At 40.3% G+C, this 71444-nt stretch overlaps 5 protein-coding genes across 6 annotated transcripts; 2 read left to right on the top strand and 3 right to left on the bottom strand.

Annotated features, from left to right (window-relative positions):
- Positions 1 to 21985: 21985 nt before the first annotated feature.
- Positions 21986 to 23168, bottom strand: tmem186 (transmembrane protein 186). The gene is made up of 2 exons (XM_020931511.2): positions 23021 to 23168; positions 21986 to 22633 (listed from the first exon to the last, which is right to left on the bottom strand). The coding sequence occupies exons 1-2, from the start codon at positions 23033 to 23035 to the stop codon at positions 22001 to 22003; spliced, it is 648 nt and encodes a 215-aa protein (XP_020787170.1). The 5' UTR covers positions 23036 to 23168; the 3' UTR covers positions 21986 to 22000.
- Positions 23169 to 23201: 33 nt separating this feature from the next.
- gde1 (glycerophosphodiester phosphodiesterase 1) lies at positions 23202 to 26684 on the top strand. The gene is made up of 6 exons (XM_020931430.2): positions 23202 to 23751; positions 24453 to 24628; positions 24842 to 24947; positions 25298 to 25390; positions 25485 to 25696; positions 26113 to 26684. Exons 1-6 carry the CDS (start codon positions 23482 to 23484, stop codon positions 26258 to 26260), a joined length of 1005 nt encoding a protein of 334 aa, XP_020787089.1. The 5' UTR covers positions 23202 to 23481; the 3' UTR covers positions 26261 to 26684.
- An 871-nt stretch (positions 26685 to 27555) lies between these two features.
- On the top strand, positions 27556 to 31534 carry mcrip2 (MAPK regulated corepressor interacting protein 2). The gene is made up of 5 exons (XM_020931435.2): positions 27556 to 28059; positions 28193 to 28262; positions 29071 to 29198; positions 29722 to 29823; positions 31168 to 31534. The coding sequence occupies exons 1-5, from the start codon at positions 28005 to 28007 to the stop codon at positions 31236 to 31238; spliced, it is 426 nt and encodes a 141-aa protein (XP_020787094.1). The 5' UTR covers positions 27556 to 28004; the 3' UTR covers positions 31239 to 31534.
- Positions 31535 to 31613: 79 nt separating this feature from the next.
- slx4 (SLX4 structure-specific endonuclease subunit homolog (S. cerevisiae)) lies at positions 31614 to 39637 on the bottom strand. Of its 2 annotated transcripts, none has more exons than XM_020931314.2 (13): positions 38999 to 39637; positions 38714 to 38909; positions 37883 to 38089; positions 37547 to 37788; positions 37040 to 37329; positions 36729 to 36975; positions 36227 to 36402; positions 35989 to 36135; positions 35719 to 35888; positions 33376 to 35297; positions 33186 to 33282; positions 32730 to 33026; positions 31614 to 32117 (listed from the first exon to the last, which is right to left on the bottom strand). In XM_020931314.2, the coding sequence occupies exons 1-13, from the start codon at positions 39363 to 39365 to the stop codon at positions 31745 to 31747; spliced, it is 4731 nt and encodes a 1576-aa protein (XP_020786973.1). In that variant the 5' UTR covers positions 39366 to 39637; the 3' UTR covers positions 31614 to 31744. The 2 variants fall into 2 exon arrangements, with proteins under 2 accessions (XP_020786973.1, XP_055013926.1); XM_055157951.1 differs by having other exon boundaries at positions 38714 to 38835; positions 38999 to 39116.
- Positions 39638 to 40563: 926 nt separating this feature from the next.
- crebbpa (CREB binding protein a) lies at positions 40564 to 63026 on the bottom strand. The gene is given in 31 exon segments (XM_055158458.1): positions 40564 to 42552; positions 42554 to 44025; positions 44114 to 44395; positions 44486 to 44647; positions 45418 to 45585; positions 45668 to 45833; positions 45914 to 46027; positions 46118 to 46264; positions 47610 to 47760; positions 47834 to 47901; positions 47971 to 48048; positions 48352 to 48408; positions 48514 to 48594; positions 49053 to 49141; positions 49353 to 49592; positions 49681 to 49799; positions 49883 to 50054; positions 50172 to 50351; positions 51105 to 51308; positions 51456 to 51574; positions 51677 to 51742; positions 51818 to 51989; positions 52065 to 52182; positions 52265 to 52399; positions 52532 to 52631; positions 53010 to 53273; positions 53406 to 53519; positions 53639 to 53894; positions 54902 to 55057; positions 61621 to 62279; positions 63014 to 63026. Coding segments are annotated over 31 exon segments (6945 nt in total). The 3' UTR covers positions 40564 to 41729.
- Between the last annotated feature and the right edge of the window lie 8418 nt (positions 63027 to 71444).

Genomic DNA, 71444 nt, shown 5'->3' with positions numbered 1-71444 from the left:
AAAATACTCATTCATATTAAAAATAATATCAAAAGTCCTCAAAACTGGGTCTGCAACAAGAAGAAAACCCATGAATATATTGCAAGAACATGCAATTTATTGATCATTTTTCAAATATAGAGACTTGAAATCACAATATTTTGATACATTTTTCAAATGAACAAAATCAGGAAAATATGTTTCCGGACCATTAGCCACACAAGACATTTTGATTGTATATTACTACAAGTCATAGCATTCTTTTGAGTCATTGCATTATTATTATCTGTGGTTATGATATACTTTATTATAAGCAACACGAGGAATAAAATGTTTTCAGTCACCCCTTCGTCCTTACATTTGACGTGCATTTTTATAGTCTCCACTCACTCACGCTGATGTATGTGCGGTCAAAGGTCCACAATTCAACCTTTGAGATGAATCCAACATATGCTTTCAATTGGGACACTGCCGCACCCAGCAGGCTTTTCTTTTCACATCCACTGAAACTGTGCCTCAACTAAATACTTCTGCATCTCTGTTACCGTGAACTTGGCATGGAAGTCCCACCGGCTGTGGTCTTTCTTATCTGCGCTGTTACAGTTATTTATGTAATCGGTCACGGCTAACTATTTTGTTTTTATATAAAGATTGTCAAACTGTCTAACCTCACCTGGTCATGTAAAAAGCTCTACCAAACCCTGTTGCCAACATGAATGTAGTTTGTTTAAAGGGCCCATATTACACTGTTTTCTAATCTACATTTCCTCATCAAAAAACATACCTAAAGTTATGTTTTGTTTCATTCACAATCACATAAGTTTAACACACAAACCCTGCATATTTAACATGAGTTCTTCTCTCAAACAGAAAATACTCTGTTCCACCTTGTGATGTCAGGTGGTAACATAGGAAGTGTTCCACTGTGTTTACATCTTCATTAGAATAATTTTGATTTCAGCCCTAGAATGGCCAGTCTCTACTGAACTAAAGGTAAAATACAGCTATTAACTTGAAAACTATCACTACATGACATCACAAGGTGTAACAAAGCATTTTGAGCTTTGGAGATAGGTAGACAGGCTACTAATGAAGGATCACTCAAACATGTGTTAATGAAACAAAACACATCCAGGTATGTTTTTGAGGAGGTATCAGTATTCTAACATGGCTAAAAGCTCACAAGAGTCAATTCTGTGTAATATAGAACCTTTAATGTATCGAAATTGCTATAACTAAATGGGCCAATGAATCACTACTAACACTATAAGTTTCTTGTGAGGCAGCTTCTGAAACAAGTATATATGTAAAATGTATTAGCCCTTTTGTAAACCAAAGTCAGTATTTTGGAAACAATACTCTTTTTAATAAAGTTGAATGCTATCCAATTGTGACGTGGCTCCTCTTTTGTTTTGTAAGATAAAGAATAATAGTTATGTTTTAGTTATCCAGATGATACAAAGGTTAAAACATAATATAAATATCTTTTGAATGGGGAAAAGTTCTCAAAATGTTGAACATAATATGAATTAACCCATATCTTTAAAAGGGCAGTACATTTCAATAAAATAACTCAAAATATCTTATTCATGAATACAAAAAAATCAAAGTTACACATTGTTCAGTGGTGGTTAGGTCACACACTGCGTATCTGATATCAGAAAGCCCTTAATAAAATAAAGCTCTGAACTACAACAAATGGAGCCACAGCTGAGATAGATCAGTGCGGTTCAGTTGGGTTAAATAGAGACTGAGTTAGGTTATCTGAGTTGAGGTTAATAAAAGGCGGCTGTATATGTGGGATAAAGAGCTTTACAAACCCAAATCAGGACTCCCCAGAGACTTATTTTAACAGGTCCACAGGAGTTAAATGTACAATGTATTCCACTATTAGGAAAACCAGCTCTTGTATCATGAATAATTTAGTGTCACTTGTCATTTTCCACTAAATAATTTCCAGACAAGACCACCAGTGAAAACATGCTGTGGTCCAGGGCTTTGTAATCGTGTGCTGAAAACACATAATGAACTATTAAGGAGCTATACTTAAAGGAGCATTAGTTACTCTTCTGAGGGATACGTCACCTACTTGTTTGTTGTTCCACACTATGGTATTTCAATGATCTTATCTTGCATTTATTCAATTACTGTTATTTTTTGTGCTACAGAATACACTTACAATTGTAAACATGCACAGTCTTATAGTAGGCAGAGTCACTTCTCCATAGATCTAACCTGTAATTTAGCCAGATAGTGTCACTTGCTTAACGTTAATGCCATAATGTGGAAAATTCAATCAACATCTCTACAAAATAAAGAGCTTTGATTTATTATACTTCGAGTCTCTAGGTGCGTGAGTCAGATGTACGACCGGACATCTTAGGGATAGGCTGTCTATATATGTAAAATATTCTGACGTGACACATATGCGATACATTGCACAGAGCTAATTGGCAGCATCTTGATTTGCTCTAGTGTTTGCTCAGCTCCATAGAGAACATGCACAACTGTAAAACTGTCTGCTCTAATAATTCTGAACCTTGGAGATGGGATTCATTTCATGGTACAAACCTGCACTCTGACCCATCTGTGGATAGGTCCAAGAACATGAGACCGGCTCTGGACCGGGACCAGGGGTTTACATGGGTCATGGAAACTTGTTTGGGCCTTTTGAGCGCATTCAGAAATGATTAAGGGATTTCTGCTGGTGCTTACTCAGCTGAGGCGGTGATTGAGCTAAAGTTGACAACTGGACTGAACCCATTTAAATGTGAGTTTTGTGACATGAAGCTCTGATCCCGTTCAGGGCTTTGGCAAACAAGAACAATTCTCTACAGATTGATAAATATTATGAAGCGAATAAAATAAATGTGCAGTGGGTTGATCCAAACTTGAATCTGACAAGACTGAGAAGGAAATGTTCATACAAGTTGTGTCAGTTGATGTCAATAAAGGTCATTGCTGCACATTAAAGCAACATTAAAGCAAAGTTTTAATGCTTTTTAATGCACCTTTTCACTAGAGGCCAATTGTAAATCATATTAGATATTACTGGAGAGTCTGTAGTTATGGGTTTTGAAAAGAAAGCACACTTAATTTTGGGACAGTATTCAAAATTAGATACACACCTGTCTGAATAACAAAAAAAACATACCAACATTCTTGAGGTGGAAGCACTCAAAAAAAGCAGTGCCAACAAAGTCAAAATTACTGAAATTACTTATAATGCTCATAAGAAATAAGCAGTATTAAGGTGATTGCATAGAGGATTGACAAAGTAACACCTTTTTTGCTGGTGATGCCATCAGTAATTTGCCACAAGCCTCTAAACGTACTGACAACCCAGGACCATCAACTCTGACGACTTAAAGCAGACCACATGAGCCAGTTGGACTACAAATTGCCCGCTGGTGCAGAGAGTTATTGGTAATCCTCTGTGATTTCAGGTCCTTTACTGTACAATTGAGAACGGGTTGATATTAGGCCTCAGTACAGTATAGTAATAGGAAACATGTTACAGCAACATGAGCACACTGTGTGGTGTGTGTCAGTCACACGACTGAAGGATGTCCGACGCTGCCCATGCTTATTTAGACAGAGCTCCAAGAGTTACTAGAATAATCCAAACTACTTGCTTTTACAGAAATCCAGTAGTTTTAATGGACACAGGTCATTTAAAGGTAGAGCAAATTAATTATTTCTTAGCCCATTGCAAATTATTCTGAGAGCTCATTCATGTATTCTACTAATATCCATTAATAATCAGTGTTTTGCGTAACCAAGCAAAAAGTTTTGGCTGAATTTCTGGGAACATCCACTTGGTGTAGTGGTTGCTTTATTGAAGCAAATCAAAATTTGTTTTGAATTGATTTTATGGTGAAAGTTAGACTATAAACTTCTTCGCTTACTTTACAATCTGTGTTTTTACTGCTAATTTCCATGCTACGGCCGAATGCCCTCATCAGTCACGTGTGTTTGAGTGGGTCCCTCTGGCAGAGCACTGACCCCTGGGTGCCCCATGGCCCCCTGCAGAGGTCCTGTACAAATACCACCAGAGAATGGCCATTACAGATGTGTGTTCATCTAAATGCAAATGTGGCACTGATTATGGCCAGAGACTAATAAAGATGGATGAACCACATATCCCATAATGCATCTCTTTCAGTATGGTTTGAGGCTGTGAACATTCATCATAGGGAGTCTAAAGAGACCAAATGTAAACAAAGATGTACATTATTCATAATAATGCAAAATAATAAAACAAGTCAAATGTTGTGTAATGATTTCTAAATCAAATGACAAAACTTTGAATGCCTCTTGTGTTGCCTTGCCACTTTATCAGACATAAAAACAGATCTTGGAAAGTTGAAATAGCTTTTAATGAAATATGAAATAGTAGAACACACATTTTACTTATTTTAGTGTCACATTTCTCTCCAAATTTGGGTAGCAGATACATAATCAGTATTGTGATGGAGGAATGACAGAGGGGGAATGCAGAGGGCACATGTGGAGGCCATCATTCATGGCTCATTACAGCAAACGTCACACACAAAGACTGGCTCTGATCCACATGTACTCAGGCCAATCTGAAAACACCGCTGCTGCCCCACTACCAGGCATGCTCCACTAATATAGTTTACAATCATACATGCATAACTACAACACTACTGGAGAACACTATCAAGCTGTGTTTTCATTTAGACTGGGAAAATATTACTAAATGGAAATCCATCGTGGAGTGGCGTCAATTTTAAGCTACTTATTTACTGTTCATTTAGTTATCATAACAAGCAAACCACTCGAAATCAAAGAAATCAGTCTGGCAAATTCCACTAAATTAAGTGTAGTGAATGTAGAGTGTTGTGTTAGCAGAGCATCTAGTTCACATATTTGACATTCCAAGAAAAAAACATTTATTTTAACATCTTACCATTAAAACTATCGGAAGAATTTTATGCTTATGCTAGGAGCAGAGTTCATACAAATCCACATTTTCCAAAGCACATAATAATTCACTTTCTCTGTGGACAACCTTAGTTACAGACACTGCTTTTGCTCAAAGGTTTGATTGTTTAGTCTTATTGCAAGTGGCTTTGATGTGTTGTGTTGGGCCTATATGCGACATGTACAGTGTGTAGGGGACCCTCCCCAGACTTGGGATCTTGTCTTTCTCAAGGAAGCTCTCCATCACAGTACCGAATAAACAATGTCTACACTTTTTGTAGTATATTGTTTTACACTGCCTTTTACATGTGGTCTTTTTGTTTATATTTAGTGTAATAGATGCATTCAAAAATTACATGCATGCTTTTATATGAGTTCGTGGAGCTCAGCCAATATAGTCACACTTTTATGTAGCGCTTTCCCACCTTCAAGGCACTCAAGGCTCTTTACATTAAGGAACCACTCACTCATTCACACACATTTATACACCAATGTACACAGACACTAGTGTCTTGCCCAACAGCAAAACAACAGCATTCATCTGTTTGAGCTGGAATTGCACCACCAACCTGTGGCTCAGTGGATTTATATGGACCCTGAGTCTGAAATAAAGAGCTGATGATGATGATGATGATGATGCAGTTTGCATGCTTGTGACCCTTGTGGCTGAATTGAAATAAGTGTTTAAGTAATTTCCAAACGCACCTTATTGTGTGGTCTATGCAGATGTGACTCCAAGATAAATAGTGATAATGTTACCAAATGTGTCAGTTCAGCTTAAAAACAAAAAGGAACAACATCAGGCTGCTTCCCCATAGCTCTTTTTATAGAGTTTTAGCTTATTGTAAAAAACACTATTCCCAAAACATGGAGCACATTGTGTAATTGGACGGGACATTTCCTGGACTGACCCACAAAGGGTTAGGGTATAGTCATATACAAGGTGTGAATAAGTGATATGTTTCTGTTTAACTTTAGAAATGGGTTAAAAATGTGTTTCAGAAGGCCAACATTGTAGTGAGATTTTCAGAGTGTTGCATGATTGACTGGATGTAAACACATAGATCTACTTTGGATATAACATGCAGGTGACATGCAGGTCATTTATCATGTTAAATTACATGTTCACTGCTTGAGAATGAAATGAAAGACCCTTTACTAAAACATGAATCTTGCTCTGGAAACATTTATATTGGTTATACTTTGGCCAATCCCTAGAGTCAAAGGTTCTAGTATCCCAAGTGATTTACATTTTGAGTTTTTAGGCCTTCACAACCTAGTGCCTCCGCTCAATTTCATAGCTCTCCAGCGACTAGGTCAGGAATCGGAATACACTAGATGGTTCGCAAAAAACCCCGGAAGTGCGAGTTCGGGCACCAGCCAATCAGCAAAGAGCCGTACATTCTGTGTTGGCAACAATTCCCGAGATCGAGGATTTAAAGTCGAAACAAAGAGAATGTTCAGTGAATTTTATCAAGGGGAAAAACATTATTGCCCTTCTTCCTACGGGATTTGGGAAAAGCTTAAGCCCCATTAACGGTGCATTACATACGTCACAACCAAATAGTAACGATTGGTTAAATAAAACATTTACCTGCCTACCGTCGAGCGAATGAATTCTAATAGAGCCCGACCGATATGGATTTTGTTGTGGCCGATATGAAACCGATATAATGGGAGTAGGAGCTGCCGATAGCCGATATAGTCACCGATATATTTAGTGATGTAAAAATTCACTGTAAATCTTGAATTGATTAAAAAACTTAGGTTTGGCTCTAGTGGATTCTAAATTGGGTTTATTTAGGCAACATTTATTGTTATTTTGACTCTTTACATCATATTTACATACAGTAGATTGGCCTAATAGCATTTTTGCATCACATTCTAGCTACTAGTGATGGGTATTCCAGTTTTGTTTTTTTTGGAGAACCAGCTCTTTTGGCTTGGCTCACTAAAGCAGCTGGCTCTTTCGGCTCCCAAGCGACTCTTGAGATTGTTTTGTTGCAAGCAGGACTAAACCAAAACTGAACCAGGACTGAAAAAGGACTAAACCAGGACCAAAACAGATTTAAACCATGTGTAAAACAGGACTAAACCAGAACTGAACCAGGACTGAGTGTCGGGACTCGGTTTCTATCTCTCTCCTGCACTCGAACCCAAGATTAGTCCTGGTTTATTCGTTTTATGCTGAACTGCAGCCAAATATGCACTTTTTTTTATCCTATGCACACGCAGATTTCTGAAAGTTTAGTTTTTAGCCGCTGCTGCTGTCAAACTACAGGTCTACATGCGGCATGAAGAGAAAAAGTGAGAAAAAGAGAAAACACGGCTCCCAATAAGAAGCAGGCTCCTGCTGTTCGCTCTAAGAGCCGCTTCGATCGCGACCGACCCATAACTCCTAGTTAGTAACTATCGCTATTAGCCTTTAGCCGTAAATGCTGCGCACCGCGGTAGTTAATTATATGCATAAATGTGGATCATTCACACGTATATTCACAGCTCATTTACATATCAATGCAGGTCCAGTAACAAATGTACGGACAATATAGTCACTTTACAATAGACCAATTGAAAACTAACCGCTAACAACACCTAAACTAGCTTCAAAGTCGATGTATTTCCAACACTCACCGCTCACACAGGCTCCTCCTCACATCACAAGTCTGCACTAATAAATGTCCTTTTAATCCAGACTCAAACCGATTGTCCGAAAAAGAATATAATCTCAGTGTTGCGCACCGCTGCGGGTGTAAACAAACACACGCGAGTGAAGTGACGTCACTCTGGTGGTGTGTTCAGGGACAGTACGACACACACACACAGACAAATTACATCGCAGATAAATACTGATGCGGAGCCACATATTATGACATTTATCTGTCTGTAAATTGGATTAAATGAACATAATGTAGAGAGTCTAAGCTTTATAACGAGATATAACATGCCCACGTGAAATATCGGCCCATATCAGCAAGCATATCGGCCGATAGCCGATATGTCTCCAGGTGCCCATATTGGCCGATAATATCGGCCAGCCGATATATCGGTCGGGCTCTAAATTCTAACGCTACAAGGTCAGACGGTTTCTATGAAGTGAAACTGTCTGATGAATCAGGCTATTCACAACCCTCCCCTTATCCAAAACTGTGACATGCAGTTAAGGGAGATTCAATTGCTTGATCAGTATTTTTGGTCTTATTAACAAAAATGTCAACAGCCAATCCTCTGTTTGCAAAAATGATACTGAATAAAAAATGTGATGAATACATTTTAGGCATAAAAAAGTGATAAGATAATATGATTGGTTATATTACCCAACCCTCCTTGCATTGAAAATATATCAAGCTCCTGTTGTTTAGTTTGGCTTCCAAGAGGGAGGGCAGAGTCTCCTGGCACATATCTCTGCATAGTTCTATATACTCTCACAATATTGACATTAAAGTAGGGACACCTCCTTACAAGGCCTCCATGTAATTTGGCTATAAATACTGATGGATTTTATCTTGTTCTCAGGCCTTAACCTCATGTCAGAAGCAGAAAATGTCTCATGAGTGATGACTTGACAGCTTTATAATGTTGGCATTAAACTGAGAACAAGTGAATTGCATTATATACTGTGCATTATATTATATACTGCAGTACATATGACCATATAAGATGGAAACCCGGGTATTAAAAATAAAAGACATGGCCATTAAACAGCTGGACAAACACAACAGAAAATAGTAGTAGTCTCCATATATTTTATAGTATTATGGAAAAGACTAATAAAACTGTACAGAGAGGCAGGATTGAACTGTGACTGCCCCCTGTGGTGAAACATGGCATGTGATTTGACAGTGTTAAGCCAAGTTCAAAGGTCGTGGAGGTAGCTTGGGTGGTATGGTTTGCGTTTTCCGTGCGCACTCATCCTGGGGGAGCTATGAGACTTATTATAGATGTGAACGAGGACAAACTCATATAGATCTCTTAGAACCAGATTATTCCCCTGTGTACGCTGTGTGCACTGGGAACCAGCCGCAGACATGTGTGACGAATGGGCTGATATATAACAAAGAGCAACAAAAGTGGGTATGTATGGATGTGAGATACAGATCTGTCATAAAATTCACAATAGCTTAGACAGGATAAGAGCACTCTGACACATCGTTTGATTTATAGAATTAATGCACTTTTGTTTTTTGGGGGAAAACTGATGCCTGCTTTTCAAAAATTCAACCATTCGTTAAGTTAGCAATATGATTCTTGATACTGATAGTTGATGTCCTGGAGATTATTTCACCTTTAACTTGATGTGTAACAATTTTAAAGGTGCACTATGTAACTTTTTCTGCTGGGGAATCCATCACCTGTCTGTCTCCATAGAGATGTTAGTGCTTTGCCTGGAATGTTCCACAATATGAGATTAAAAGTATGTATTTTGCATTGCAGGTGTTTTTATTGCTCAAAAATACCTTGAACAACATGCATTCCTACATTGAGCAGCACTGCCTCTCCACGGATCTGACCTGGCGATCACTCAACAGCAGAGTTAGATCTTTAAGGCAACTCAATTCAAGTTGTGAACTGTTTTTTGCATGACTGTCACTGAATGTCATTAGTAGAACACAATGTAGTATTAAAGAAAAAACAGGATATAAACAGTATTTATCAGATGATCTCTGTGATATGTGGGAGGGTGTAGAGTAGGTTTGGTGGCCCGGAGGGGATTTTAGGACCACATGGGACCAATAAACCAAAATAAGGCCTGGTGCTTTCCCCAATGCTTCAGTTGCATCTCACTCTTCACTACATGGACCAATAGTCGCCAGTCCACAGCTGCTACATCCATAATGTGTGCAGGTCATCCCTAAAGCGAGACAAGGACAGGATTAAAACAACTTCCTTTGATTCATCTGATTATGACCAAAACCATACTGGAGCTAATGAACAGAAATGTAAATCTGAATGAAAAATTATTTCATTAAAACTTCATGCATTTGAAAAAAAAATGTGTGCTCAGAAAAAAACCCAAAAAACTTCAACTTCATTTCAAATGCAAAAATGTCTTCTTTCTTCTGCATCTAAGGATATAATTGCTCAAAAAAGAAATCAAAGTTTTTAATATTGTGATAGTTCTTTAAAGGTGCATTGTCAAATTTTTATGGTGGAGGGTTTGCTTGTTTCTGTGGAGATGTTATTGCTTTGCCTGGAATGTTCCGCAGTATGACATTAAACAACTCTACTTTACATTTATTTAATTACAGGTGGTTTTATAGCTCAAAAATACTTAGAAAAACAGGTATTCTGACTGTGAGTAGGCTTTCCTCCTCATAGATCTGACCTGTAACTTGAGCTGGCTTGGTCTCCATGAAGATAAAAAGGTTTAATACCATACTGTGAAACTTTCTAGACAAAAAGGTTACACAATGCACCTTTAAAATTCAAATCTGTGAAGCATTTCTTGACATTAAAACACAAACAAAAAACTGCAAATAACCTGCAAGGGAAATATGAATACACTTGAATAAGTATGTAAATCTACTATGCTGACTCTTCAGTTAACAAAAGCTCCAGCAAAGATAATATATTCATCTCTCTTGTGTCGACTGTGCTTCCCAGACCAATTATTCAGTGATTTGTGTCGTCTTACGTTCTCAGACAGTGACCTCCGTTTGTCTTGCATGTTCTTTGCATATCACTGTGAACATGACAGGGGTATTTAGCCATCTGCTGGCTGTGTGCCCAGACCAGCGCTTCTCCATAGACACCCATTCAAAGAGACGATTGTATAGGCCGCAGTATTATCTTCTCCACCGAGGGCAGAGTTCAGCAGACTGGTGTTAAAAAGCCATTAGTCTTGATTAGCGATCTTTGTTCTTCTGCGTGTTCGTGTTAAAGGACAAAATGTTGCCGTATGGTCTGGCAGGCTTCCCTATTACAAGCTAACAAGGCCCTGAATCAAAAGTCAATAGCCATAGACTGCTGTTTTGCAATGTCACTATGTGTGAGTTAGAGGTTAAAGAGATTGAATTGGAAATGCTGGAGCCATTTGTCAGTATCTGAAACTGTACCCAGTGAGAAAGTGAATGTGAATAAAACCAGTAAAGAGATAGACTGATTGAACAGCTGATGTGGTGAGGGACTTCAAGAGGACAAAATTCAACACCGCACCAGGTCCAGATGGCATCTGTAAACAGACACTTAACTGTGCTGAGCAACTGGGAGATGTATTCCAGCTCCTTTTCCAGAACTCTTTTGACACCTGCATAGATCCTCAGTGCACTTTAACAACATGTTTTCTGACTTCAGGTACACATAAGCTGGATCACTGCAGGGATGTGTCCTGTCTCCCTATTTATTCACTGATGTATTCACCAATCCAACTTTCACATGGTGAAGTTTGCAGATGATACTGTACTTGTGTCCCTGCTCACAGCCCCATTATACCACACAGCAAGTCTCACTGAGTGTGTTGAAAGGTGTGATGAGTTCCATCACCAGCTCAGTGCAACAAAACATAATTACATTTTCCAAAATGCAAAGAGATCTGGCTGAAAGCAACATAACATCCAAGTACCAAGTACAAGTACCTGGGAACAGTTTTTGACAATCAGCTGCAAATAGCTTCAAATATAAATGAGATTATCAATTGTCTAAATGGTAACAAAGGCAGCATCTCTTGAGGAAGCTGAACTCCTTTAACGTAAGCCAACACATAATGTCTCCAAAATTATTAGGCTCCCTGTAAGATCTCTATCCTCCTTTTATGAGCAACAGATTGTGAGGAGAGGCACCAAGATCCTTCAGGACCAATCACACCCCATGTTCCCAGAATTCATCTGGCTCCCGTCTGGACATCGGCTGCAATGTCCAGACTGTAGGTCACAGAGGAGAAAGTGCACCTTTGTCCAGAAGGCTGTTTCCCTCCTTAATCAGACTGCCCTGACCACCCGGCTCTTCCCTCCTCATCCCGACCCAAGTTATATGATTGGTTTGATTGAATGATTGATTGGTTGACTGAATTGAGACAGACATTTCCCATAAATTCTATACATTCTTATATGATGGATTAATAAGAAGTACTCAATTATAAATTTATTAAATTATCTATAAATTTTGAAAAGAAAATATCACTCAAGTGGGAAATGTTTGTTTTACTTTAACTAACAAAAATTTGAGCCAAAGTAACCACGCTCCTCTGACATGGGGCTTGTAACTACACTGTGGAGGGGCCAACTCAAACTTATTAAAACTTTAACAAGATTATTTTTTACTAAATTCAACATGTTTTATGTGTTTTTCTTGCCTATGCAATATGGAGAAGTTCAGTTTGATACAACTGGTAAATAAACCCTCACGGTGAAGAAGGACATTTGTCTCATGGGACAAGTAGTAGCAAGTGGTAAATGTCATCTTTGTTTTACAGAGAAATATTTAATTACTGCAAAATGGACAAACTGATACTCTTACAATGTTTATGATACAATATTTTGATCTAAACATGAACAAATGATTGACTCGTTCAGATAGAATCATTTGCCCCACTAAAATAAAAATTCTATCAATTATACTGTCTACTTAATGGTTTATCACACACTGTACAGCAGTCAGAAGCAAGCTATGATTTTTACCAGTCACAAACACATAAATAAAAGGGCCTTCAGGAAGGTGGTGAGAAAAATGTTAAGAAAACATAAAATAAAACATAATTTGATGTGACTAAAATTAAAAGAAAGGCAATATATTCTTACATAGGATCCACTTATTTTACATACACAACAGAGCAGTGAGTATATCAAAAGATGAATAACATTTTGAAAGTGTGTGTATATTTAATAACAAATTAAAGCCAGTCGCGACCTCAGACCTCGTGTTCACATCTGCTCAGTGATTACAGGAGATTGCTCATATTTAGTGAAAACAAATCCAAACTTATCACTATCCTGATCTATGGCTCACACTTTGCCTCTGTTTGGACAGTCTCCCACCTCCCTCTAATTCAATATCCAACTGGCTTTCGGAGCGCTTCCTCTGCTCATTTAGTCCAGATGACATTGGACATTAGTGAAAGAGTTGATCCCTTGTGGAAAATGTGGAATTATGCAGTCAGAGATAAAGCTCTTAACATCTCGCTACCTACAAGTGATGACAATGTGATACATATGGGTGTGTCTAATGCTTGTGTTTTGCTAAAAGGAAATCCATAGCCTGCAGTGTTTATAATAAGGCCTTTAATCATCAGTAGGTCAGTGGTTTGTGACCTTAAACCTGGAGGCGAGTTTATTTGGACATGCATGGGTAAACGCATTAATGTGAGGTGAAATTAGCTTAATATGTGCAAAAGGTGTCAAAGTTTAAATTCACAGGGCCATGAGTAAAGTATGTGTGTTAAATAAAGAGGTCAAATTGAAGTGCATGAGACAGTGGAGGTCTAAGGATGTTTATTTCACTTTTGAATATTTTAAACAACATTAAATGTGTGGGGGCAATGATCATATGTGAAAAGATAACAATATAAAGACTTCATTCATATTCATCATATGGAGAAATATTTGCTATTGCTCCGATCAGTAAGTTGCAAGGTAATTTAATAATCTAATATCTTAGTAATGCCTTTTGCCGAAGAATATGAATGTGCAGTGGTGTATTGTGGGATATTCCTTTAAATTAATATAGCAAAAAATGTAACCATAAATTATGAAATTATTGCCTAAAGACATTAACATTATACATTTTCGTACTACATGTTTTACTCTGTGAGAGCAGCCATTTCTCATTTCCTGAAAAAATCCTCCCATAGCACTTATACTTATGTATCAAAAATAGGATATAAGTCTATGTTGAATTTGGCTTGATACTGTATTCAGCTCTAAGCTATTTTTGACACAGGATATACACTAGATATGTCAAAACAGATCAATTAAATTTTGTATTTTCTCTATTTCACATTAGAACAAGCACTGAACAAGTCTGCATATGTCATAAAACATCAAGGGGAAAGACATTATTGAACTTCTTCCTACGGGATTTGGGAAAAGCTTAATATACCAGTTATCCCCGTTAGCAGCGCATTACATATGTGATGACCAAATAGCAGTGATTGGTTAAATGTTAAAAAGTACCCACCTACCGCTGAGTGAACGAATTTTAACACTGCAAGGTCAGACAGTTTCTACAAAGTGAAACCGGCTGGATCAGGCTACCAAATAGTGGCCCTGTGCAAAGCTTCTTTTTTGTTTTTGTTTTACCAAAATCACTATGCATCACTGCTGAATCCTATGCATATCACAGATTAAGAAAATAAAATTGGAGAATGAAGTAAGCACTGAGCAGTGGGCATAGGAGTCAGAAAGTAAATGATTAAAGATTGCTCAGATGTGCAAAAATTACTCCATATACAACTTCAGGTGAGTAAAAGAAGATAGTTGTAAGCTCTGAAAAATGCTCTGAAAAAATGTTTGCATAATACGCTTTAATACCACATTGTGTAACATTATAGACAAAGCAATAGCATATCCATAGATACAAACTAGTGGGAGACTCTGCCAGAAATTGTATAAAGTGCACCTAACTTGAACATCAGAATTTTATTCTATCATCAACCCACATCCACACCCACAGTTGCAAAAACATGCACTGACTATCAAATAGCTTCAGATCTATTTCAGCCTATGTATGTGTGGTCAAACCAGTTTAAGTGGCATTTATAAATAAGTTTGTATTGGTCCATTGTGTGGCCAAAGGCAGTGTTTACCTGCTGTTTACGACAAACCTGGAATCCCCCTCTCCACAACAAAAGGTGGACGTGCAGCAGTGGATGGGCTCAGACTATGAACACTTCTGATAGGAGTGGGTGTGTCTGCCCCTCTATCATTGTCCCCGGGTGGAGGCAGGGGGCGCTCTTTGAGGAAACTGTGGCGTCGTGGCTCGGAGGTGACAGCGGGAGACAGGAACAGGCACAAACACAGGAACCCTCCATTCTGCCAAAGAGAGAGAGAAGTGCAGCATGAGAACTGAAGGTACCAAAACCAGGAACTCCGATGTCCTCTGTTAACCAAGCTGCCGTGCCTGAAAATTGTGCAATTTTGAATGCAAATCTCTTGACCTAACCTCCAAAAATCTCTCATCAAAATTCTCAGTTTTGAGCTTGTTAGTACACAATGCCAATATCTTTTCATGAACACATTTATTTTATTTAAACTGTCAAAACAAACAAAGGCAACACTAAAACGGACCCATTATGTTGTCAAAGTTGAATAACCTCTGAATTAATACATAGCAGTGCAGGTTTTTGTAATACAACACACGCATGTATCTCCAAGAAGACTTGCAATTGAAATCACCATGCCAAGTTGCAGGTCGAATCTGCAGAAAATCAAGTCAGCATTTTACGGCCCATATTACTCTATTTTCTGATCTACATTATCTAGCTATCTGATCTATATAAATGTAACCTCATCAAAGACATACCTGGAGTTCTGATTCATTCACACATGTTTAACACACAAACCCTGCATATTTAGGCTGAATTTTTCTCTCAAACAGAAAACACTCTGTTCCACGTTGTGATGTCATGTGGCAATACAGGACGTGCTCCACTGTGTTTTAAAACTCCATAGACATTTATTAGAATCATGTGAATGATTTCAGCCCTGGAATTGCTAATCTGTACTGAACAAAAAGTAAAAGGTAGCCGTTAACATGAAAACTATCACTTCATGACATCACAAGGTGGAACAGAGCATTTTGAGCTTTGGAGATGTAGACAAAATAACAATAAAGGTTTACTCAAAGGTGCATTACAGAGCATTATTCATTCATTCCAAACTCAGTGGTGGTAAAATACTATTGTGGCCACAACTGCCCTGGGGCAGACAGATGGAAGTGAGGCTGCCAGTGCCAATCTGTGCCACAGGCCCCTCCAACCACCACCATCACTCACGCACACACAACTTTCATACGAGGAAATGTGGGTGAAATGCCTTGCCGAAGAACACAACAACAATTTTTGCCACTGGTACCTCACTGTGGCATCTGATTTTCCAGTGGTCTTCTATGCAACCAGGCCCAGCCTTGCTTAGCTTTGGAGATCTGACGAGACCAGGCTTTGACAAGCCGGTATGTACATATGTTTAATAATACATTTACATACATTAGTTTAGACTGACAGCTACTGACAGCTAAAAATGGGTGTAGCCCTTTACAAAAATCGAACCACCTTAAAATTGTAAAGAAGAGGCCAACTTTCTGTCTTGATATTAAATTGCAGCTTTATATGATAAGCAGCTAATACATAACACTATAACAGACACAGAACATTTGTCAGATTTCTGAATCTTGGAAATGTCCAAGATTTTTAACAGTGTCTATTAGCTTACTGGGGTCAATGGGCCTCGAATAGCTCTGACAATGAAAAACCACAGTTGTATTTTTTAGTAATTACAACAATCAGTTAAAATGAGCTACGGCCAATTTCTGCTCAATTAATCTTTCACTTTTATGGGGAGTGCACACATTTTTCATATATGCAGTTAATATATTACCTTGATAGATTTGGTCCTATACATGTCATTTTCATCATGCTGGAGAATGAATATCTGATGAGGTCATTTTTTAGCACAAAAGTTGAAATTGTGGCTGTCACTGAGTTTTACAGTCACCTCTTTTAAGCGTCCAGTGGCGTTTTGTCTGTAATGACTCTAATGGGCTGGTGCATAGTTTCCCTTATGTTGGCTGTACATCAGAGGATATACTGCACAGTGTATTGTAATTCACCAGTGCCAAAAGTGGACTTATTTTGGACCGTTACAGAATAAAATGTGGCAAAACTACTAGAGAAACAAATGCTGAGAAGCCAGGAGTGGTTCTGTCATGCACAACCTGTTGGCAAATGCTGAAAACTCAAATTGAAATCAGTAGAAAATGTTAAAGACGTTATTAGACAAGCAGGCTCATTTCACACCAGTTAGTTATTTCTGGTTACACTGAGTGGTAACTTTAAGGATGAGTTCACACTGGTCTTGGTTTGAACCCAGTCCTGACGTAGACTTGGTTTGATCCTGTTCTAGTCCTGGATTAACCCTGACCTTGTTCATGTTTAGTTCTTTCTTCATAGTGAGAAGTTGCTTCATCTAACAATGAGAGAGGAGAAGCGCATAGTTTCAAGAAACTCTCAGGTCAGCAGCAGATTTTTTTTTTTTTACACCAGATTTAGCTAGAAGATTGGAGGGTTTGGGTAAGAACTTTGCAATGTGGCATATTAATTACATTTTGTGCTCAGATTGTATTGCTTGTGAAAAAAAAATTATATATATATACAAATAGATTGGAAATAACCAAGACAAGATTTTTATTCAGTGCATTAGATAACACAAATATAGCTTGAACTGCTCCAGCTTGTTTTTATGGTTTAGTTGCACTCGGATTTACAATTAATTGCCCAGCCTTACATCTGGCAGATGGCTAATACATAATACAATAATGCTCACTCCAAAACCAGTTGAAACCCACTGCACTTATCAGTCAAAATCCATTAAATTAAGCTACAGCTACACTATCCATATAGAATATCACTACAGTAAAAGTAACAAAGGTGTATACAATGCAGCCACTAAAACTTCATAATGGAGCTGTAAACATGCCGGGCACTGATACACTTAAAACATCCTGTTCTCATAGCTCCATACCTATAGCTCACTGGGTAATTTAGCACATTTACCTAGAGCAGGACCCCTCCCCGGGACCCCCTGTCCAGCTCTTTCACTGCTATTGTTGGATATTGATGGCTTTGACCTTGAGGAAATCCCCTGTAGTGTTAGTATGGAGTCTGTCAGTCTGATGAGCTAACGCTAACCTAAACACAGCTAATTAGCCAATCTCCCGCCTCGGGCCCAGAGTGACAACTGCTTGTTCTCACCTCTGTGCTGTTTGGGACTGGGACACCACTGAGGGTGACACTGGGGCAGAATGTTGGGAGCAGACAGGCCTTCCTCTCTCCACTCTGGTTACTGGTGTCTTGGGCTGCTTTTAAAGGGAACCCCCTGCAGAGACAGGACCTGTTTCCAAACAAATGTGTAGCCAAAAAGAGTTTATCTATAGGACAAGTGTGAGAACAGGTCATGCAGTTTGGCCTTGCTAGTTTGTATCAATATGATGTAAGACTTGACAAGTTAGAAATTATGGGAAAGTATGACACTGAAAACAAGCTTACTCCTTGAGAGATATTTAAAGTAAACTTTCAAAAGTTTAAAGTTATTACTGAAAATCCCATAGTCCATGATACATCTCCATGGAGACAAGAAGGTGACACAACAAGATCATAAGTAACAGGTCAGTCTGTGGAGAGCTGAAACCCTCACAGTAATGCATGTTTTTCAAGGTGTAGAATATTCCAGGTAAAGCAATAACATCTCTATGCAGACAAGCAGGTGGCAGAAATGTTACATTAAAAAAAATCCAGGCCACATAAGTTTTTATTTTTTTATTTTTTATAATTTAGTCACAAATCATCATGTCTTGGATGCTGCGGCGGAGGTTCCCATGTTTTGATTCCCTGTTGCAACAAAGCAGTTTGATTAAACAAAGAGTTTATTTAGGCTTCAGGACTATAACCTTGAGACCTTTCAGCTTGCACACAATTCATGTTGTGATGCTGCTTTATATTGTCCATTGTCCTGTTCCCTCGGCCTCACCCTGAGTTACCCCATAACACATGCTCCAGGCGGTTACTGGAAGAAACAGAGCACCCAAACTGCTTTGTGTTGTCCCAATAGAAGAGACTTGGACAGGACTTAGACCCTCCATGGGGGTGTTGGGGCTTTGTAAGAAGAACAACTGCGTGAATACAAAGCGTGTCTAAAACCTGGCTGTAAAAACTGAAAGTCTGAACGGCAACTGGCACAAGGGACTATGTTACTGATGTAGACCACGCATTTTTTATTTCATTTGAGTAAGAGGCCTTGGTGGGAAATTTGATTACTAGCATTTGCATGTCTAATCTGTAAAGTATAAAAAGATGGATCCAGGGCTTGGCTGTTTTAAAAGCTTTTGGAATAGAGTAGTAGACACAGCTGGGCTTGAATAGAAGAAGCGATCAACTAGAAGTACTTAAGCAGTACAAAATAAATCCCAAATTCACAAGATATATGTAAAAATCTACCCAACAAGAACAATAACCAAACAACATTCACAGTACTTTAACATTTTGTGTTTGACTTGTGAATTAAAGACAAAAATACAAGTGAATACAGAGCTATAGGGGGTTGGCAAAAACACACATTTTCTGAGAACCACAGCCTTTAATACAAGACAATACACTATAAAAAACATATTGCATGTGTCAGTTTTAGTTTTATAGTCCTATATTATGCAAAATTGAGATTTAAGCCATGTTAGAATGTTGACACCCTACCCAAAAAATACCCTGATTTCGTATTTTGTTTCATTCACACGCATTTGAGTAATCCTTATTACTATTATTACAGATTATTAATAGTGTGTCTGCATCTCCAAAGCTCAGAATGCTCTGTTCCACCTAGTGATGTCACGAAGGTGTATTTTTCAAGTTAGCAGCTCCTTTTATCATTAAAGTTTAGTAGAAATTGGAAATTCCAGAGCTGAAATGATCCAGATGATTCTAGTGACAGTGTTTAGAGCACATCCATTTTCTGTTTGAGAGAAGAACTCAGCCTAAATAAAATGGATTTTTGTGTTAAACATGTGAATGAAATAAAACACAACTCTGGGTATGTTTTTGACAAGGAAACATTATAACATAGATCAGAAAATAGCATAATATGGGCCCTTAAATAAGCAATATCAATCTAATCTAATCTAATTTACTCTATTAATGTCACTACTAAGCACCTGCTCATACTGCACTGGTCTGACCACAGTGCAGCCTGATGCCTGCCTCTTGTGGACATTTTCCTCTCTTTGTTAACACCATGTCCCGAGCTGTTTCCTGCCAAATGAAGGAGGCGTGTTTCCAATTATAGTCGTGATGCAGAGCGTGGTGTACTTTCTCTATAGGCAAGAGGAATTATGGGAACAAGCTTTGATTTCCCCCAAACCCACTAGAGACCAGTGCTGTGTGGCCATATATCACAGGTGTATGGCCGGTAGCTGCCACTCCAACTTCAACTCCAACAGCTTTATGCAAAAGGTCACAGTAATCGAAACAGGTTAGAATAATAATTAACGGCTTTCATGCTACTTTTTTCAATAGACATCTAAAATATTACACTATTCTTACACATTTCCAAGCAGTTAACAGTAAACTTCTAATGATTATTCTTGGCATGAAATGAAGCGTGTCCTATTAAAGTGAAAAATATTTGACCTTCTCCACACAATAATCCAGATCTCAAAAGGCAGAAATCTCAGATAAAACTTCTGTATTGGCGCCAAAGCTTTGAAAATAATTGAATATGTAAAGATTTTATGTGTTATTTTAAGTGCAAAAAAATATAATACAGATAAAAGACAAAAAAATTAACTCCCCCCCCCCCCAAGAAAGGTTAACTTAACTCAAATTTATACAGAGGATAGTACTCCCTATCTTGCTTTTCTAAAATTACGCCAAAGCAGACATCTATATTTTTCTAGCAATGCAGTTTAGGGGCCACTTGAGGTGAATGGCACCTTCAGAAACAGAACAATATTTAGTCTGCAAATAAGCACACGGTCTGGCATTGATGCTTACAGCAATGAATACGAGGCTCCACACTTAATTATTAAACAATTTTAAATCAGGCTTAGGGTTATTTTTCACTTGTGCAGTTTGATTATTGGAAACAAGAGGAAATCCTTGTAGACAGGAAGGTTTCTCTTTTGTATAATAAAGATTGTAAATAATGTGCCAAAACAATCAGGAATGTGGTGAACAATAAGAGCACAAAATAAGCCCATGACAAATGTGTGGTCACCGGGACCTGGCATTAAAAAGGCCTTCCTCATCGCTCTATCAGGAAAACTTCAGGGAGTTAACGGCCTCAGCCCGCTGCTCATGGGGTGATGCAAACGCAATGGTATCCAAGTTTGCATACTACAAGCCTTACTGGTCACTTCTATGACACTTTCCTATATATTGTTTTTGCCTAATGAGTCAAAGAAAAGCAGCCAAAAGTGCATAAAGACAGGATATTGTACTGAATTTAAAAGCCAAATCACTTGGGGAGGTGCAGAGCCAAGGTCAATGCAATATTGTTGATCATAGGAAGTGTGTCTTGTTATTAACAATGCCAAAAACAAACAGAGGTGGGTCTAGATTGGACTGTGTGGAGCAGTGTACAAGTGGGGCTTTCCTAAGGCAGTTCTCCTGAGCCCTAAAGACATGAAAGACGCGCTTATGGCTGCCAAAAATCTGGCCAATTCACAAAGAACAAAAACCTACAATACCTTTGTGTGCTCTCAATTGTGTCACAAAGTCATAGATTTGGCTACCTCAGATTTAAGATACAAGCCTCATGGCAGGCAATTAATAAAACACAACCTGTAAATGTTACAGAAGCCCTGTGCAAGTTTTAAGGTGTAGGAATGCCAATATTGTGGAACTTTTAAGACAAAGCAACAACATCTCCACAAAGAAAAGAAAAGTTACTGTACTTTTAAGATGTTGCAGAACGGACATCGAACATGGCACTAATATGGCAAAGGCCGTGCCTAGTCGGTCTATTTCCGGTTCTATGAAATGAAGAACTAACAGGAAGCCTACTGTATGTTGTGATATGATATAAATTCTTCAACCTGAATAAGGTAAGAAAAAATCTGCATTGCACGTCTGATTGCTGTTCTTTTAATGACAGAAATCTTCTTGAAACTTGACATTTGGTTGGTGTATAGTGACACCTGGTGTTGTAAAAGAGTCATTGCAGGTGTATTGCAGAAATTACTTATCAACTAGTAGTCACTTCATTTGGATGATTTTTTAAACTTTATATAGTTAAGAGCATGTGCAACCTTTAACAGATTTCTTTACTTTGTTAAGTTGTAGCCAGTGCATTAAATTATTACACTTAGACAATGTGTAAAAAAACAAGCCCAGGTATTCAGTAAATAAATTATAAACAACAAAAAGTTTAAATAAAAACAATCATGATTTTAATCTTCCAAATACTTTCTCAAATCCCTCCAGGTCAACAATACTTCCATAATAAGTGGAAAAGTAAAACGTCTTTGGGCTGCTGTACATCTTCAGTCTGAGTATTGTCTCACTAGTGGCATCTCCTGTATCCGCAATAGTCATGACATCTGACACGGGGAGGAACAGGTCACTGCGCTTCCCCCAAAACGTTAGATGGGAAACTTTAAGAATGGTCCGTGAGGGGTCTAGATACATCATCCCAACCACCCTTCTGAAGAAATAACTGGCAGTGTACAGCATGACCCCAGCAAAACCAGCTATACCTGTGGAGTAAGCCACAAGGAACAAAGACAAATCCCCCTGTAGGTAGAAGTAGTAGACAGGGGGTAAAATGAAAACAGTGATTCCAGTTTGGAGCAGTTTGAGTCTAGACACGGCCCTAAGAAGCTTGATTTGTGGCAGCCTATAGATCATTGTATAAGGTTGTGTAGAATTTTTGGAGTATTTGGCCGTTGTTGTGAATTGAGCTGTAGATGGTGAAAAAGCATGGATACCACAGGACATCCAAGCTCGGCCAGAGCAGGGTCCTCTGGGGCAGGCCCACAGGTGGAATGGCAGTTTCTTGAGCATCAGTGACCTCATCTGGAAGAAGGTGCAAACTTGTGTGACAAAAAGGCAAAGACAAAAAGGCAAATTCTGACGTTATCAGCTCAAAACTGCAAGGCAAGTCATGAAGTATTTTGAAGGTTGAGGGTCATAGGTTGTATACTATAATAAAATGTAAAATATAATAAATAATATATGTATAACAAATGTAAAATACACAAATATTTAGCTCAATGTGTCTATTCTAATAGCAAGTAGCAATATGCCCAACTAAACCAACATCATAAACAAATATCATTACAGTTAGTTACAGCTAGATATCAACTGCAGTTACGGAAAAGGGCAAAAATGCAAAAAGGATGATCATGTTCTACACATACAATTTTAAATGGTTATACATAAAAATGAACTGCAAATGCTAACCTTTAATAGATCCATGATACTAACATGCTCACTTTGATCCGGAAGTGTAACACAAGGTCAATTTAAACTAGTTGGTTTGTTTTGCTTTAGCGCCGTCTTGTGGCGAAGGGCAACGACAATCAAACAAGTATTTATCACAAAATGTAATTACAGACAGAGCCTTTTCAGCACATAATTTTTATTTTAACCGTGCTCATATGAAAGAGTGGGAATACAGCTGTGGTGTCAGCAATTATGGCACGAGGCTCCTGAAATGTTTGTTCAGCAGTTTCACTTCTGATTTTCGTAAACAGGCGAGACGCGTCACTCAACAAGGAGCGAGTCGTTATGGCTCGATATCTGATCACTAAGAGGTTGGACTTTCCAACAGATCGTCATATGGCAAGCTAACATCATCGCCGGCTAAACTAGAATAGACTTGGCAGGTAGCAGGCAGCAGCTGGCTCTCTGACCGGGGTAACATGCTGCAGCTGGGAGATGAGGTGACCCTATACTCGGTCATCTTCGTGGTTGTCCTGCTTGGGACTCGGAGCGCGGTGTGGACCTCCGCGCTCACGGTGTCCGTGTACGTGTTTGTGGCTGTGTTTCGGTTCCCTCAGGTGCCAGCTGACAAAGCCAGGCAAGTTCTGCATCCGCCCAGGGACGAATATGGGACGAACAAAGTGTCAGCCATCGCTCATCGGGGTGGAGGGCACGACGCGCCTGAGAACACCATTGCGGCGATAAGAGAGGTACACTCGGGATGGGTTTGCCGGGGAGTGTGGGTTAACTGTAGGGAATAGTTTACGTGGCCAGACTGGCTGTTCAGGCAAGTCATTATTGAGATTAGCAATGACTTTGGTAATCTGTGTTAAAGGTTGTATTAAGACAACATGACTTGTTGGCTTCAATAGTAAAAGGGGGGCCACACCTGTGTCCTCATTAATCACACTTAATTACTTGAATTATCGAATTGCATTTTAATAACAGACAATAAACTGTTTGTTCTCTGTCTACTATTAATTGTATAGGGTTATAATGTACTAGGCATATTTCTACTATGTTATACCTCCACTTTGCAGTACTCACTAATGCAGGGGTGGGGGTGTCCAAACTTTATTCACTGAGGGCCGCATATTGAAACATTTTCAAAGTGGAGGACCACAGACTAGTGGCCAATACATAAGGTTGGTCTGATGGGTGGTATTTAACATAGCTTTGATAAAGCTACCATACCTTATGATAAAGCTTGAATGTATTCCAATACAATCTGATGCTATTGATGTATTAGTGGTAGAGTTACTTAAATTTACAGCAAAAAGTTCTGGCTATAATCAGTTGGGCCAATTCAGCAGGAGGCCAACAAAATTGATCCTGAGTGTTGCATTTGGCCCCTGGGCCATAGTTTGGACACCCGTGCACTACAGTGACTTTGTGCTCATGTCTGTCCCAGGCCAGTAAGAATGGTGCAACGGGGGTGGAGTTGGACTTGGAGTTTTCAGCTGATGGTGTCCCGATCCTGATGCACGATGACACCGTTGACCGAACCACCAATGGGTCAGGATCACTCACAAAGAGCAGCTTCTCTGATCTAAGGAAGTTGGATGCTGCTGCTAAACACAGACTCAGGTGAACGAGACATTAAACAATTGTGTAAAAATGTATGTGAAACAAGCAAATGAATGTGAAAAATAAATAAAAATTGACTGTTTGAGAATTGTCTATTTGATTCCCACAGTTTGCTGAATGTCTCTTCTTACTCTTCAGCCCCCATGTCATCGTGTGAAAAATGCTAAAGCTCTTAAATAATCTAATAAATGGAAAATGTTTTGTCTCTGAAAGGAACAAGTTTTCTGGAGAGAAGATCCCGACACTTGAAGAAGCTGTTGAAGAGTGCATCAAACTTCAGCTCACCATTTACTTCGATGTTAAAGGCCACCCCGATGAGGTGTGTACTGTGCCCTTTTCGTTGATTGTATCTACATGGTTGTATTATTGGAGAGGCAAGTAGCTGTAAAGAGCATGTGTTGTTAATATTTAATATTTCTGTACTTTGGACAACAAATTGTATCTCCTAATAACACACATTTGAGTTACTATTTTTAAAATGCACAATGGCCTCTTTAGTATTTCATCTTCTTAGTTTCTGTTGGATCTCTGATCTCTTTGGGTTTTTGTTTGTTATTTCATTTTGTGGTATGTGTGAGTGTTGGACCCACTGGGGCCTCCAGCTGTGACAAAGATTATGAACCCAAAAGAAGTTACAAATATTTAGCTGTGTCTTTTGTTCACACACAGGCTGCTGCTGCTCTAAAGGCATTATACAAGAAGAACCCAATTCTCTACAACACCAGCATTGTCTGCTCCTTTGAGCCCAAAGTTATCTATAGGGTGAATTGATTGGATGAACTCATACATGCATTTTAAAGTTTTATGGATTATTTTTGACTGGTCATGACCTGTCTGTGTGAATGAACTGTCCCAGATGAGGCAGAGCGATCCTGACGTAGTCACTGCTCTGACACACCGACCCTGGAGCCTGAGTTGTTACGGAGACGGGGCACCACGGTTCCTGTCTCTATGGAAACACTACTGGATGACCCTCATGGACATGGTGTTGGACTGGGCCCTCCATCACGTGCTGTGGAAGTTTTGTGGAGTCTCAGCTTTCCTTATTCAGAAGAACTATGTATCACCGTGAGTTACTGAAATTTGCACTTTATTTTAGTGAGTTTATAAAAGTTTGTAATTTTTAGAACTAAATAACTGGGCTGTGCATCAGAGGGATGTTTTAAGAGCTTCTGCAGCACTCTGGACAAAAGACTAGGTTAAAAAATACACATACTGAGTTTCATAATAGGTGTGTCTGTGTACGTATTGTTTCAGGTCTTTAAACTGTGTCTTTGCATCTCTGTTAATTGAAGGCTGGACCATTTTGCCGTGTTCACTTTTATACAGTTGTTTGTTCATAGATTCATAGTACTGTATATTATTAAACTAAATTAATCATTAATCAAATCAGTGTAAATTTAATGGAAGAAATGCAGGTCCTGAAGAGTTTTTTTATTTTTTATTAAATGTTTTAATATTTTTCTTTTCTGTCTGTCTGTCAGGGAGTATGTGCAGTACTGGGCCCATAGAGGTGTGGAGGTGGTGGCCTGGACAGTCAACACCAAAGTAGAGAAACAGTATTACCAAGAGTTTCTTAACGTCAACTACATCACAGACAGTCTGGTGGAGGACTGTGAACAACACTACTGACTTCTAAACACTACAATAACTTCCTTAAGTACTCTATTTTTACATTTATTTGATCAAGTAAAGCTGCAGATGTTGTTTATGTACAATATTATCATGTTTATTACGGGGTGCCATTTAAGGTTATACTCATTATTTGTACAAAGATCTGTATGAATAGAAAGTAAGCATGTGTCAGTGTAATGTACTGTAATTTCCAACTCAGGACTGTAATATTTGTGCAATTGTGAATTATTTCCCCTAAAGGTCTACTTAGATTTCCTAGTCTTAAAGATTCTGAAATAAATAGAGCAATATTCCTTTTTATAAATTAACACTTAATATTGTAACTTAAGCAAATATACTTTTAATTGTTTTATCGTAGCTATTGCATTATATAATGTGTAATTTTGGTCAGTAAAATCTCATATTCTTGAATTAGAAATAATTTCATTTAATCATATTTTTGGCATGACTCCAGCTACTGGTAGGTTGTTCTCCTTCACACATGTCCCCTGTAAAACAAACTACAGGTGACTTCACAAAAACGTATATAAATGCATTGTTTGACGCCGTGGTTGACCTATAGTACAGCTGAATGGGGATAATCAGGAAGTGTAGTGGTGTTGGATATCACTGGGATAAGCCTGTCTGAGCTGCTCCTGCCTTGATCAGCTAGTGTAGAGGCGCGCTCAGGTGTAACTCTGTGTGCTGTTCTTTGATCATTTAACACACTCTTTACCTGAGGCTCTTTTGAGTTTTCCCGCCTCTGTAAACAGCCTTATCTGAACGTTAAGTTTAATAGGTGAAAGGTTGGTTGGGGGGGGGGTTTGGGGGGGCTAGACAAGCCCTTTCCGGCTAGACAAGCCGGAAATTGAATCTAGAAAATAAAATGCTTTGAGGACAGTGTGAAATAACATACTGGCCAATTTGGTCTACAGTAGGAAAAAAACACTACCTCGTCTCTTATCCTACAGCATCCTTTTACAATTATAACACTTCAAATCCACGCCTTCAGCTATTCCCTTGCAAAGGGAATATTTTTAATCAATCAAATGTATGAAATGTATAAAACAGAATTCAGGTTAACATTGTCTGGCTCGATGTTTGGTGTCAAATACAACTCATATATAGTTCTATTAATAAAGTCTACTGACGGTCTAAGACTATCAACTTTTGCTCAAAATTGAATATTATTATATACATATTAGTATAGTAGACACATTTTCACCTATCAGTCATATGGCCGGTAACCAATTTTATACTGAAAGGTTACCCGGAAACGCACAGTTAAGTCACAATGGCTTAACAGATCCCAAACGTGGTCGCATTGCGCGCTGATGTAAATATCCAAGTGTCCTTATTATCTGTCAGAGAACTGTGCCGTGGACAGTCAAGCCTCGGCAGCAGCAGCGGTGGAGCGACCTGCAGCCAGTCACACGGGGCACATTACGCACATCTCGTCCCGCAGCATATGGAGAAGCAGCCGCTGGAACTTTCTCCTTGGATGACCTCCACGATCCTGTGACCGTGGCTTGAGAACTGACTGACACCTGTTGTTAAGAGGACGACCTGAAAACACCACTGGTTAAGTCTAAGCCCCTGTTTTTGCAGGCTGCAGGGCGAGTTGGGGACACGTCTTTACGTCGTTTGGCTGCGTGAGTAGTGGCGAGGCGCAGACTGGACAGCGAGTTGTTGACAGCTGAAAATTGCACTGACAACCATTCAAGCTTATATGAATTAAGTTTTCTATATTGCTGGCGTTCACATGATGTACACAATCACCAGAGGTCCCAGTAAACTTGTTACACAACGAAGGACAGGTGAGCATTGCGCATATTATCTAAATGCGTAATGATGCAACGTATCGTCATTTTTCCCTTTTTTGGATTTCTGTGCTTTTTAATGTGTGCTATGGACCAAATCGTAAGTAAATTGGACGCTTTTGTTTTAAAGGTCCTACTCAACAGATCGAGAGCAAGTTCAGCGACTTGAAACTTAAGCCCACGTCTTGGTTGACCTCAAAGTAAGTAACGTGCCGATGTTTGGGTTTGGTAATTCTTGTGTTTTGTAAATACTAAGACCAACGCCAGAGCAAGCAGCACCCATGGGCCCAAAATACTTCACACGTGCCCCTGTTCCTACATGCGATCAGGTATCGGGGACTTTGAAAACACCTCTGCTTCGCACACAAGAGTTATTTCTGCATGATGATCCATACACGATGGTGAAATAATGAACTGCCGAGTCATATAAGTTAATATGTTTAGTTTTCTCCACACTGCCAAAAGGGCCTATGGAATAAAGTGCCGTCAATGCACTGATCCTTGCAACACATTGTAAGTGTAACATAAGTACAATCTTTTAGTCCTGGGGTAAATGCTTTTTGGAACTGCAGCCACACCTCAAACACAAAGGTAACTTTTCCTTTGGAAGCTCAATCACCTGTCTGTTTTCCTCTTGCTTTGTTTACAATGTTCCACAGTATGGCATTAAACTAATATATCTTACATTCAATTAAAAGCTGCTGTTATTGCTTAAAAACTGCATTACTGTGAGCAGACTCTCTTCACAGTTCTGAGCTGTGGCATGAGATGATGTTACTTTGGAACATTCTTTGCAAAGCAATAACATCTCCATTGAGAAAAGTAAGTGGCAAAACCTCCACCAGAAAAGTTACATACTGCCTCTGTAATGCCTATATGGTCTTTTCTTTTTTGGCTCATTACCAAGGATTCACGTAAACTAGATTATTAAAATGTTCCTATTATTACATCAAAGTTTTTGCAGAGCTTTTTATAAAATGAGATTTTAACGGCGCTTTGTTTGTGCAGCTCTCCTCCTCCAAAGATCGTGTTTCATCGCATCAATGGGAAGCGTTACAATGGAGCAGCTCCACACACCAGTCCGTCCGAAAGCTTCACGCCTGCACACGAGGAGAATGTCAAATTTGTATTTGAAGGTGAAGCAAACTGCACACAAGCAAATGAAGAACTGAATATATCAATAAATTAATGTTAGACAAATGTAATGCCATGCTGTGGAACATAAGCCAAGCACAAATGCATCACATGATCAAAATGTATTCAATTGAATTAGCAATAGTTACAATAGTATATAAATTGCACAAATATTTGTTTTATGACCTGATATTCTGTTCAGACAAGACTAAGAACCTCCTGGAATTTCTGGTGCCCTCCAAGTTGGGAACCAGTGGTCTTTGTTAGTCTTGGGCTGTGGCCAGTGACGAGCTTCTCTGTGCAGTCCTTATGTGATTCTTAAGCCTAGTTGCATCACACGTGTTAAGTTAATTTAATTACAACAAAACAAATTAAAAGATGCAAAGTAAATGTTCATGCATTTCACAAACCCGTCAACAGAGCCACAACCTTGAGTCTTATTACAGGGCAGAGCTGATAAACGTCTCAGGACTATTTTTAGTAACACATTTTAGTTTGTCTGAAATTAATTTTACTTTTCTGCAGCGTGGCAAGAAGTGGAGCAAAAACTTGAAACCAGTGCTGACGTGACAGACAGCAAAGGCCCTGTCCAGTATGCCGAGAAGACCCCAAGTGCTGCAATGAAGAGTGAGTCAACATCACAACAACATACACTTAACTCGGTCTGATAAAAAGTATTCACAATGTTACCCCAATTACCCCAGTACCATGAATTCTTCCTAGACTTTTTTCAGGTAATCCTCTCATCTAGGACAGTTCTAATTCTGGCTCCTCAGACCAGTACTTTCTTAATAGTGGCTTCCGGATGCCACCTGAAATGTCTTAATTTTTGAATACCTTTTGAAACCTTTGCTACCACGGACCACTCCTCGATGACTGAGGGGCTACATCAACTAGGTTCAACTATTAGGGGAAGCTTTTATCAACATTTGATATCACAATTGGTAGTAAGCAGTTTAGATAGTATCACAATAGAATTTTTAATTTTTAATTTTTGGATTGTGACAAATCATACAACGGAAATTTTGCCATTAGTTTGCCATTTTTCCCATGTTCATTAAATGTTTGACTAAAGGCACAGCACAGGCTGACCGGCTATGCAGTAACTAATGTCAATGACTGTTTCAGAAAGATAATGTTACAAAAAAGTGGTTGACAAAATTATTGGTTACCATTTGGCTGATTCACCCACAGCAAGCTTTTGAATTTTCAATAAAATTAAAAATTTTCCAAACTGGGAAAAATGAAAGGGGAATTTCACTTCAGAGAGGTGAACAATATGTTTGTTTATGCAGATTTTATGGCACTGTGAAAGATAAAGTACCCATTGTTGGTTTCCTGTTGAACCTTGGTTTACAAATCAGATGTGTTTATTGTTATTGTTAAGTTCAGTAGTTAAATAAAGTTGAATGATTATCAGGCGTGGCTGTATTTGTAACTGGAGGGCAACTGTTGTAAACGTTTAATCTTTCATTAAACAATGTTGGTTTGTACCTGTCTGAACCAGTCTAGAAAGTCAAGCCAGGCTCAATTCATTCAAGGATAAAAGTACATAGTTTTATTCCCATCAGAAAATTATCTGGATTATTGCAACTTTACCCAGGTCTTATTGGTAAGACTCATATAACAATGAGTGCAAATTCTTGTCAAGCTATTTGGAGGTTTCTTAAACTAATTTACTTTATAACTTGTGTCTTGCAATTGGGCCATCTTTTTTTTTCTAATCCCAATAAATATATAGATAATATCATTCCAATGCATCAGACATGTGCTAAAACTTAAATTGAGGTTCCAGTATTGCACATAAGTGACAGGATAGTAAAATAAGTGGTGTATGGTCTTGTGTGAAAGATTATACTGCAAGTTTCTGTCAAATAGTTTTGAGTTTTCATAAAAGACTAAATAGCAAAATGCAAAAAGAACTGTAACTTTGATATTATCTTGTTGTAACTGCTGTTGTTGTCTCTGCAGATTTTGTGCCCATTGACCTAGAGGAGTGGTGGGCCCAGCGCTTCCTGGCTAACATTGCTAACCTATCCTGATTGCACATGAGCACTGTGCAGCGAAGGTGGTCCCAAGCTAAAGCTACAGCGGGTGGTCTTCATCACAGACAGACGGCGTCTATGGATGAATGTAGAAGCCTAATGTAGTGAAGATACAGAGGAGACAGGGCCAGCAGCACATACTGCCTCTCCACTGAACTGATCTGAAGTACTGCCATGCATTACTCTCACTTGAATGATGTACTAACATGCCTCCTGTTTCAGCTGTTTGCATTTCTTTGCTGATCTTTAGATAAATATTTTGAAAAGCAAAAAAGTAAAAGTGTTTTTCAAGATTTTGTCTGAATCTTTTTTACATCATATATTTACAAGGTGTATGCAACATGCTTATCTTTAAAAAAAAATCTTACAAGGTCAAAATTGAAACATTTATTTTACAGTCATGCATAAATGTATCTGTATAAATATAAAACACATTATTAATTACAAACATAAAAAAAATATTTTGCTAACATGAGTGTAAAAATGTCCAAGTTAATAAAATGTCAAAGGGCAGCTAAAGTGGCTTTTTTCCTCCTCACTCCTCCCTCTCCTGCTGCCTTCGTCTTTTTGACCCTCCTCCGGCTGGGGACAGACTGGCCCAGTTTGGCTGTGGTGAAGGTGATGCACTGAGAGTCCAGGTAGTCTGCCAGTTTAGTGACACCGAGACGAATCCCTGCAGCCTTCAGCTGCTGCTGGAGCTGAGACAGGACCAGGGGTTTGTACTGCAGGATCTGGTCATAGAGTGAAGAATCTGACAAAATGAATGTGCGGACTGCCTGGAGTTGGCTCTGCAGACGAGAGGCAGACTGAGAGGCAGAGATGCCCCCATCACTGTCTGAGTCCCCATCAGACAACTGTACAACTTCAGGGTTTGACCTGTAGAAACAGAGTACATGTTAGGACTGAATATATAAGGCATTGAATAACTGTTGTATTTATAACTGTGCAGTGTAGGGTAGTAAAATAATATCTGCAATAGGTAGAAATTTAAATTTTTTATTTTTTTTTTGAGACAGGGACAGTGCACATTTTTTACATTAACCTTAATAGGAGAGATACATTGTACCAGGTTGTAGCATCAGTGCTAATTTCCACCTGGGCAGATTCTTTGATTGATGCATGTGTGTGTGCGCATGTGTGTGTGTATGTGTGTGCGTATGTGTGTGTGTGTGTGTGCGTATGTGTGTGTATGTGTGTGTGTATGTGTGTGTGTATGTGTGTGTATGTGTGTGTATGTGTGTGTGTGTGTGTATGGTGTGTGTATGGGTGTGTGTGTGTGTGTATGGGTGTATGTGTGTGTGTATGTGTGTGTGTGTGTGGGTGTATGTGTGTGTGTGTATGTGTGTGTGTGTGTGTGTATGTGTGTGTGTGTATATGTATATATGTGTGTATATATATATATATATATATATATATATATATATATATATATATATATATATATATATATATATATATATATATATATATATATATATATACATGTACCTATCTGATTCTGCAGTGGAGGAGGTAGTGGAGTCCTGAGAAGCAGACAGAGGCTCATCGTCCTGGGGCACTTTAATGGGCGACGTGGTGGTCATTGTAGTTTTGGGCTTTTTAAACTTGGCCATGGCACAGGAGGCCGGTCTGACAGTTGCTGAGACTGGGGCTTTGGCTAGAGCTGTTTTTCCAGCAGAGGGCACCTCATCCTCAGAATCAGAACTGACCAGCTGGTGGGTGTACTGGTGGATTTCCTTTAGTTTTAAAACCATTTGGCGTTTTGGTAAAGGCCGAACTCCAAACCTAAAAACATTCACACAAAGCATAAGGCATTTACATGAGACAGATGGTGGAAACAGAGCAGGGCCAGACCGACTAATCTGGCAGAGGCTGTGGAGGAGGTGATTAGATTGTCTCCTCAATGATTAAAAGGCTGTTTCTTTAATGTGAATGGCTACTTACTTGTTCAATTTGTTCTTGAGCTCTGGTGTGTCCATGTCTGAGTAATGTGGCATTGGAGTAATTGGGACCAGGGCCTGCTGCTTTTTGAATTTAGATACTAAACAAATATAACAAAATAAAGAACATATAACCATGACAGATTGATGCTATAATTCCAAATGATAAATATGTGAGCAACATTGGCACTTACCTGGAGTCTTGTATTGTACTGGAGGTTTCAGTCTCTCAGACAGGGGTGGGGCTACGTCCTTCTCTTCATCTTCTTCCTCCCAACTGTCCCAGATTTTAGAGTCCATGAGGCTGTTGTTGATGTCCGGAGGTGGTTCAATTTCAGGTGGTGACATTGCAGTAGGTGTTTTCGTTGACATTGTGTTTGGGGATTCAAAAATACTTGTCCGTGCATTATACTGATAATCAGGGGCCATAGATGTGGTTGAGTGGTGGTTTGGTTGTGATTTGATATTCTTCAGGCTGTCCTGCTGCTGCACAGACTCTTCACTGTTGTCAAGTTTGAGGCTAAAACTGGGATTTTCAGCACATGCATCCAGACCCCATGAGTCATCGAAAGCCATTGGAGGCTCATCCAAAAAGCTTTGCCTAAAACTTGGTTCACCACCTTCAGCCTCAAAACAATCTTCATCATTTTCTGCCAAACTTGCATTCTCATTTTCCCTGTTGGTTGTATTGCAGTCTTCTGATGATCTGCTTTTATTGCTAGACTTACTGTTTATCTTGCAGTGTGAAGAGGAGGACTGTTCAGACAAAGGAGATAGGTGAAAGCCCTGCACCTCTGCTTTCTCTGGACTAGGTGAGTTCCTTACTGTAGTATTTTGTGTCAAAACTGGTGGTAGCTTTGATATTTCAGTTTGTACAGGTGTGCTACTATAGGCCGGGATGGAAAAATTGAGATGCGAGCAAGAGTTGTTTCCATGGTGAGAATACCTGGATGGACTTTGAGGCACAGCAAAACCAGAAGAGTCCAACTTTTTGTCATTTGTCACATCTAAACAGCTTTTTCTGTCCCTTGTCTCAGAACTGGAAATTGAGCTTTTGGACATTGATTCTGCGTGTTTTGGGAAAAGTTGAGTTCTACAAATGCTGCTTTTGGTTTGAGAAGAACTGGTGTGGACACTCCTTTCGGGCTGGATTGGTGTTGAGGGGATAAGCCAGGATAACTCTGCAGAACAATCTACCACGCTTATCTCACCATTGGGAGGCTGGCGGTCCATTTTGTCTGTGTTAAGATCCTTTGAATTAGGTGTATTTTGGTCTTTAATACTGGTGAAGGTATTTACGTGTTGTGGTGAAGGGCTGTTTGAACTCTGAGTAAGATCTATGTTCATGTCATCACTGGAGTCAGACAAAACAACTAACTCTGGTTCTTTGTCTTTGAAAGATTTTTGAGAGGGTAATAGCATAAAAATGGCTGAGACATTTTTATTATTTACAATTTCATTTTCATTCAATCCAGGAGACACACCTGGGATAGGCATGTTTTGTGCGGTAGGTGGAGGACTTGGGGACAGCTTGTCAATCACACTCGCTGAGGACTGAAGCAATGTTCTGGCTGACATTTCAGATGAGAGAAGACAAGCAGACAGAGGGACCTGCATCCGAGACTTATGTTCAGGTAAAATGGAGGGCTCTTTTTCCTCAAACTGACCCCAGGTTTCGGAGAAAAGACGGTTATAGCTGCGATCTAAACTGGTATTAACATGCCCATTGTTTTCTTTTATGGCTTCTGTTTTGGTTGGACTTAGAGATATTTCAGGATGACCTTGATTATCAACCACTTTTTCCTCCTCCACACTGTCCCTTTCCTCTTCCCTCTTTTTCTGAGTGGCAGCAAACTCATATATTTCTACCAGTTCATCTTCGTTCACTCGTTCCTCTTGGATTTCTCTGTCACTAGGCCGGTTGTCCATCTCTTTACTGTCATCAAAAGTATTATGGTCTGTCCCATCATCTTCATTGTCCTCCTCATTCCACATAGAGTGCAGTAGCTCAATAAAAGCCTCATCTGTTTGAGTGTTTGGGTTCTCACTGTCTTCGCTTTGAAACATTGCCTGTTCTTGAAGCTGGCAAAACTCCACAAGATCTTTCAAATCAAACCTGGAAATAGAGGCAAATAGGTAAATTACCAAAAACAACAGCACACCACTATCCACCCAGAGCATTTCCTTTTACTTTGGAGTAGATGGCAACAGAATATGATTTTTTTTAATGTTATGGTTACAGTGACAATAATCATTCACAGTTATTGACACCATGACCAAACATCAGTGAAATCCTTAAATTTTGTTTGTCTAATAGATACCCATTCCTACAGTATGTGACCAGTTTAATGAAATCAAACTTTCTGAATGATAAAGTCACGGAAGAAGAAAGATTTTACATTTATTTTTTGCCACTTGCAATTGTTATGGCTTTCCTGAATTTCAGTTTGCTAAACTGCCTGATTATTAACTGGTAATAAAATGTAATCAGATAAATAAACTAATAAATCCCCTTTAATTAAATAAAAAAATGAGACCTGGATGCCAACTCTAGGACATAAGGACATAGTGACGAGGGAAAGGAGCAGTGGGCAGTGTAAAGAAACTGCAGCAAAGCAAACACCGCCTGTCCTGGGATGTCATTCAACAGCACCCTCTGAGCAGCAGGCACACCCTCCTCCTGCACCCCAAAACCACTCTCATGGATCTGGAAAGAGAAATCATTGAATATTATCATTATCTAGCAATTATATGGGAAAATGTTTTAATTTTACATTATATCAAATAGTGAAGTATCAATTGTTTACCATCTCAGCCAGCAGGGGGCAGCGAACATACACCATAAAAGAATGAGCAAAGTAGACTTCGCCACTGTCCACTTGTAGCTGCACATCACTGAGCTGAGGATTGTTCACCATGGTGCCCAAGTCTAAAGCTAGTTTAGACACGAGTAGCTAAATTTAAAAAGTACAACAAAAACATCAGATTTTTTTTTTTTTTTTTTTTTAACAAAAACAAATATGTTTTTTTAGCTGGTCTTCTTACAGATTGCCGTCTTCTCTCCTTTTCTTCTTGCTTCGACACAATTCTCATCAGCCCTTTATGATTATTGTCCAGTGTTTCAGGTAAGAATCCACTCACACCATCATTATTCTGCTCCTCCTCCATCACAAATCCACTTGAATGTAAGTTTAAGGTGTGATTTGTGCTGGTTTGCTGGTCTATGATGAACACACATTTTGATTAAAATATAGGCAAGTACTAGCAGTATGATCCAGAAATCAGAAACTGTGAAAAGTCTAATCAAAAAATTTAAGTGATGACAGTGCTTGGAACCCATGCAAGTGAGAAATCTTGTAAATACTTCTCTCAGTCCAATAACTGTTTTTACATTTATGCAAAAATAAATTCTATAAATATCACTACTGACAAACAAAATATCATTAAATGAATAGAATTGATTATTCTGTTGACACTGTTGTCTAAATTTTAATGAGTCACAAAGGTGGGCTAAAAAGAATCAAGATATATTTTAATTTTTGATTACCTTTTGTGAATTCTGTGGTAGAGAAGCCATATTGTGTCAGTGTCATCCCATCTTCAGCCAACTCCATGAGGTCTTGAAGGGCCTGGCTGCACCCAGGCAGCTGCCCTGTGCCTGGGGTGGAGACAGCAAGAGAAGAGTGCCCTGTCTGAGAGGCAGGTGTTAGGGTGGAGACTATAGGAGTCTTTATTTTCAGATGCTGCACTGGAGTGTCTATCTTTTTTCCACTTGCAAATGATGACACAACAGTCTAGAAAAGACAAAAAATAAAACAATGAAAATATCTAAATATTACATATTACAAGACTACTCACCATTGCTGTTTCCTGGGGTACAATGAAGTCTCTGAGTTCAGGAGCATAAAAATCAGATAGGCAAAAAACTGAGAGCAATGCACTTTTCTGCCAAAGGGGGGCGGCACCACCCCAGCCAGGCAAAGTGGATGTGCAACGGGTGGGAGTCGGAGGAGAGGGGGCACCATTGCAGAGCAAGAGAGCAGAGACACGTGCCTGTATCCTGGACAGAGCTGCCCCTGGGTCCTGAACCATGAGCAGAGGAGGGGGCCGAGGGATTCCACCTTTTCTCTTTTTACTACGTCCTTTACCTACAAAGGGAAATATTCAAGTTCAAAGTCAAATAGAGCACACAGACAAAAATGTCTACAGCATTTATTAGAGATTATATAGGGAAAAACACAGATGGCTTCACTTCATAAATTGATAAATTAAGTTATAAAAACCTGAACACCAATAATGTATAGATTTGTAAAAGAACGTAAAATTTCTATTCAATTTCAACTACTCAAATAATAGATAAGATACCAGCATTTGGTATCCACTTCAGAGGTGGACTCTTGGATGTGCTGGGGGCAGTTGTCTCTATGAGGCTTTGGCTCTCAGCTTGTGATTCCTTTTGCTTCTCTTGCTCTTGTTCCAGCAGTGACGAGGACAAGGCCATGGCCATCATCGTGTCTTCATCCAGATCTTCAACCTTCTTCCTGGGCTTCTTACTTTCTGGCATGTTTGCCTTGAATACTTTTCGTTTTTGGCCTGTAGTCTGTGGACTGTAGATGGAATACAATGGTGTTTATTTAAGTTAACATACACACATATTAACGTATAAGCAGGAGCTCCAGGTGGGGTGGCAGTGGCACATACTTTGTGGTTGTGTTGCTTTGATTTTCCTCAGCCTGCCTCTGCAGAGCCTGCATGAGCACTGCAGGAGGGACGCCCATATCTGATGAGCAACGTTTCAAATGTGATGCCCGACTTTTTTGTAACTTGAACCTTTTTCCACAAATGGGACATTCCATGACTCCAGGGGGTGGTGGAGGTGCTGCATGATCCTCTCTTTCATCTAAACATCTGTAAAACAAAAAGAATGTATACTTTAGTAATGATGCTGGGGCATCCTGTCAGAAGCAGTGAGCTGCTTCCATACAGCACTCAGGACCACCTTAGCTGAAACATTTTACCTATTGTGACAAACAACTGGAGTTCCCAAATGAAACCCACCAAGGCACAGGAAGAAACATGCAAAAACAGATATGAAAGTCTCTTTTCAATTGTCATTCTAACCACTGAGCCGCTGCCATCCTAACAGGCATGTCACAGTTCTTCATTAACTTAATGTTACAGTTTATGAGAGATGAATTATTTATAATATTTTAGATTCAGTATTTATTGTGTGTATCCTTTATTTGCACTATTGGGGAACATTTGATTTTTTTTATTGTATTTTTTTTAACAAAGTACGTCACAATAATTTCTTGAGGAATATATTGAACTTTAAAATATGTTACTGTGATGTGAATTGTGTCTTGTACCAGTCAGTGAGTCAGTGATGGGTGCAAAACAAGTGAAGAATGCAATGTTAACTGTGTCTTCCCCTCTGAGAGCCAGAAAAGAGCTACATAACACATATTATTTATTATTATTCTATTATTCATATAGCAAAAGGAACCCAATTCCAAGAACAGAATTTTATACCTGTTAATGTGTTGCGTGCGTCCCTCAGGTGTCATGTGTGAAAGGTCCTTGTTGCAGAGTTGACAAAAGAACAGCCCCTCATCCTCCAGGTGCATGGGGCGGGTCTCTCTGTCCAACTCCTCCTGCAGACGCATTGCCAAAGCTTCATCACTGTCTTCAGGTTCACGGAGGGCTGCGCTTTGAGAGTCTACTTGACCTTAGTACACATCCACACAAGCGCTCCGTCAAAGAATAGAGCTCTAGTCATCTGTACTATACATAGATGAACAAAGTGAAATTAAATACCTTGCTGAATTTGGTTGTGCCTCTCCCGCTCTGTGGGTTGACTCTTGCCTCCTAACATCAGCCTTTGTGGACTTGATCTTTTGAATTTCTGCATCTTGTGCACCACCTGATCTTTAGCCCTTACCCAAGACTGTCCCGGGGCAGACCCTGGACCAACATTCTGTGCACCTCCGACAGCAGAAGAACCTCGAGGCTCCGTGTTATCATCTTTCTTGAGTTTCTTTTTTCTCTTTTCTCCTCCTCCAGAAGTTTGGCTGCTGAGCGGCTGTGTACATTTCTTTGGCTCTTGCTGATCCACTGTTTTCTTGCGGTTCCTTTTGAGCAGCTTGGAGCAAAGATCTACAAAATCCTGATCCGAGTCATCCATATTATTATCTTATTTTTTCACATACCTACAGATTGTCGAAAGATGGTCTTAGGTAGCCTTTAAACAGTTAGCCATGCTAACATTCACCCAGTTATTGGTCTAGCCTACTTGTTTTGAAAACATAACCCGTGGTTAGTGTGCTAGTCAACTGTTGCATAAAACATAAATTTGATCTGACCGCTTAAGACTATAAAATCTGCAATTAAAAGACCCGTAGGTTTTTGTTTTCATTTTAAAAGAATAACATTCAACTAAACCGCTCCATGTTGTTGTTCCGGTCACGTGGATACAGTTATTCCTTCCGGTCACATGACTTTTTTTTTTTATCCTGACTGTTTACACAACAGACCATTCTGCTACGCATTTTCTTACATCTTACCAATACTAACCAAATAACTCTTTAATAATGTCTTGGGGTGAGAAGCCTACTCGTTTTCGTAGATATTCCTAATTTCGCACCCCTTGACGTACATGTACGAGTTGTTTGTGCATACCGCTACTCCCATTAGGCAGAAACGTACCGTAATAACTAATAGCGACCAGATTTTCAATATCAGAAACTGGGACACCCCCGAGTTGGTCGTGGCTGGTAATAATAAAATTGTGAAACAAGTGCGTAATTACAGAAAACTCCTATGCACTTGGCCCAATAATAACTTAATTCACGATAACATGTGAATCAGTATAGTCATATTTTCTTTGTGTTTTCCATAATTTTACCTAAACAAACAAAATCTAGACAATGTATGTATCTTGTTCCTGTTGGCAGATATCAAATTTGTCATAAACACCTGTGATATTTCTAGTATAAAAATCACTTGATTTTTGGATACATCAGCTGGAACAGGGGACCCAGGGCTCAAAACTGGACATGTCCCGGGGAAATACGGACGACTGGTCACCCTAATCTATCAAGTGTTCATACCCAACTTAGTTGTTGTTGAATGGGGTTTGGTAAAATTAATTCAACGTTACTAACATAATTGTCTTATAACCTTACTTACCAAATCTGCCCAATTATAAAATAACAATGCACTATTAAATCAAAATGAATGTTAACTTACAATGTGCGTGCAAATACATGGCTTTAATCCAATTTGTAGGATCCAAAGAAACAGTACCGAGTTGCAACAAATGGAAAACAAAACCAAAAGGATGGGTAATATCTCATTATTATTCACTCAACAGAGTACTGGAGTTCTTCTGTTGCACACAGTTTATTTAACAATATGGTATATAAGTAAGAAATGAGTCTTTTACCAGTTTGTACAGCGATTTCATTCTCTCTTCCTTATATAGTATTTTAATAACTTGATTTACAATAGGAGAAAAAGGTAATCCCCAAATTCAAGTTTTTGTGTGAGGGGAATGACTGTTGACATTTAGTTTTCCTTGTGATGAATCTCAAATGTGCCCTTCATCTCTATACATGTGTAAAATTTAGAAGATGGGGGTCATTTAAGATGTAGCATATAGACAACCAGCAATCATTCCTCCTCAGATCAGGGGGCTAGTCTTTTTCTCACACTCTCTTTACACTTTACAACATCTGTATGACAAGAAAGTATGACAAACGTTTTTACACCCGCAAAGACAGATTTTTTTTTTTTTTTTTTTCAAATAACAGGCCACTGAGATGGCAGTCCTTGTTTTCTGAAACCAATTTTAGAGACTGAGGGTTTGTGTCAGGGTCTTCATGTGCACCTGCGTGCATGCTTGTGTATTCACAACCTGCAGCAGTCCGTTTCCTATATAATTACACCAGAGTGCTCTTCATACACAAAAGAGAAAGGGAGCGGTTTGTCCCTGAACGCATCATTTGGACTAATGGGTACAACACTAGATAACAACAAACAAAACCCTGGCCCAACTCCCTGACAAAAAAAATATTTTACAGTTGCAACACAAAATGCTTTAAGGTCTTTCTCCAAAGGTACAAAATAAAAGATATGAATATAATAATGCAATTGTACATTTTCTTTAATAAAAGAAACAAGAAGGCATGGAACCATACCAAAAACAAACCAAAACTAAGTTGAATATTGAACACATTTGGTCTCAACCAAAAATATATTCTTTATGATTTATTTTTATTTAAGAAGCAACTTGCAAATCCCTCAACATTTTAAGGAAGAAAACCCCAAAGAACAGGGTATAGGAAACAATTATATCCCCAAGAAGTGTTTAATTATTTTTTGACCAAATTGTCTTTATACAGAGGAAACTTTATACATGTCAGTACAAAAACGTTCTCTGTCTTAGAAAGAACAAACAAAGCCCTCTAACAAGTTGGGAATCCAGAAAAACAGGACGGGAGGTCAGTCCAAAGGAGGGATACTGTTCAATATGTTCCCATCACAGATGCTACAATCCCTCAACAAACTTCTCTAGAGTGTCCCCTGTAGCATCTCCCCCTATCCCCAATTCACTGTTCAATCCTCCTCTGTTCGGTGTGTTTAACTGTGGTAGCATGGCGCTCTGTTCTGGAGTCCCCAAATGTCCCTGCTCCATAGATGCAGACAGAGGGCCCCCTAAGCCGGGGTGCGGCGAGCCAGTGTGAGGCGGAGGTGGGTGCTGTGGAGAGGGCTGGGGCTGCACCTGTGGGGAGGGACTGGAATGTGGCGGGAGCTGTGGCTGTTGGGGCGGCTGTGAGGGTGGACAGGGGGACTGGACTGGGGCAGGGGACCGTACCTGGTTGCCAATAGCACTGGTAAGTGCAGGCTGTCCAGGAAGGTGAGGGCCGCCCTGTGCCTGTCCTGCCAACAGGTGAGTCTGCGGGCTCATGGGGCTGGGCTGAGCGGGAGAGCCCATCTGCTGTTTGAGCACAGCTTGCTGCTGCGGGGGGAGCTGCTGCTGCTGCTGCTGCTGGAGCATTCGTTGGTGCAGTAGATTCTGGGTGGAGTCCATAGCCATGCCAGGCTGGCCCATTTGGTTCATTGGTGACAGTTGGCTCATAGGTCCCCCTGGTGCCCCTCCCCCGGGTTGCATGGTGATCTGCTGTTGCTGCTGCTGCTGCTGCATGCGGAGCTGGGAGTAGGTGGCAGTGGAGCCAGGGGCTTGAGCGGGGAACTGGGTGTGGCCTTGGGGCATCACACCCTGCTGCTGCTGTTGTTGCTGTTGCTGCTGCTGCTGCTGTTGTCTGAGCAGCTGTCTCCGGTACATCTCCTGAAACTGAGGGTTGTTACTATGCTGCATTCATGAGCTGGCCTTGGGGTCCCAGGGATGCCATACCCTGAGCAGTAGGCTGCTGAGGGGGCATACCCGGCCTCTGAACAGCTCCCCCTTGCATTGTCATGGCTTGCATCCCCCCCATCTGCTGCTGCTGCTGCTGCTGCTGCTGAGGCTGGCCTGTCTGCTGCTGGGGTTGGTTGGCATGGTACTTTGCTGTCCGCTGCTTAATGAAGGCAGCCATAAGCTGAGGGTTTGACTTTAGGATGTTAAGAACCTGCTGCTGTTGCTGTGGGGAGCTGGGAGACTTCAGAGTCCGGAGCAGATCCTGCAGAGCATTGGGTGCTATTGCCCCAGGCCTCTGAGGTGCCTGTGGCCGGGCTCCAGGCTGTTGAGAGATTATCATCCTCTGCCCTGGTTGAGGTTGCTGTCCAGGGGGCATCATAGGCCGTGGCATGGCCATGGTTTGCTGTGGACTTTGTCCTGGGACTAGACCTGGCTGCTGGGGCTGAGAGGTCTGCAGAGGGCCTGTTGCCCCAGGCCACTGCCCTGGAGCCATGTTGGACTGCATGACCTGTGGGGGTCCTCGAGGCCCAGGGACCATCTGCATGGGGGGCTGCATTGGGCCAGTCATGCGTTGTTGGGGAGGCGGGTTCATGGGCAGCCCGTTGATGTTGACCCTGTAGTTCTGTTGGTTCTGCTGGGCCTGTGCGATGATCTCTATGTGTCGTGCCATTTTGACGGCAGCCAGTGGCGGCTGCTGGGCCATCTGCTGCTGTGGCTGAGGGGGCTGGGGCAGAGGAGACTGCTGCTGCTGCAGAGGAGAGGCCTGAGGGCCAGGTTTCCCTTGAGACACCTGAGACTGAGGCTGTCCATTGCGCGGAGCATTAGGATACGAGGGAGACATCACACCCACAGAGTTTGGAGTCTGTGGCTGATTGGACGGGGGCTGCTGTGGAGTCTGAGGAGTAGTGGGCTGTGCATGACCAGTGGGTGTATTGGGAGCAGCTGATGCAGGTGGAGAGGGTAGTGGCATGGTCCTACCCTGCATGGTGGCCATTCTTCTCCTCATCATCTGGGCCTGTTGAAGCCTATGCTGCAGCTGCTGCTGGCGAAGCTTGTGTTTGATATTCAAACAGAAAGGGACAGGACACTTGTTTTCCTGACAGTGCTTTGCATGGTAACAGCACAGAGCAATGAGCTGTTTGCAAACAGGGCAGCCACCATTGGTTTTGCGTTTGCACCCTTTGGTGTGCTGGACCACACGCTTCATCTTCTGGCAGGAAGGAAGTGAGCAGTTGGCATTGCGACACTGACAGGCGTGGACCAAGGACTGGATGCAGCGTTGAATGCTCAGGCGCCGGCTCTCCTGGGGGCTCTTGGAGGGCTCCCCGCTCTGACTGTTGTTGTCGTCGTCCAGACCAAGACCCCACTTGACCATTTGATGCTCGTGGCCCTTTGAGTTGTAACAGTTGATGCACAAATCAAAGTCCTGAGCAAGAAAAATACAAAAATATGGTCATTTTGATCCCACAAAATAGTGCATGATACAAAGCAACAAGACAAGACACTGTGCTTACTTCACAAACGGTGCAGTGCCAGCGAGTCTCCACATGATGTTTGCATTCATTACATGTGTAGACAAAGCGGTCCTGGCCCTGGTTATGCAGCTCGACGAGCATGCACATCGTGCTCCACTTGCACCTTCTGAGAGAGCTGAACTCCCAGTGTTTGTCTCTAGCTAAAGTGAGGAACGCATCTCGCCCATCCATCAGGTCACAGGAAAGCAGAGGGTCCGGATCCACGAGAGGGGGCAGAGTGTTGATCATTGGAGCAGAGTGGAGGTGGATCACAAAGAAAACCTGCAATGGTTTAAAGGAGATATACACTGTACATTAGAGAGACAGACAAAATGAAAAGAAATACACCTTACACCAAAAAGCAACTCTGACCTCTTTGTGCTTCTCCATGGTTGCATACAGTTTCTGGGACAAATCGTTAGCTACGTTTGGCATCCCCGGTTTCTTCTTGTTTGCTCGGCTTACGCTGCTCTTGTTTTTGTTGGTCTTTTTATTGTTCTTTTTCTTTGCGTTTTTGCTGTCCCCTGGAGTCCCCTGTGAGTGAATGTTTGTTTAGTGACTTCAGTAAGACAATACAGTGTACACAATAGGGTTTCTAAATCTTGTAGTCTATAATTTCACTGTGTAAATGTCCGCTTGGCTCACCATAGACTGTGCAACAGTTACAATTTTATTATCAGCGCTAGAAATACCTATGAGAGACTGACCTCCATGACATGTATCTCCACAATTCAGATTGAACCAAATGGGAACAAAGAATGTGAACACCAGAAATATAGACTAAATTTCCAATAAAAGTTATTTTTATAAGAATTATTAAATGTAATAAAATTAACAGTAATAATAATGCTTTTTTCTAGACGCTCAAAGTTGCTTTACAATTCTGTGCATTATTCATTCACTCCATACTTGGAGGTGGTAATTGAAGCCATAGCAGCCCTGGGGCAGACTGACTGAAGCAAGGCGCACACGCACGCGCACATGCACACGTACACACACGCACCACTTGCCTAAGGACACAACAACAGTTTTTGCCACTGTTGCCCAACAGTGGCACCTGGTATTTCCATGGGTCTCCCATCCAAGTAATAACCAGACCCATTCCTGCTTCGCTTTTAAGATCTTACGTGATCAGAGGCTAGTTAATTTCCCTTAAACTGCCAACATTTCATAATAATTGTACTTTTTCACACAGATGTCAGGCAGCGTGATAAACATCCAGTAATGAGTCTGAGTTTAAGTGTAGAGCAGCTCAACAAACTCTACAGTAAAATTTGAGACTGACTGTGCTGTAGTTGACTGACCTCAGGAGTTTCAGAGGCTGCGGTGTTCTCCTCTTTTTTCCTCTCCTCCTCTTCCTGCTCCAGCTCCTTAATACTTTCCTCCAACACGTTAGGCCAAAAGTCACCCTCAAAGTAAGGCAGCTCATTGGCGCTTGTTAAACGGTCCTCGGTTGCCTGTTTGAAGATGTCCTACACACCACACAAAATAATTATTCTATTGTTTTACTGTCATTTTAACTTGTTTTTATTGTTTTATCCATTTGAACCTTACCTTGTAGTCATGTATAATCCTCTCTGCAAATGCCTTGTCTAACATTTTTCGATACCACTCCTGAAGTCTTTTGGGCTTGGGGATCTTCTGGTCAGGAGGGTGACAATGGAAGATGTAGTCATCTCCTTCACTGGGTGGACAGGCCCAGATGTGCCCCTGAGCATAACTGTGGGGGTAAAGAAAAAAACATAAAATTTTTGGTTTGATAAATTGAAAACATGGTATTAATTAGGAGCGAATATATACCCTAGTTTCTTGACATATTCTAAATAGCCAATAAGGATCTCATGGTAGACAGCTGTTCGTAAAACACGAGGTCTGAAGAAATGAATACTGTCAAGGTATGATATGTACACACGTCTGCAGGAAAGAGGAAACAAAACATTTAAATGTTAACAGTAACGTACAAGAATATGGCACACATAATAAATATAGAATCAAAGAACTGACCTAGTGTTTGGAAATGCACATTCAGAGCCATACTCCTGTACATGCATGCCAAAAAAGCACACATCAACACCATCAATCTCCTCAAAGGCGAAAAGTGCTTTGGTTCTGTAGGGAAAGGTTTCAGGCATTTCTCCTGTATCAACGAACCTGGTAAAATCGAAGTAATCAGAAATTATGGTCAGCCAATTTTGTAAAATTTCTGTTTCACCTTTTATATGGTATGGTATGCTTTTTGTTTGTACAAGGACAGTGAACAACAATACATTAACCAAGACAGAAGTGACAAGAAAGATGCTGCTGCCAGGTTACAGCATGGATGCAAATTTAGACCTGTAGTCGCTGAGCAGGTTGGTAGTTATAGATGATTTCATTCAAAATTTTGAAAACCTAAATATATTCCCATGGGTCTTACTATGCCTGTAACGAAAATCAAAAAAATAAATTAATCGCATGATAACTTTTCCGGCTGCGATATTTTCTATTTCCTGTTTGTTTTCCTTGACTCTCACTCTCTACCAAAGAGACTGAATGTCAAAAGGCTTCTAACGCTCTCTACTGACTCCTCTCGTTTCCTTAGCGTAATGATGCTTGAAAAAAATGTGCCAGCGTAGATCCATGGTCAGCAAAGACTATATGGTCAATGGCATAGATGGATTATTTGTTCATCAACACAGTGGATGCGCAAAGAGCCTGAGTGCAGAACGCACCACTGTCTGTGCGGGTAACATGAAGCCGCAATGTTAGCATTGTTGTCAGAGCACCAAAACAGTTCATCGCCATGGGACAAAACAAGTCACGATGCCGAATCAACACTAGTGAGTGGGATACGTCTCAACGGCCCACATGCGCCAAATGCAGCGAGCGGGCAAATGACAAGAAGAAATGGCTCACACCCCAGCAGCCGACATAAACCCATACTGGATCGAAACAACTAGCCTAGCCCCGGGGAGAGCCCGAAATCCGCTGAAATCCCACAAGACACCGACACGATACCAGACAGGACAGCAGCTCCCTCATAGCGAAATAGGATCATGTAGAGTGGGTGAATACGAACACTTCAAGACCAAAATGATGAGGCTTACAGCAACAGCCACAGAGAGAGGGGTCATAATAGTCCAATGTAAATCAATGAATAACTTTTAAAAGGCAATTTTGTTGCAGAGACTTAATTCATTTTATTATTGTTTTCAACTGTATTTTTTGTGAACAAGTCTTTTTAGCTGTTAGCAAGACTACATTAGGCTATTCTTATGTTAACAACTTTAGGCCTATTGTTTTTGGTTGTCTGGATTGTCTGTGTCTTAAATGTTCTTTAGGAAGTAAAGTTTATTTGTTTATTGATCTTTGAAAAAGTATATTTTCATTTTTATTCCATTGTCATTATATTAGTTGAAATTGATCTCAAAATGTCAATATTATCATTTATCGTAATAATTTCTTGGTCAATTAATCATTCAGTAAAATCTGTTATTGTTACAGCCCTAGGTTTTACCTTGATTTCATGCCTGGTTTGACTTCTACCGTTTTGTCAGAGCTCGCCACCACTCGCACAAACACCTCTCCGGCCTCTGGGTGGTTCTGTCTTTTCAAGTATTTATTCACACGATCCTCTATGAAAGTTCCCAGTCGAGTGGACTGAAGTCCTGCAAGAAACATTGATAGAAACATGAGAAAGCTGAAAGCTTCAGATATGACCACAAAAAGATCTGAACCTACGTTTGGCAGTAAACTTGTTCTCTTTGCGTGTTTTTCCACTTTTCTTTGAACAGTTGTCACAGATAAATCTAAAACAAAAACTAGCATTTAGCATATTTTTTATTCCATCCTCCTTTAAGTTTAGTCCAATGACTTACCCAGAAGGCCAGATGACTTCATAGTGTAAAACGCATATCTGATGCATCTTCCGCCCACAGTCTTTACATTCAACAAACCTTTGACCAAAAATATACAATAAGAATACATATAAATGCTCATGAGTAGAGGTGGTTCGTTTACAAATATTATAATAATATGAGTCTTAAAAGCTGAAGTAGCATCAAAAATGTGTTAGTTTCAGTTTCTTTCCAACTGCTCTCATTCTTTGGAAATTACACATAGAAATTTAGCTTGACTATGGTCATAAGGCAGATGACAGATAAGAGTTTAGAAAGTGCAGAATAAGAATCATAAAACAAGGACAGATGGAGAAAACTCAGCAGGACAAAAAGTAAAAGTATTTGTGCAGTGTTACTTACGGTTCAGGGTCTAGAACATCATTCTTTTTTCTTTCAAACTGGTCTTTTGAAATCATTCTGAAATGAGGAAAGTGTTAGAATGGATTAACTGAAACATGTTCTATTAATTTTGTTTAACTAACTTGGCTTCCATTTTCTTTTACTGTTTAACAATTAACTTACGTCTGAGGCTGAGCAGGATCATCACCCAATGTGACACTCTCTCCCTGGATTTCATTAAAGCACTTTTCACAGAAATGGTACCTGGTATAAAAGATTATTGAATTTGGAATTACAAACCTGGTTTTCAGTGTTCCAAAATAACATTACTTGCATTTACAAAGTTTGTACAGCAGGGGGTGCAAAGGAACACGTTTAGATCTGTCAGTAACAAGTATTAGCAGGAGGCATTCTATTGTCGGATGAATAACTAAAGATAAGACAATAAATATGTTGATAAATGAAAATTATTATCCAAATTATACATCTTACAATACTGCAATTGTTCTAAATTTCATTCCCCCTGAAGCACATTCACATTGTGATTTACATCCACAAGTGATCTGAGGTTGGTAGAACTGAGCTCCCTAAAAAGAGCAGTGAAAAACACAGTGGACAGTGCCAGTTCTATATACTTACTGTTACTGTACTGGAAACACAGAAAAAGTACTGGTAGACATTCTAAACCAGGCAGAAACAAGCCAACACACAGACTCACGTACCTGTTCTGGTAACTGTAGTATGTGCCTCCAGTCGGTATTGTGCAAAGCTGTTTCCCGTAGCAACACAGCGTTTGAGGGGAGAACTCATACTGAAACACAGGTAGGATAACAAAACATTTACCTATCAAATACATAAAAAATATATATATATCAAGTCATCAAATATAGGTAGTATTTATCTAATACCATACCCATTTAGAACTGCAAAACATGCCGCACAGATCACATAAAAACTAATATGATACATTCATTATGCTCTTCTCATGCACCTGGTTTAAATGATATTATTTTCAAGCTCACCTTCCTGCCACAGCAGTAGCCCAGGGCCTGCATCACAGGGTCAATCTCTGCCTCAAACACCTCGGCGAGCTTTGAGCAGTACTTGTAGACACGAGACGTCTTGCGGTTGTAGAGCCAGGCATTATTAAACATCAACCAAACATCATCCACATACTGCCAGGGCTCTTGGTATTGACCCGTATCGAGCTTACGCTTTATTGTAGAGAGGTCTATAGGGTTCTTCACTATGTCAAAGTAATCCTAAGTGTGAATAAAAATTTCAAATAAAAATATTGTAAAGTAACACAGGCTGGACATGCTGCATTCATGGTTTTGATATACAACATACTGGGATGCCCAAAAGGAGTGGATCCACTGGCTGTCTGAAGGGTAAAGACTCTGGGTCCTGTCTATACAAAGACTCCAATGTCGGCATCAGAGCCTGCCTCAACTCCTCTGGTTTAAAAACTGTAAATAGTAACAAAGAACAATTACTTTCTTTAAAGCCTTCCTGGTGAACCCCCTCATAGGCTGAAGTAAAGAACACAAACTTTTTTTCCGTGATTGAGAGGGCGAGGATGAAGTGGCACTGTTTGCTCCACTCTCTTCTTCATCTTTGGGTTCTGTCTTCATTTCCGGCTTTTTCTCTTCCACCTCCATCGCTTCCAGCTTCTCGTCAGTCTCCTCCTTCTTCACTAACATTGAACTAGCCTCATCTAGTGTCTGAAAGCAGGAATTATTCATTTTTAATTGAAAATATTTGGATGTAATGTTGTGATGTAACGTTCCAAATAAATAAAAGGCAAATGAAATATCATCATCATGATTAGCCAGGCTAACCTCCATCTTGGGCTCTATTTTGCCTCCAGCAGCCTCAAACTCCTGTTGTTCATTGTGTGCCTCAGTCTTCACCTCCTGAAGAGGCAGGTCTGCAGCGACATGGGGCGGGTGCAGGTCAGCACTTGCAGCTGAGGCCGGGGTGGGCACCCTGTTGTCCAGACTGGCTCCTGGCTGGGACAGCTGAAACACAGCAAAGGGACAAGTGAATTGTGGAGGCAGAAAAACAAAAACCTGTCCGTTTCAACAATAAGAGCTCTGCATGCAGGGTGGGCACTAGAACACAGATGAGGAGCTTCCATGTTTTATTGCTCCCTGAAGTATTCTGATGAACACTAGTTTAAATGCAGTTCTACACAGGTGTGATAGGGGATGGACAGTACATGGCAGGGATGGGAGTCTGCAGGGGAGCGGAGTATGAGGGCATGCGGAGGGTCTCAATCTCACCGGAGTGGTGGGGGGCGGAGCCTGGGGGGCCTGCGTCTGTGCTGCTGCAGGGTGCTCCGCCTGGGTTTGGGGCTGGGTAGGGCAAGGTGGGGTGGCACCCTGTACCGGTGCAGGAGCGGGGAGGGTGGGGGTGGAGCTGCGGCTGGAGGGCTGGGGGAGCGACAAGTTAGTAGCTGCCCCAGCCGTAGAGGCAGCAGGTGGAGGCGTGGAGTGCAAAGGGGTTTGGGAAGAGGCTAGCTGAGAGCCCAGCGAAGGGCCAAGTGCATTCATGGGAAGGTTAGCACTCTGCTGCTGCTGGAGAGAAGGACATACACAAGGGACGGACGACACACAAGACAGGCACACAGTCAAAAAGTCAGACAACACCACACAGATTGAGATTAAGACAGTCCCACTTGATTCTGGTTAAAAATTATTAGAACAATTAGTGTTTAGAGTGACTGGGAAATGAACTTGCTTGACCGCAGTTTAAAAAATGGCTAATCTCACCTGGGTGACAGCAGCCTGTGCCTGGCCCATGCCAGGTCCCACAGTCACATTCATGGATCCTGGAGCAGCAACAGCAGCAGCTGGGGGGAACTGATTCTGAGGCAGAAACTGGCCCTGGTTTGTATTCTGCCCTACCATGTTTGCAGCCCCATGAGTGCCCATCATGCTCTGAGCTGGGGGCACTCGGGAGGGAGACATGCCTCTCTGTTAAGAGAGATCTTGGGTTAACACATGGACCATGGTGATGAAGGGCACCAATCATCTGAATTGATGCTCGTTTTAAACTTACAAGTCAGCTATTCTAAGAATAAAATTTTTAGGGTTAGTGGCCTACATCACCTCTGTCCTTACCGGTGGAACGGTCATGTTCATTTGTTGTGGGTGATTCATTGGTGAGGCTGCCCGGGCTCCCATTGCTGCTTGGGGTATTTGAGCGTTTGGTAGTGCCATATGGTTAAACTGGTTCATTCCTGTGAACCACATATGAATATTTCACAATGGACAATAATTACAAATATGTTCTATGTTCTATATATCTTTGAAAAATAACTAGTATCTTAATCACATCTTACCCTGTGACACCTGCATGCGATTCATTCCCATCGGATTTGGCAAATTGGGCATTGCAACAGGGCCATCTAAAAGTAAAACAATTTTAAATGCTTTAGAGGAGCAGAGATTTGAAACGCTCTATCTTCAGCACTGACACTTACTCTGAGGTCTGACACCCAGGGCATTTGGCTGGGGAAGGCCAGGCTGCTGCGCCGCTCCTGCAGCCATAGGAGACTGGTTGATGATTTGCTTCAGTTGCCTAGAGCGTCTCTTTTCTTCCAATTCTTTTTGGATTTTATAAATTTTCTCGGCCAGAAAGTGATAATATTCATCCTAAGAGAGCAATACAAACAAATAAGTGGATTGTAAAAACATCAACAACAATAAACAGCTATTTAAAAAGCCTACCCTGCTATTTGCTGTCTCATACATATCACCCTCCACTTTCCTTGCGTAGGCCACCAGGTTTTCCATTCGCCTGTCCTTCAGAGCTGCCGGGTCTGGTGTCGGAAATATGGCTTGTACTCTGTTAACACAAAGCAACACAAAATTGAATACTAAATGCACTTAAACTTGGAAACACAATAACCAACCCCTGGAGCACTCACAGTTTGTGGACGAGGTGATTACGCAGGTCCTGAGTCACATGCTCATGCCAGGCCTTCCTGATGCCTGTGGTGGAGGGGGCTGCTGTGGGCAAGTTTCCCATAGAACCTACACTAGACCCATCCTGAAGCAGCTGACTGAAGAACGCAAATAATATATAATATATTGACAGTATCTTATCTATTGATATTTTACATTATGTTCATGTATGTGATGTATATTGCATGTCTTCTCCTACAAAAAAAAAAACAAAACTGGTTACTACTTACTTGTTAGTGTTGAGCGCATTAGGGAGATTTTCTGTGTGCAGGTTAGTCTGTTCAGAAGTGGTCACACCCATTGCTGCAGCTCCAAGAGAAATCTGGTTACCTAACATGAATAGAGAAGAAATTAGAATATTTCAGCAGTCATTCAAATTAAGGGTGGTATGGGATATAGTGATAGAAATAAATATAATTGTATATATATATATATATATATATATATATATATATATATATATATATATATATATATATATATATATATATATATATAATATATATATATGTTTATCATTACTGCTTTCAGTAGCCTTCAATGCAAATTCCCACATGCTTCACTACTGATTATAATATAAAATTATTTTACTAAACCTGAAATTATACTCTTTTCTCTCAGTTTTTCAATAAGTATTTATAAAATGTAGCACAGATGATCAAATGTCAAATAAAATATTTCTAAATCTGTTAGGTTTGATGTCCGAACCGTGTGCCATGGGTCTCATCTGCTGAAGCTGCTGTTGCTGAGCCTGTGCATTGGGGGCTGCCGTCTGTCCCGGACCGTGGGCTTGCTGGATCTGTGCCTGCCCTGTCGTCTGACTGTTGTAGGTGAGTCCAAGTGCAGCGTAGGCTCTCTGCATGGAGCTGGGGTCGATGGGTGCTGAGGTATTGATGGTGGGAGCGCTGGGCTGACCTACTCCTACTGATGACATGGGGTTTTGGAGGCCTGTGTTGGGGGAGCTCAGCATGGCTGCAGATAGAGACCAGGTTTAAGATTGAGGTAGTGAGTGAGTGGAGTTGGAGGTCTGCACGGACATTACTAAGGTGGTAATTTTATTTACCATTACATTTATTCTGTGGTGTTACAGGGTCATCTACTTACGCTGCTGAGTTCTTTTGTCACTGGCGTTTTTCAGCGGGAGACACACAGGACAGTCATGCCGTGTACAGTTTTTCCAGTGAGAAATGATCTGTCTGGATGATGCACAATGGGCAACTGCAGAAAAACAAAGCAAAAGTGTGATAATATTTGAATATCATTATTACTGGACAATCTGAATAGTTCCTAATAGTAATAATAATTCCTTCCTAATTACCACCAAAAAGGAAGCATACCTTGGCAGGACTTGCCAGCCTGACAGTGGGTCATGTGGTTAAGGACGTTCTTCATGGTGCGACAGTGGGGCAGGGCACAGGCCCTCACCTCCCCATTGGCCTGCTCTCTGCGCTGGCATTTGTGTGCATGGAGCAGCAGGACCAGCTGCTGCTGGATGAGCTTGCGTTTCTCGGGGTCAGCGGTGGGTCCAGCCGAAGGCACTGCCACTCCCCCGCCCCCCGTCAGAGGCAACATGGCCGCCTGCTGAGGCTGCTGCTGTAGCACAACAGAAAGGTTTGTTATAAAATGGGACAGCATGTGACAAAGCAATATCAGTTTGTAATTCCACATTGTTCAAACAGAATAATCATGCATAGGTTCAAGTGTGTTTGGTCATCATGGTACCCCTGAGAAAATTTGTGAAATCAGGTGTCCAGTGCGATATCTGGACCGATCTTGTTGATCGTGGGGAAAAGTTGTGATATCATCAATTGATACAAAGCCTGTCTCATGTTTGGGATCAATTCTGTCAAACATGTGACCAACACGAAATACAAATTATGTACCTCAGAAGACCTCAGCCTTGAACATGACCATATCGCTCCCTTCTATCATTCACCAACCTTTACAAGCGCAAAACACTGCTGGAATGTAGCAATAGCGTTCACTAAGGCTGCTCCTATATATCGCAATCAAAATTGTGGTAAATATAAAATTATAAAGAGTTGTGTCTTTTTTTATAGACAAAAAGTGTCTTTTTTTATAGACAAATATTGTTCTCTCTGTAGTTGGTCTTACAGTTTTAAATTCCTGAATTCACTGAAGCTGATGGTTGAAAACACAAAGCTGTTCTAAAACACATGAATAGGGCATGATTTGCCTTTTAGTTCAGCTGTCAAATGTTTGAATCTCTATCAGATATCTTAGTTGAACAGATTTAAAAAAAAAAAAACAAAAAAAAACAAGAGCAGATGAAGCCCCTAAATGTGAAGTTAAAAAGTGAAGTGGCCCATAATTTCCAGTCAGAGTGGTGTTCTTATCAGTGCTGGGCAGGTTACAAATTTTAATTGTGATTAATCGGGATAAACTGCACATTGAACCAAAACATAGCCGTAGCAAATCATCCTATCTCTAAACCTCATTAATTTCAAACAGGTAACATGGGATGTAGGTCTGTCAAATGTCTGTTAGCAATCCATTCAGCATGCATGAGAAAAATATAATCATATTTCAAAAGTGTGATTGACCACTATTCAGGACACAACCATTTGTAAACCACTCACCATGTTTGGCACACTAGTGACTGCAGCTCCTTTGAGTTCATTGGGAAAGGATGGTAAACTGTTGGTGAGGGCCTTGTTCTGGAGCTGCCCTGGACCTGAAGCAGTCTGTCCATAAGACTGGGCTCCGAACGGGGCCCCATTACTACTCAGACCCATCTGGAAAAAAACATTACAAAAAGGTACATCTTTCATGCCTGGGATCAAAAACACACACTTCAATACTAGTACAGGTACTAGTACTAATACTAGTGTGGCTTTTTGCAGAACCAATGAGCACTAAACCAGTGAAATAAAGTACGTTGATAAATGATAAGTGACCAATGAGCTCCTTTGTTTTATATGTGCCAAAATTAAATCTAAAATTGTACAATTGGCCAGGCTTGAGATGCAATGGAGTGCATGGGGGCCGATAACACACTATATTAAAAAACTATATAAAAAATACAAAAATTATCATTGTCAATTTACAGAAATTTTTCGCCAATCAATCTAGTTTCTTAAATACTTCTTATGCACTTGATGGTAACCAAGAGAAGATCCATCATCTCATATTTTCTGAACTGTAACTCCGTAACAGCTCACAGCTTTAGTTACAGAAAACAGTATAAATGTATATAATAGAACACCGCATAACGTTATCAACTTAATTAAATATAGGGTCCATAGAAGTACGAAATGACTATTTAACGACCAACTGTCAAACATTTTACCTGCTGTGTGGAGCTACAGCTTTTCAAGGGGTGTTACTGAAAAAAGTGATGTCCAAGTAAAAAAAAAAAATCTTAACCATCACTAATAATTAATATAATAACTATAATGACAACCAAAATGACAGGAGAAGCTAAGCCCACCTAGCCCATCAACATCACTCGTCCTTACTTGCTTTGATATTTTTAGAATGTATCTTGGCACTACAAAAAAGATGTGCCAATATATCGCAACAGTAAGAGTACAAGACCTTATTTACATGATTAGCATAAGACAATTAGCAAAATTACCCAATACCAATTTTTATATAGTTTAATCCGAATTTTCCGAATTTGAGGAACCAGGTCAGGGATCACTGATCTTGAGTGTATTTTTTAACTTTAACATAATCTGTTTACTCTTTGCTTGTTATTGAGCATGTGTATCAGAGCCCAACTTTAAATGCTCTTGTAGTCTGATCTAAGATAAAACTATAATTAAAAGTGAACTTCAGCGCAGTTTAGGCCAGCAACAAAACTACTGCTTGTTTTTATCAAAGTACGGAGAAGGGAGGATTGTCCCATAGACAGAGGCCACATGGACTGAGCTGCTGCTTGTCAACATGCTGGATTATATTCTTTTTATGGACGATTATTTTGAATCAGGATTAAAAGGACACTTGTGAAGACTTGTGATCTGAGACGTGCCTATATGTGTGGTGAGTACTGAAAATGTATTGGTTTTGGAGCTACTTTTCGTTATTTCCTATTGGTTAGTGCTTAGCTGCTGTAAACTATCACACGTAAATAGCCTGTTTTCTCTTAGCTCCTGTCCACACGACACAGAGTGGAGAAGTCTGAACGCTGGCGTTGCACTGTCGTGTGGATAAGCAAACCGCAGCTTTTGGAAAACGATGATATTGCGACCCCACCATAGCCGGGGTCCTTCAATGTAGTGATTATTATCATTGTTAACAGCGCCACATATAGGTGTGGTATATGTATTACATCGTTTTAACTCAATGCTCCGTTGTCATCTGGAAGTGGATATTTATTGATCTGACACGTTTGTGGACGTAAATTTTTTTCAGCCCATAAAAAAATAAATAAAATCCAGGAGCATTGTCGTGTGGACGTAGCCATAAACTGGTTTACTGTAAAGTGACTAGAGTGGCTGTATACATTACTGGACCTGCATTGATATGTAAATTGCTGTGAAAAGAGGTGCGAATGGCCCGCATATACAAATATAATTAATTACTGCAGCTTGCAAGCATCTAGGCTAACCTCTAAAGGCTAAGCGGTAATTGTTTACTTTGTTTACTAGAATGTCATGCAAAAATGCCATTAGGTATACCCTACTGTCACTAAATGTTTGTAAAATCCTTCAGTCGTCCATGGCAAAGGAGAAATTCAATTTGTCAAATGGACAAAAGTTTTTCTGAACTAACACGTTTCACAGCTCAGCTGCTTCTTCAGGTCTTGTCAGATTGCTGGTGGACAAAGAAGCATATAGTTCAATATATTGTGACAGCCCACAATATTACTGTCAGAACTTCAATGGTACGATATCACAATATTTTGGTTATTGTTACATCCCTACTTCATTAAAAGATGTAACAGTGGACCCCAGTCTGCCGTACATCTCCATCTCAAAGCCACTAACCACTCCTTTAAGGATAGTGAGGTACAGATCTTAGCCAGAGAAAATAAATTGAGGTCCAACCTAAATCAAAATAATAATATAACTCAGGCACAGTTCCCACTTAGGGCCTGTACACATGATGTTTTTTGGTCAAAACAGTGAAGTTTGTTCCAGGGTTCCAGAGTGGAGAAATCTGAGAACGCCAGTGTTGCGTTGTTGTGTGGACAAGCAAACGGCAGTTTTTGGAAAACGATGACGATGCAACCCCATCATCGCCAGGGTCTTCCGATGCAGCGAAGGCTGCAGCCATCGAACTACACAAGCATTGTCGATAAAAAAACCTAGCTAACAAACAGAACCTGTAAACAAGTAGGTGTGTTTGAAGCTAACTACACTGAAATTCCCTTCAGGCAGATATAAGGCAGTGTCAACCAACAAACTGACCAGAACTGAAGAAGCAGCTTGGATGAGCTGCAAAAGTATTCAATCAAAAAAAAAAAAAAACAACTTTTGTTCAGTTGACAGAATTTAATTTCTCCTTCGTGACAGTAAATAACGGTAAAGTGGTACTCTAAATAAACCCAATTTAAGGAGCCAAACAAGTTTTATAAATCAGTTGAAGATTAACAGTGAATTTTCAAGTCCCCGGGGTTTGGTCCAAATGAGCTCAGATTTGACATGTCACATCTACAGACATGAACTCACAAAAATCAATTTTTTTTTAGATACTCCTTACGTTTTGCCCGTAGCTCGCCGGCAAAAAACGCCTTCATTTCCTGTTTTTTCGGTGACCTGTCACGGCCACAGGCATTGGCCTAGAGAGCTCAAATTCAAATCACAATTGTGTAATCCAGGTCTGAATGTAATGAAATATGAAATCTAATAAAAGTGAACTCTATAGCGCCCCCTACCACAGACATGACATGTCAACATTATTGGATTTGTACCAAATTCAGGAATAAGGTCTATGCATGATTATGAGCAAAAAAATATATAACGGACATGGTGCATTTTCCGCTGTTGGCCAGAAGGGGCGCAATGACTCCTAAAAATATTTAAAGGTACATTATATAATGTGTCTAATGGATGAGCTGGCGGCCTGGGCGGATGTCGGGAAGAGAGGGTGACGTGCCGGAGCGGTCGCGAGTCTCCAGCGGTCGCATGGGGGGGCGGTGCGCCGGGGCCAGGGCCACCATTGCTGCGCGTGGCTTTAATTATTATTATTATTATTATTGTCAATCAGACCCGCCCCAAGAGAGTGGGAAGGAAAAAAAAAGTTTCTTCAGGTCTATGTGACCTCGAGGAGAGCATGAGGGTTAAGAAAAGTCATGTAACCAACATGGCTTTTGTCATTTGGTGTGGCTCATGTCATGTATGTTTAGAGCATGGCGTGCAAGGCTAAAGTTGCTGTGTCTGTCACCAATGGAATCACAGAGAAAAGAAGTTCTGATCTATTCTTCCGTTTGGGATCAATTTGATCGGTCTGAAGAGGCGCTTCCTGCAGATCTGCTGAAAGCATTTTATTATTTTACCATCATTTTCACAACAATTCACCTTGTCATAGAATGAACACAGTGTCAACACGCAACACGGAAATGTGTTACACACCTTGACTCTCATGTACCATCACCAATAACTACTCCAGATGAAGCAACTGAAGTATAACACTTGTGACCATTTTGTGAAATATTAAATCAAATGAAACAGTGACACTCTAATAAGGAGGCCATTTCAGTTACACACTAGTCACCCCGGTGTGGCTTATTACCACAGTCAATGGTGGTAGACCAGACTGTGCCATGCCGGTCCAGGCTGTATCCCCATGGGCTGTTGACATCATTCCAACAGACAGATAAAAAGCCCCAGCTGAGAGGAGCAGAGACTGGCAGCCTTTCAACACAGCTGAGCGGGCCGACACGCATATTTGCCCCCCTTCTTCAGTCTCTGGTCCAGCCCCCTGCTCTCTTGACACACTCCACACAGGCGGGACACTGGCCAACTATCTTGTCACAGCTCTGCTGTCAGAGCAGATTATTCAGCAGGGCCTTCCTCCTCCTTCTCCTCTTCCTCTGCCCCTTGTAATTCTCACTGATTAAGTGGTTAACAATACCTGCCTCAAGAGTGACAATGCAGGTAGCTGTATTCTGAGCCATAGACCAATGTTTGAATGCAGTAAGAGAGCACCCAGCAGAGCAAAAAGATGTTGGTTAGTGGCGGCTGGTGATATAAACACTAGGGCTCAGCGTTTGTTTTGTATAGTACAGTTGTATTAACCAAAAAGTAGCTTGGCAACTTACTTATTTGCAGATTTCCTCCCTGGATTGTTCATCTCGAGTTCTGTGGGTTGCAATGAATGAATGGGAGTTCCTGCAGCGTTATAATATGTTTATGGCACAGTTCATCTTAAAGCCAGAGCAGACTGTCCTGCTACAGCAGCAATGCTAAACTCCTCTAGCATCTGCCTCTTTTAATAAAAGTTCATCAAAGCTCTTCTAGTGCACATATTTGCCTCACCTGGTGTCAGGTGTAATGTGAGACTGTCCCTATGTTTTGTGGAGTTTGTCTTTGTGCTGTGACTGTGGAGTTGAGCGTAGGGGGTTTAGGGGACACTCCACAGGTGTTTACAGGGTGAGCTGTTGCTGCTCTGTGCCATAATAACATGGTCACTTTGAGATGTGGATTATGGGCTGAAGATCTGATCACTCTCACACACATTGCTCAAATGCATTGGACGCACAGATGTGAGGATCTGACTGGTCAGAATTCTCTCATAGACTCTGAAAGGAGCCAATGGGCTATTTTCAAATCGGCCCAAGCAGCGCAGTCACGTACTTTGAAATGCAGAGAATTAAGAAACTATATATTAAGATATATTTTCTTGTGATTTGTTATTTATAGTAAAATGTATGTAATATTTAAAGACTATTGCAGAGCTATCTCAAATTTTAAATGTTAAATTGTTTTACAAACTTGCATGATTGATAGGGAGGGCAATGCCCCATCACCCATTATGGACCAGCCACCACTGATGTTAGGGCTGAACACATCAATCAAGTAAATTAAGAAATTTGATTAGTGCTTTAAATGGACAAAAAGCTGGTTCTCAAATTTTTCATGGTTGGCCATGATAAAATAAGTAAAATGTGATCTTTTGTGATTTTAAGTGACCCTATGATATTTAATGTCTTATTAAAACTACCATCTGCTGTATTTAAACAGTATTCTGGGGCCTAACCTGGAGAATGCTGACCTAAACCTCTGCTATGTATGCTGAATTAACATAAAAAAATTATTTATAAGTAACATAAAAAAGGGGACCAACTGCAGAGAGCGTATCCACGACCTGTTTGAGGCTTTACCTCCGCTAATATAGGGGTGTGCAAAAATACTGAAATATCGATATATTGTATCGTTTAATGTGATGATACAGTCTCGATATTGGGGCTGCTATATCGATATATTGCCAAGAGTATTTTACAAAATAATTTTGTTACAGCACTACAGTTTCGTTGCTTGTTTAGAGGTAGGAAACTCATTTATGCAACACATTTGACATTTACATACATACAGTTTTGAAGATTAAAATTGCCGTGTTTTATATTAACTTTGCAGAAGAAGTGGTTTAACAAAGACTTTTAGTATCACAACCATGATTTAGCCATTATTTTTCATTGAACTGTATTGAATCAATTTGAAATATATCATATTGAATCATACTGAATCGAAAGCTCACTGTACGAGATATGTAGCGCCTGCAGATGTGAGCCCCACATATGTGCGCCCCGCAGACTGTGCTGATACACCTTGTGAATTGTAAAAACCTGTAAGAGTCCAAAATATTTTCATAGCTTCTGCTAAGCTTCAGAGGCTGCTGTGAGCATCAAATTAAGACACAGCATAGTTATAGTGGTATTGGCTCTTGTTATCGGCAGCATATTGACAACTGCGAGTACTAGCACCTGGAATCAGACAGATATGGACTGGTATTGGTGCATCCCTATGCAAGACCAACTGAAAAAATATAAATGGTTGATTTGTGTATGCTGAATTAATTTGCATTATCTATTGCAAATAATTGCTCATGTTTCTACATTTTGTTCAATGCAAGCTATTGATCTAAAATTATACTGGAATAAGTCAATTTACTTTTGCATCAAAAAGATTTTTTACCCCCTAATCTGCCCCCATCACTGAAGCATTTCATGGTAGCAAGCTGCTACTGACAGTTTATTAGCACAGCGGCCAACAACAAGATGTATGACTCCATCAGCATACAACTCATAGTAAGCTAATCATGAGGAGAAACCCATTATAACATGGTTAGAGGCTCATTAAAAACTATTTTGCTTAATTTGATACCTTAAAACTGGGCTCCCTATCTGACTCACCTTATTTAAGTTGGCTGTCTGCTGTTGTGCTCCCAGAGCAGTATGGGCTGCCATCTGCTGCCCCTGAGTGAGTGTCTCTGCCAGGGCACTTCCAGCTCCTCCAGGGGGTGCTGTCTGCATCGTGGGGCTCTGGAAGTGCATGCCTGTGCCCCTGCCTCTGCCCACCCCAGGGCCAAGTCCACCATTCATCACTTGGCCCTGTTGAGGCAGAGCTCCTTGGGCCAAGAGGCCTGGATGAGTCTGGTTATTGTTCATCATAGCTTGGTTAAAGCCCATTGTTGTGGTGTTATTGTTGTTGTTCTGTCCTGCTACTCCTGTTGGCGTTGGAGCTTTCTGTGCCTGAGGAGATGTGTGGTTGTTGGGTGAGCCTTGGCCAAGAGGACTTTTGCCTAATGCTGAGGCGAGTTGCGCCCCCATGTTACCAGGCTGAGGACTTGCCGAGTTCAGGCCTGCGCCAGCCATGTTAGTGGTGCTCCCACGAAGCAGTTCTGAGAGCTGCTTGTGCTTTGCCGCTGCATCAGGAACAACACTCCCCCCTGTGGTTCCACCGGGCGCTCCACCATTGGAAGGCATTCCACCCATCAGGCTAAGATCTCCGTTAGGAATCAACTCATCTGGCAGGTCATTCTCGAGATCATCCCAGGATAAAGAGCCCAGATCTACAAAAGAACACAGTAATAAGAAAAGCCCATAGCCATTATTACAAGCATGACGTGTGCTTTTGTGTAGGATGTTGGGTTGGGACATATTCATTTTTTTCATACAGTCAAACCTCCTCCAATTATTATACCACAATTGCCTACTTATGAGGGGTGGGACAAGACAATACAAGACACGAGATTGAGTACACAATAATAAGGTGAGATTCTGAACTCTGATCAATTCACTCAATCAGTAGATTAAAACTGAATCTCTGTCGCTCCAGCTTCTCTCCTCTCCCCCACTTCTGCTGCTGTACTTTACGCACATGCATGGTGCTGAGAGGGACACAGAAAGAGGAGTGCTTCTCTCCTTTTGTTTGCATCAATATCATACTATCCTGGTGAACTTAAAACAGGCAAATACAGCTACAAGTATCTATGTGAAGGAGTCTTTTAGCTAAATCTTATAAAAAAAAATGACTTTCCTCTCATGCTTGTGCCAAAATGTAAAGAATTTTGAAAATTGTTTTTCCCATGTGCAGTCTTGGGGGAATTTGGTCTTGCAAGATCTTGTCCCATCCCTTCTACCTACCCAACTACTAAAAGCTAAAACTGCTTTAAAGTGAGTTTAAAAATGACACAAATATGGATCGTGTGCCTAAAGCAGTGGCCAGTGCTGAGGCTTATATTCAACCATCTTTTTCTTTGAGTAAAAAGGCCAACAACAAAAAGGCAACACTGCACAGCTCTACTCGCTTCCCCCATGACTTTCGCGTAAGTTTTATAATGTGCTTAAAGAATAGTAGTAAAACAAATGCACACAGTAACCTTCGTAAACTAACTCCACGCTGTATCTATGGAGAGGACAGGGGCAGGGACTGTAGTAATTGTGATTAAAAAGTGAAGCTAAGGACCTAAGTGCTAAGTGCTCCCTAAGATTAGCCTAACATGAAGGAAGAGTATAGAACACTTTTACTCAAGCTATATATAAAGTGAATCAACATATGAATAAGAGGGGGCATTGAAAGAAATTTAGATTGTCCACTTAACAATATATCATTTATCTACAGGCCAGATTTGTTTTACAGATGAGTTTTGCTTGCTTGCTTCCTGCTCAAAAATAAAACATCTATTTGGTGGCTATATTACATTTATACATTAATCAAAGATTCATAATATTAACTAGAAAAAGATGCTATTTATATTAGTTTATATCATGCACCCCCCAAAATATTCTGCTTGTCTGCTTGTAGTCAGGGGCCACTGTGCTCCTGGGAAAAAAAAAAAAAAAAGTTGATTCTGGAGTAGGGATGGGCATTCGATGAAATTTTCTTAATCGATCGTCGGGATTAATCATTAACGTTTTTTATATTAAAATTTATAATCATTATTATTACTATCTGCACTACTAATGTGCATAAATAAATTCAACTTTACGACATATAAACCGTATCGACTCTAGAGCCACATCAATCCATTTGAAATTATAATGTGTTTAATTCAGTTTTGCGCAACTCTCACAGAAACGAAACTTAAAACCGCATCGCTAATTTGCATAAGCTCAGCGAAGATAAAACTACAGCTCTTGTGTCGCTGATGCGGTCAACTTCTGTCAGATTAAAAGACATGACTCGGTGGAATACAGGTTAGTGTGACCATATTTGCGTTTGTCAAAACCAGGACACCGTACAGGGGCAGGAGGTGGGGACTCGTCATCGACATTGCGCGACTCTCACCTGGCAAAACTTTTTCCCACTGGACACCGAAACATATGGTTCCTGCTTTGTACACTGTCCACATGGACTCCCACTTGTCCCGAACGCAACGGAAAGCGTGGAATTTCTTGTACAAATCATCGTTAAATACACATTTGTGCTTTGGTACGCTGCAGACTGACCGACTGTTTGTGTTTGCTCGCTCCTTCTGAGTGCAGAGAGCTACATGTACAGACCCCTGTTTGGTCACGCTACGCACAGCAACCTGCATTCGGTTTGTCAATTAAAATGAACGTAATCGATGAAATTCTTAATGATCAATTATCGATTAATCGATTAATCATGCCCATCCCTAATCTGGAGTAGGGATAGGCATGATTAGTATATTAATCAATAATTGATCATTAAGAATTTCATCGATTACGTTCATTTTAATCGACAAACCGAATGTAGGTTGCTGCGCGTAGCATGACTAAACAGGGGTCCGTACATGTAGCTCTCTGCACTCAGAAGGAGCGAGCAAACACAAACAGTCGATCAGCCTGCAACATGGCGAAGCGCAAATGCGTATTTAACGATGACTTGTACAAGAAATTTCACAATTCCCATTGCGTTTGGGACAAGTGTGAGGCCATGTGCACAGTGTACAAAGCAGCGCATGTGTTTCGGTGTCCAGTGGGAAAAAGCTTTGCCAGGTGAGAGTTGCGCAATCACCTTACACCCCCGTTACAGTGTCCTGGTTTTGACAAACGCAAATATGGTCACACTAACCTGTATTCCACTGAGTCCTGTCGCATCAGAGCACAAGAGCTGTTTTTTCTTCGCTTAATTTATGCAAATTAGCCATGCGGTTTTAAGTTTCGTTTCTGTGTGAGTTGCGAAAAGCTGCATTAAACACATTATAATCTCAAACGGGCTGATGTGGCTCTAGAGTGGTTACGGTTTATATGTCATAAAGTTGAATTTATTCATGCAGATTAGTAGTGCAGATAGTAATAATAATGATTATAAATTTTAATATAAAAAACGTTAATGATTAATCCCGACGATCGATTAAGAAAATTTTATCGAATGCCCATCCCTAATCTGGAGTCTTGGATAGCAATATAACAGCCAGGCATGATTAACAGCTCAGTTTAGCTTGAGCAGTGTCATGGCTTCTCTTAAAAAGGGGTAAAGGCGCCTTTTCCTCTCAACACAGTTGTCCGATACATTTACGGCGTCTCTGTAGCAGAGTTGCAGAAACTAAAGTAGCCCAGAGTTTCAGACACAACAGTTCAGTAACAAGCCATGTAGTGGGATGGACACAAAAGACACAGCTGCCTTGTGTTTTGTAAAACTTAATCTCAGATTGATTTGTAGTCCTCTACATATCAATGTGGGATGGCAGAACCAATTATCAGAGTGTTTGAGTAAATACTTCCAAGTTGGTTGGTGGAGGCATCATGAACGCAAAACAAGGCGAGAAATCAAACTTCAGTTTGAGAGAAAAGCACAGGCATCTTTTCCTCCAAAAATGCACTAAGTAGGGCTGGGCGATATGGATCAAAAAATATATCTCGATATATTTTGCTATATCTCGATATACGATATATATCTTGATATATGTTGAAGAAAAAATAACCCCCTAAAACTGAAAACTGCAAAAACAAATCTGCCAAATTCCACAAGGTCTTTTTTTTTTTTATTGAAGTGTAAGAGGTCGGCAGTTCATATAGGAACATTTAAGATTACAAAAAACCCTAATTACATAAATAATAATTTAACTGTAAAATAAAAGAAATAATACATATTTCCTTCTTTTCATTCATAAATAAAACAACTCAACACAAGCTCATCTTTGCATCCCACAATCCACTGCAGATCAAACCCAACGTTTCCAAACACTATTGTACAAGTGACACTGCAGCAGATTATTAATTAAAATATTCTGCATAAATAAACTTTACATTGCTAAACTTTACAATATATAAAGCATAACGACTCTAGAGCCACATCAGCCCGTTTGCGATAATAATGTGTTTAATGCAGTTTTGCGCACGTGTGTTTACATTTTACAGAAACGAAACTTAAGCACATGGCTCATTTGCATAAACAGCGCACTTCTCCTGCAGCTCAGCTCGTTTAGCTTCTTTCGGGCTAAAGGGCGCGACTCAATGCAATATGAGGATGTGCTGCTGATAGTTTTGTCTGTAAATAGTGGAAAGGTTCGTGGTGCTTGAAGCTTTTCATTGGCACCAACTTTCGGCGTTCACGGCGATAGTGAGGAGTGAAGGAGACACGAGCGAACAAAATCAGGGAGGCGGGGGTGCGCGGAGGTGACGAGAGAGAAGATAAACAAGCGAAGCGGCAAAATCAAAATTTAATATAAGCATTATATCAATATATACGATATGTCGAGTTTAAAAACTATCTCGATATATTTAAAATATCGATATATCGCCCACCCCTAGCACAAAGCGCTTCCCTCTGCAGGTTTTTCAAAAATGAAATAGGTATATTTCCAACAAAATAGGCAGTAGCATGTTTGTCGGTGTCACCATGTTTGTTTTGTTCAGCCCTGACTTCCGGTCAAACCACAATGATGTCATGTGATTGGTCAGTAGTGGTGCGGGATCTATCATATGCAAACATTTCAGCTGGAGCCAAACACAATGGAGTTTGTGAACTCACAAAAATTCATCTTGCTTGCAAGGCTGCAGTTATTTAGTCTGGAAGCCTAACTTTCCTCATTTAACACTTGATGAAAACCAAGAGGTCTGCATAGTGTAGTTGAGCGATACGGAAATTATATAGAATACCGATACATTGAAAAAGTATGACAGTGTCACCTTCAACATGTCTGTTAAAAAAAAAATAAAAAATTGAATGTGCAAAGTTTCTATTTAACACAGCAGCTGGCAATTTACTTCACTATATGCTGTTAAAATAGCTTTCTTTTAACTTGAATAAATAATTACTCCACAAACATTGAAAACATAAGCGGTGCTGCAGAAACGTTACACAGCGCAGCTGAACACATCATCATAGCAGTGATGTGGACCGAGCGGAGTTGGATTCAGGACGTGGAGAGATCCTGATGTTATGAACTTGTGAGTCATGAATACATACTCTGTGAGGATGTACTGCTTGAATGTTCATTTCTTCATGCCCATTAAGGATAGAAGTGGAGTCGCTTGGGCAGGACACACTGGTGGGAGAACCAAATTCATAAACTCATGATCTAGAGTTTAAAGCGAGGCAGGAGCCTACAGGTACATGCGAGTGGACGGTAGAGAGATGCAAGGCTTGTTGGTCAATTAATGATGCATTTAAATCAGCCAAATTCTAAATGGTTCTTTAATAATTGTACTTTATTTGATCTAATTTACACACTGTGAATTTAAAGTAAATGGAAAAGTAGATAGAAAGGCAATAATGCAGTCTATCATATAATATTGTATAATTACGGGATAGTATGACAATATTAAATCTGCACTGTGCAGCTCTCCACTGTGCCAAAGGGGGCACAATAAGCAACTTTACTGTGGTTTATAAAGACCATAAGCTTATCTCTCCCTTTTCCCCTCATATTTGGACTGTCGTCCTCACGTTCACTTGTCTGTGCGTATTCAAATGCATGCCACTTCCTGGATTTGATCCAGAAGTCCCAACCCTTGCCTTCACAATTGCACAGAACCAGACCTTGGTCCGGACCACGGTCTGTGGGTGCATTCACATCGGACTTTGAACCAAACTAAACGGGGAAGTCCAAAAGTCTGGACCAAAGGTTGCAAGTGTGAAAGTACCCAATAAAGAATTAGTTACTTATATCATCTTCTTATCATTTAATTTATTAAAAACAGCATACTATTTTTTTCTACTACTAGCAGTCTGTTCATCTCATATGAAGTATATGGTTTCAGAAAAGCTAAAGAAATGTGCTGTACTTAAAACCTTTACTATCCTTTTTGAACCCTTACCCACAATATTCCAAACCAGCCTTCATCTGCACTTTCCTTTACCATTTCAAGTTGTATTTAAAACATTTTAATCTCATAACACCAACAATAATATATTCAAAGACCTGCTACTGTATCAGCCACCCACTTTTCATGTGACTCCGTCCCTCTTGGCGCATATTTGACCAAATTACTTACTTGGGAGCCTTTTTTTTTTTTTAAGTTTAGAGTTTTTATTGCTCTGAAACCAATAGATTGGCCTCTCCTAGAGTTGGCCGATAAACATTTTTTTCATCTCTGCAACTTTACACAGAATGAACGTCACACTGATTTACACGCCATTCCTAATTACTAAAAAAAATATGTTTATGTTGTCACGATGGTAAAATTTTTAGTTTTCAAGTGAAACTCATGGATGGTACTCTGTCTCAGGGCTCTTTGGGTCAGTGAAATCAATCTCTGAAACCTGTGTCAATTAGTAAGTATGTCCAATTAAAGGAAAAACTACTTAGGAAGGGCGTTCCACATCATTAAAGGTTGTATGGAGGATTTCTTTTAGTTTCAAATTGTCAATGATAGCATTACAGAGATGCAGTAGCCTTGTAATTATGATGACCAAAAAGAAGAGAATAAAAATTCATCAACTCTGGACGTGGTAGGGCCAGCTAAACATTTGCCAATAAATAACGAGACTGCCTCGTTATCTGTTAGCTGATAGGCTGTCAATCAAACTCCCTACATTTCTAGCGTAACTGACTTGCCTGCACGCTGTCATTACGTGGTTTACATACGCCTGTCACGCAGTCCACAAACGCTGTTTACTCCACCAACGCAACAGTTCTTCGCGGCTTTTTTGACCTATGTCTTCCTCGCAGTTAGCACAAAGTTTGTTGTAATGGCAGACAAGAATCTACGAGCAGTTAGCCGCAAAAGAAAGTCAATTTTTGAGGTCGCTGAAAGAAGAAGACAAGGGGAAAAGCAGCGAAGCCAAACTAAGGTGATTCTTGGAGATTCATTCCAGCGATGGCACGACTGAAGCAGACGCAGGGTCTAAAGACTGATGCATTGGTCGCCAAATTACTTCTGGTCACTTCTGCTTATTATGAAAACGTACTTTATTTCCAAGAGTTAGACAAACGTTTTTCAGGACATGAATGCCATATCCTATGCCTGAAAACGTTATTTTCAATGCAAAGAAAGAGCCCGTTTGCCGCTGCATGTTGTAGCTAGTTCATTCGCACGGAATCTCCGCGCACCCCTCTCTGCACCGCTCCCCCTCCTCTCCCTGCTCCCCGTTCCGCTCTTCTCCCTGCTCCTCACTTCTTCTCCGCGCACGGAATCTCCGCACACCGCTCCCCTCTCTCCTCTCCTCTCCCCCCTGCTCCTCACTTCTTCTCCGCGCACGAAATGTCCGCGCACCCCCTCCCCCTGCTCCTCACTTCTCCACCTTGCCTAACCAACACTGTAGTTAGTTGTTTACAAGTCATTTGCAGCGATGAGTACTTGTTTTCTAGAAACAAACCTGTTTCTGGCGTAAGGAGGAGGCGGGAGGAGGCGTTTCTATGTAGGGAGCTGTAGGAGAGGGGGGGTGGTTTCACGCATGCGCAACATTTGAAAAACGACAAACAGTCGCTGGATTTCTCATTCCTTGGAAAATCCTCTATACAACCTTTAAGCAGACCACCATTTTCAAGCAATATGGGAAAGGAAAAGGATCTCTCTAGTGACAAAAAGTGTAAAATAGTTGAATACCTTGGACAAGGTATGAAAACCTTAGATATTTCATGAAAACTTAAGCGTCATCATCATACTATTAAGAGATCTGTAGCTGATTCACAGCACACACGGATTTGTGCAAATAAAGGCACCATGAGGAAAGTTTCTGCCAGACAAATACATCGGATTAAGAGAACAGCTGCTAAAAAGCATTACAAAGCAGCAAACAGGTATTTGAAGCTGCTGGTGCCTCTGGAGTCTAGCGAACATCAAGCTGTAGGACACTCTAGAGGCTTGCAGTTATGCATAAACCTTCTATTTGGCCACACTTAAACAATCCTTACAAGCAGAAACAGCTCCAGTGAGCCCAGAACTACATGAAGACAAATTTTCAAGCAATCTGGTTCACTGATGAGTGCCGTGCAACCCTGGATGGTACAGATGGATATAGTGGTGGACAATTGGTGGAAGGCCACCGTGTCCCAACAAGGCTGTGACATCAGCAAGGAGGTGGCGGAGTTTGAGCCAGAATCATGGGGAGAGAGCTGATTGGCCCCTTTACGGTCCCTGAAGGTGTGAAAATAACCTCTGTAAAGTATGTGCAGTTTCTGACTGACCACGTTCTTCCACGGTACAAAAAGAAGAACCATGCTTTCTGTAGTAAAATCATCTTCATGCATGACAATGCACCATCTCATGCTGCAGGAAATACCACTGCAGCATTAGCTATTAGGGGCAAAAATGAAAAGAAACTCATGGTGTGGCCCCCATCCTCCTCTGACCTCAACCCTAGTGAGAACCTTTGAAGCGTCCTCAAGCAAAAGATCTATGAGGGCAGGAGGCAGTTCACATCCAAACAGCAGCTCTAGGAGGCTCTTCTGACATCCTGCAAAGAAATTCAAGTAGAAACTCTCCACAAACTCACAAGTTCAATGGATGTAAGAACTGGGAGGTTCCTAGCAAATAAGGGGACCTACATTAAAATGATTTTGATTGAAATAGCTTTTGATTTCAGTAATATGCTAATGCTTTTAATTGAAAAATAAATAAAATGACAATTTTCAGTTCTTTACAACAATAATATGGTTTGAAACACTGTTGGGCATAATACTCATAGATGCATACGTGTATGTATGTATATATGTGCATGTGAGTATGTGTGTGTATACATATAATAAATATGCATTTGTATACATATATGTTCGTGTGTATATTTATGAAATGCATACGACAGGTAAGCACTCCAAAGGTGAAAAAATAAATGTGTCAACCATTTCATTATGTAAACAACTGGGGTAGGACATTATGGTTTTTTTAAACTTCATCCTACTCCCTTTGAGCACCAGGTCCCAAATATGTACATATCCTTGTCTGTGTGTTGTTATTTTTTTGTTGTTAATGTTGATTTTGTTTTACCTTGCTCAAATAAATAATAATTTTTAAAAAAGTAAATAGTTTGGAACATTGCCTTTAAGTTTTTATTTTTGAAAAAATACTGTTATCATTGTAAGGTTTGTTCAATAACATTTGTACTCTAATGGTTGCTGACTTGAAAATGATAATGTCATTTATAGTGACAATTTGGCACAATCAGAGAAAAATATAATTTGCATAAGAATTCAGAACTCAGTGCAAACAGAACTCGAACTAGGAAAAAAAGCAATTTTTCCCCCCAACAACCAGCGTCTAATGACAGCAAATACTCATATATTCATTAAATTCATTAAATCAAATATAGCGTATGCCTTTGGCTGTAGTCCCCTGACTAACACAATTTTCCTGTAACAATGTGATCACATTATAACAAAAAA

Source organism: Boleophthalmus pectinirostris, unplaced genomic scaffold (genome assembly GCF_026225935.1).
Source record: "Boleophthalmus pectinirostris isolate CB_2022bp ecotype Guang Dong unplaced genomic scaffold, ASM2622593v1 HiC_scaffold_22, whole genome shotgun sequence".
Lineage (NCBI taxonomy): Eukaryota > Metazoa > Chordata > Actinopteri > Gobiiformes > Gobiidae > Boleophthalmus > Boleophthalmus pectinirostris.
The sequence above is the reverse complement of the archived record's forward strand: the minus strand, read 5'-3'. Positions and strand labels throughout refer to the sequence as shown.

Coding starts and splice junctions, on each gene's coding strand:
- gde1 (XM_020931430.2), top strand. CDS start 23,482: ATGCTGCAGCTGGGAGATGAGGTGACCCTATACTCGGTCATCTTCGTG. Junction 24,948..25,297: donor TTAAAGGCCACCCCGATGAG/GTGTGTACTGTG, acceptor GTTCACACACAG/GCTGCTGCTGCTCTAAAGGC. Junction 25,391..25,484: donor AGCCCAAAGTTATCTATAGG/GTGAATTGATTG, acceptor GAACTGTCCCAG/ATGAGGCAGAGCGATCCTGA.
- mcrip2 (XM_020931435.2), top strand. CDS start 28,005: ATGATGTACACAATCACCAGAGGTCCCAGTAAACTTGTTACACAACGA. Junction 28,263..29,070: donor ACGTCTTGGTTGACCTCAAA/GTAAGTAACGTG, acceptor TTGTTTGTGCAG/CTCTCCTCCTCCAAAGATCG. Junction 29,199..29,721: donor TGTCAAATTTGTATTTGAAG/GTGAAGCAAACT, acceptor ACTTTTCTGCAG/CGTGGCAAGAAGTGGAGCAA.
- slx4 (XM_020931314.2), bottom strand. CDS start 39,365: ATGGATGACTCGGATCAGGATTTTGTAGATCTTTGCTCCAAGCTGCTC. Junction 35,889..35,988: donor GCCCCCTGCTGGCTGAGATG/GTAAACAATTGA, acceptor TTCTCTTTCCAG/ATCCATGAGAGTGGTTTTGG. Junction 35,298..35,718: donor GTCCTAGAGTTGGCATCCAG/GTCTCATTTTTT, acceptor CTCTATTTCCAG/GTTTGATTTGAAAGATCTTG.